At 33.7% G+C, this 72089-nt stretch overlaps 2 protein-coding genes across 2 annotated transcripts; one reads left to right on the top strand and one right to left on the bottom strand.

Moving 5' to 3' along the window:
- Positions 1-35042: 35042 nt before the first annotated feature.
- LOC127798232 (amino acid transporter AVT1I-like) lies at positions 35043-36741 on the top strand. The gene is made up of 3 exons (XM_052331668.1): positions 35043-35159; positions 35353-35960; positions 36063-36741. Exons 1-3 carry the CDS (start codon positions 35063-35065, stop codon positions 36582-36584), a joined length of 1227 nt encoding a protein of 408 aa, XP_052187628.1. The 5' UTR covers positions 35043-35062; the 3' UTR covers positions 36585-36741.
- A 19876-nt stretch (positions 36742-56617) lies between these two features.
- LOC127796275 (uncharacterized) lies at positions 56618-59255 on the bottom strand. Its single transcript, XM_052328342.1, has 2 exons — positions 57040-59255; positions 56618-56942 (listed from the first exon to the last, which is right to left on the bottom strand). The coding sequence occupies exons 1-2, from the start codon at positions 59253-59255 to the stop codon at positions 56618-56620; spliced, it is 2541 nt and encodes an 846-aa protein (XP_052184302.1).
- Positions 59256-72089: the final 12834 nt, after the last annotated feature.

The raw sequence follows: 72089 nt of genomic DNA, 5'->3' as shown, positions 1-72089 counted from the left end.
CACATTTAATAAAACATAAGTCATAGGGTGGTTGCCACGCGGATTATAATTATTAATACGTGGAACCGAGTCACGGTGAGGGAGGGTTTAAAATATGAAAAATAACGAAGACTCTCGCAGGAAATGAAGAACATGAGAAGAGGGTTAGGAGCTTGCCTGTAAGAGGTTGATTCCTGACCTTTCTATGCTCCCGATGCGAAGTAAAACGTTCTACATAAAATAACAAGATAGCGGCTTCAATAAATTAAATCTAGTCACATAATCTGCATAATCTAACCGCGAAAAACCTATAGTTTTAATATATAACACTTATAGTAATTTTACTCACTTACCGAGATATTTTAAACACCGAAAACCCCCAAAATTCCTTGCTTTTTCCCCTCTTCTCCTCTCTTTCAATTGCTGCGTGTTCTTCCTCAAAATCCACCTCGCTTGCTGTTAGCCAATCCCTTCTTTCTCCCTCTCAATCCCTTAGAGCCCGTTCTCTTTGTCATTTTTGGGTCGTTTTCTGTTTTCAATTTTTTAAAACACTCAAAACGTGTTCTCTTTGTTATTTTCAAAAACGCATTTTCAAAAACAAGAAAAAAATTTGTAAAGGAAATCCAAAACAACAAATTGTTTTGAGTGTTTTTAGTGAAAACACACCCAAAAATCAAAAACGCGGAAAACGCTGGCGAGACCCCCCCACCCCCCGCAATCTCACATATGCTCTTGTAATATCCCGAAATTTAGAGATTTTTGAGAAAATATTTATTTATGATATTTTGAGGAAATAGGAAATTAAGGTGATTAATTAAATTAATTGGACATATTTATAAAAATAATAAAATAAAATATAGTAATAATAATAATAATAATAATAATAATAATAATAATAATAATAAAGTAAATTAAATTAATTACTTAATATATATATGTGTGTGTGTATGCATGGCGTGGCCCATCCTCGGCTTAAAAACCACTTAAGTTGATATATATCAGGGGAGGCTTGGGCAGCAAGCATGGGGGGCTTTTAAAGGCCTTAAACGAGAACGCTTTGGGGCCATTTTGCAGGCAAAATAGAGAGGAAAAGAGGGAGAGAGAGAGAGAGAGAGAAATTGATGAAGAAGAGCAGCAGGCGCACGATGGCTAAAAATGGAAGGAAAAGTGAGAAAAATTAAGGGATTTTGGAGGTTAATCGGTGTTTAAAATACTCAAGTAAGTGGGTAAAATTAATATAAATGTTATATGTTGAAATCATGGATTTTATACGATTAGATTTAATTAATTTAAGCCGCAATTCTATTAAACGCAGCAAAACATTTTACTTCGCAACGGGAGCACAAAAGAGACCGAAAACAGCTGGTTTCAGGCAAGCTCCTAACTCTCTCCTCACGTTATTCATTTCCCACAAAATTTTTCGAGGTTTCTTCTACTCTAAACCCTCCCTCACCTTAACTCGGCTCCACGCATCAATAACAATAATCCGCGTGATAACCATTTAATGACTTTTATTTTATTAATGGGTTTATTGTTAATGGAATGAGCTAAGCAATGGCGTCATGGTGTCTTTCATTTCAACCGTCACGGAGCTTCGTATCGCTTCGCTTTTCTTGGGAATGATGCCGTACCCGTTGGGCTAGGTTCTTAGAAAAGTTGTTTATGGTTTAGTGGGGTTTTATTAATAATTTATTATGTATGTTGAGATGGCTTTATGTGAATGAAAAGTAACGAGAATGGTATCACGATGTTATGAGGTTATGTATATGAAGAGTTATGAGTATGGAGAACTGTTATGCAAGGTTAAGCTGGGAAGATATAAAGTTAATAGTGTCAGTAAGTGTGTTTAAGGGTATGGGTACAAAGCCACTGACTGTTGACCGTGGGTCGTGGCAGTTGATGGCTGGATGTGTGGGCACCAATCATCGGTTGTTACGATAAGCGCTAGATGGCCAGAAGAGCTGGTACTCCAGATTCCCGCATTGGTTTGTGCATTTCATGATATGTGTGCTACAAGGGGCTGGGTTGCATTCAAGTGGGGACATGCTTTGTGTATGATGGGATGTATGAGCATTTGCACGACTCGGTTGGTCTAAGAGCCAATTTAAGTACCCTAGGTGAGCATATACATTTAGAACATGCTGCATGTGTGTATTCTTATGTGAGATGTAGCAGGGCCTGATGCTTGGTTTATGGGGGCCTTGCCATCACGTTTATGCTACAACGGCCATTGCATTTCTTATGTGTTGCATTGCATGTTCTATTGTTATTGTTATTCTGGACGGGAGTACCGTGCCAGGTGTCGGGAGTAGCGACTCATGTCAGGATGTAACAAGTATCAGGAAAAAAATCAAATGTTGAATGTCAAGAAAAGCCAACCATGTCAGGAAAAGGCGGGTCTTTATGGATAATGAAATGGTAGCCTATGTTAGGCTACAACAGGTTTGTATGTGGGACCCGGGTGCCAATGTGTGACTTATGTGGGCCCCTGGTTCCTTATGTGCAGTTAATTTTATGTTATGCATGTAGAAGTAAGGTACGTATAGCTCATGACATGGCGTGATTGCATTGGCATGAATTGCATGGGTGTTATGGGAAGAGTCCTATCCTAAACCCTCATCCTTTCTTTCATGAGCTTACTGAGTCTCGCGACTTATGTTGTTTTACATCATTCCAGGTACATTCATCGGGGTTTGGGTCCAGGCCAGTGTGTCATGATAGCAAGTGCAGAGCTCTCCCAAACCTAGATCCTGGGTGTCGTGTGTCTGGATGAAAGTAATGCTTTATGTTTGTGAGATGGAGGCATGTTATGTAAGCCCAAGTGGGCCCAAGTGATGAAAGGTTTGTAAAGACGATTATGAGATGTATAATTAAAGAAAAATTATGATTTCTAAAAGGGTTGTGAGTGCGTTGTAGTTGTGTCATTGTTCGATATCATTTAAATAATGACCCTCTCACGGATCCTCTATGCTAGCGGGGGCTCCGGGAGGCAGGCCGTTACAACTCTCATCTCTCTCTCTCTCTCTCAAGCCTGGGCCAAACATAGCCATCACCGCCACACAACCACCTAGATCCACCATCGCAATTGCCCAACAGCACCTACCACCGCCATGATCTCTTCCACCGCCTATCACCTCCGTGCCACCACCTAGATCTGCCATCGCCACCGCCTAGATCCGCCATCGCAACTGCCCAGTAGTGCCTACCACCGCCTATCACCTCCGCGCCACAGCTTAGATCTGTCATCACCAGCATCACCACCATCGCCACTGCCTTGATCCGCCATCGCAACCGCCCAGAGCCACCATCACCGCCTAGATCCGCCATCGCAACCGCCCAGCAATGCCTACCACCGCCATGATCTCTTCCACCGCCTATCACCTCCGCGCCACCGCCTAAATCTGCCATGCCCAGATCCGCATCACCGCCATTATTTCTTCCTCCTACCTTCTGCCATTTCCTGCCTTTGCCATTTTTTTTTCAATTATATTTTTATAATTTTGGATAAATTAATATTTATTATTTTATGATTTATAATTTTTTAATATTTATGTTATGGGTAATTTAAATCTCAAAATTAATGTGAGATTTTAATTTGTAGATAAAAATAAATTTATCATGAATTAAAATATTATAAAATAAATATTTATGATTTTGAATTAAATTTATTAACTAAAATATTATAAAATAATTTTTTTTTAAAATTTCAAAGTAAACGCGTTTTCTAATTTTCTGTTTTAAGAAACAGTTTTTCAAAATGTCAAAAAGAACATGTTTTCAAAAATCTCAAAACACAAACTCAAAACATAAAAATCAAAATGAATTCAAAACTCAAAATACAAAATTAAAACACAAAGAGAACACTATCTTAATTTCTCCATTTTAATTAGGCTTCAATCTTCACGTTCTGCTTGTTGCCAAAGATTGCCTTTTATACCAAATTCAAGTGGCCTAAAAGCCACAAAGAGAAATGGCCAAGGATGGGCCACGCACACACACATACAAATATATATATATATACACCACTCAAGTGGCATTAAGGCCACAAAAGGAATTGGCTGGGAAGCAGCCACGCACACACTCACACAAACAAGTATATATATATATATATTAACTATTTAATTTAATTTGATTAACTCTTTTTATTATTATTATTATTATTATTATTATTATTATTATTATTATTTTATTATTTTCATAAATACTTTCAATTAATTTAATTAATCACCTAAATTTTTTAATTTCTTCAAAATATCATAAATAAGTATTTTCTCAAAAATCTCCAAATATTCTAAAATATCTCCAAACACCCAAATTAATTTTTTTTATTTGTCTTCAAATTTTTGGGATGCTACAATGCATGCTCCTATCAAATTAAAAAAGTGTCATATGCTATTAATCACCAGATGAATGAGAAAATTGGTATTATCAAATATTAATTTATTATCAAAAAAATTAATGATACATCAACAGATGAGTGAAATTTTTTTATAAGATGCATGGTTTTATTTGAACCATAAAACCATTCAATAAAAAATTGTTATATGAAAACTTATATTCAATTATATATAATCTTTTTATTACGTAATAATATTTTGATTAGATGGCGAGCCCAACTCACATAAATAATATAGTGAAAATTTTCTTCACGTTGCGAGTTGTCTATATCTCCTTCTACACTTGTTTTATTTAGAGTGGATAAGATTTTGAATCATATAACTCATCGAAGTGACAAATTATTTTTTATTTTCTAATGCATTATTTTATACCAATTTGTTAAGTCGCCCTGATTTATATATATTCAGGATTTATATATATTCAACTTAACTTGGTGGAAAGATTTATATATATTCAAAAAAAAATTAATAAAATTTTTAATTTGATTTAGTTTTTTATTTTTTAGCTACGAAAATATTTTGTTGCTAAATAATTTATAGCCTTGTAACATATGGAAAAAAAAAAAGTGTGGAGAGTTAAGTTATAGCCTTATAACATTTCTTAAAATTAATATAGTTTTGACCATTTTTCAGTTAAATATTATTAGTAATTTGTTTTGATCTTTAAGTCTAGGCTTAAGCGTGGGATGATGATTCAAATGACACTATTGAGATGTTTTTTGTTTATTATAGAACTTACATTTATATTTGTTTAAATAATTTAAAATTTTAAATTTCTTAAATAATTTAATTTTTTATAATTATTTAGCAGAGAAATATTTCATTACTAAATAATTTTAATTTATTTTTATTTTTTAATTATTTAGTGATGAAATATCCATCACTAAATAAATATTATTTTATTTTTACTTTTAAATTATTTAGCAATGGATTAACCCGTCGCTAAATAAATTTAATTTTAATTTTTTAAATAATTTAGCAATGAGTAATCACGTCGCTAAATAATTTTATTTTATTTTTTTAATTATTTAGATACGAAAAATCTCATTACTAAATAATTTTATTTTATTTTTTTAGATTATTTAGTGACGGGTTTGCTTAGTGGCTAAATAATTTTATTTTATTTTTTTTAAATTATTTAGTGACGAGTTTGGTTAGTCGCTAAATAAATTTTATTTTATTTTTATTTACTTTAATTATTTAGCTACGGGGATTCCCATTGCTAAATAATTTCATTTTATTTTTTATTTTAAAATTATTTAGTGATGGGTATTCCCGTCACTACATAAATTTTATTTTACTTTTTATTTTTTAAATTACTTAGTGACGGGTTCTTCCGTCACTAAATAAATTTTATTTTATTTTTTATTTTTTATTTTTTTTAATTATGGCTAAATAAATTTTATTTTATTTTTTATTTAATTTAATTATTTAGCGACGGGTACTCCCGTCGCTAAATAATTTTATTTTATTTTAATTTTTTTAAATTATGTAGTGACGGGTTGTTCCGTCAGTAAATAAATTTTATTTTATTTTTATTTTGTTTAATTATGTAGCGACGGGCATTCCCATCGCTAAATAATTTCATTTTATTTTTTATTTTTAAATTAGTTAGTGACGGATATTCCCATCACTACATAAATTTTATTTTACTTTTTATTTTTCAAATTATTTAGTGACGGGTTCTTCCGTCACTAAATAAATTTAATTTAATTTTTTATTTTTTTAATTATGGCTAAATAAATTTTATTTTATTTTTTATTTAATTTAATTATTTAGCAACGGGTACTCCCGTCGCTAAATAATTTTATTTTATTTTAATTTTTTTAAATTATTTAGTGACGGGTTGTTCAGTCACTAAATAAATTTTATTTTATTTCTATTTTTTTAATTATTTAGCGACAGGCATTCCCATCGCTAAATAAATTCATTTTATTTTTTATTTTTAATTTAGTTAGTGACGAGTGTTCCCGTCACTACATAAATTTCATTTTACTTTTTATTTTTTAAATTATTTAGTGACGGGTTCTCCCATCACTAAATAAATTTTATTTTATTTTTTAATTTTTTTAATTATCACTAAATAAATGTTATTTTATTTTTATTTTATAAATTAGTTAGTGACGGGTTTACCCGTCGCTAAAGAAATTTCATTTTATTTTTATTTTATTTAATTATTTAGCGACGGTTTATCCGGTCGCTAATTTTAACATTTTAATAAAAAATATTAAAAATATTTAGTGACGGAATTTTTCGTCGCTAAACATAAAAAACAATTAAAAATTTGGTCACGAAATTTCCGTCACAAATCCGTCGCTAAAATTAGCGACGGAATTTCCGTCATAAATCCGTCTCTAAATAGTGACAGAAAAATTCTGTCACTAAATCCATCACTAATTAATGGATTTTTTGTAGTGTGCTAGCTGCTGCTAGTTTCGAGTGGGTAATGTTATGAAGTAGTCTCTTGGAAATAAGAAAATGACATATTTTTTTCTTGGATGACTGGATTTTCAAAATTTCAAATAGGGTTTAGATCATCCACAAGGAAAAATCCATTGTCATAATATGGGTTTGAATTAGTTTCTGGGTGAAACTAATTTTGAACATTGTGAGAGTTTGCATAAGAGTTCGCAAATAGTAATTCCTCCAATAATTAAAGCTGATGAAATTGCAAATCGATAACCTGTTGTTAAAGGGTAAAAATATATGAGACACGGCCGTAAATGGATCTTGAAGCCTAGCTTAAACTTCATACAATAGTGTAGCGGTAACCCCATAAGGGTTACTTACCGGAAGCTGAGCCAGGAGCTTGGAGGCATTACTGATACAAAAAACCGTGTGGATGACTGCAAAATCAATAGGTCATTCTTCATGGCAGAAGTAAGCGGCAAAGATGCACAATTGGGTACATTTTCTTCTCAAGACTTTGCAAACACCATATGGAGAATCGGGTCCTGACATGATCTTCTAGCTTTTTTTTGGAAGATTAGGTAGATCTGGTTGGATCTGGATAGATTTAGTTAGATCTGAGTATTGAGTAGATCGGGCCAGACAAATAGACGGACAGACTTGGAGGCCGAATCTGGATAGATCTTGCTAGAACAACAAATAACCGGAGAACTAGGAAAATATAAAATATAATACCCCATGTTCGTATGAGATTACCAAGTAATTTCAATGAGTTTAGAATATTGAAAAATTGGCTTGATAGCTATTAGAAGTACCGAATCGACTGCAGGGAATGCCTCAGAGTGAAATTGTCTAAAGAAAATTATATGGTCTCGACGAGCGTTCCGAGATAAGATTTATGATGTCAAAAGAAATCGAATCGGGAACAGTTTTTGGTACAGTTAAAATATAGCTACTAATTAGGCTGTAAAATCAAATCGTTGTAGGAGAGTCCCGAAAAATTAACGGAATCCTAGGGGGGCTCCGGTTTTTCGTAATAAACAACCCTTCAGTGATTTTGGGATCAATCGATGACCCGACGAGGACACAAGGTCAAAATCGTCTATATCGAATAAAATTTAAGTTATTAATTGTGGATTTTCGGTATTGTAACGCAAATTAATTTGAGGTTAAGGGTATAGTTGTAATTAGAAAATTGCATAGGTAAAATAGGGGGTGAAATTTGAGATTTAAATGGGTTATTTCTTTATTATTATAATATAATATATGATATATACGTGTAGCAGTAAGTGCAAATTTGTGCAATTGGAAGCAATGAATTGACTGCACTCTCACCCTGCAATTAAAACACAATAAAAACAAATCATAATAAAACTTTTATATATTTTTTATTTTAGTGAGAGGTTTATACTCGCCAGTGTACGAGTGCAGTTGTAGTCCAAATTTAAATTTATATTTTCTGGATGAATCCAGGTCGTCCACTGAGAGATTTATTTATGGCAAAAGAAAAAGAATGTCACACACACGCACACGCATTTGGACAAATTGACAACAAGATTTTTTATGGTTTTGTTTTTAGACAACAGATACTAGAAAATAAAGTAAGGCAAAAATTGAAATAAACATTAAACGTAAAAATATGAATTTGGATAGTGCTTGAGTTAAGACAATTTCAGTACCAACCCGTTGATTCTCAAATTTTAGCATAAAAGATTAGCAACATTAATTTAATTTCAGATATGAGGATTTGTTATTAAATGCAATTAGAGATGATGATAGTTCTAGGTTAAGCAATCCCCATACATGATATGCGGGATTCTAATTTAAGCAACTACCATAAATTCAATTACAATTAATATACAAAACAACTAAATTAATCATCTGGATTTGGGTATGATAGCGTTTCCAGTTCTAGTAACTCTCATACATGGCATGAAAGCTCTAAGTTAGGCTTACGCTCCAATCCAAACCTAGTGATTTTTTAATAATTAATACACACTCATACTGAAATTTAAATTAATGTTACTTATTTAAAGCGCAGCTTTCTTTGGGAATCATTGGCGTTGGACACTGTCCTTGTCTTAACCCAAGATTAGATTTAACTACTCATTTTTATTTGAAAGTTAATTGACATAAATTTAAATGACGTAATTTAAATAACAGAATTTAAATGACAAGAAATTTAAAGGCATAAACTAACCGGCCATTTAGGCGGTGGATAATTAAATGACAAGAATTAAAATTGCAGAAATTTAAAGGCATAAACTAACCGGCCATTTAGGCGGTGAATAATTAAATGACAAGAATTAAAATTGCAGAAATTTAAAGGCACAAATTAACCGGCCATTTAGGCGGTGAATAATAAAGTAATAATAAATGACATAAGAATTTAAAAGAAGAAAGAAAAAAAAGTAAGATTATAAGAGAAAGTACTAAAGAAAATGAGAAAGAACAAGAACAATTCTCAAAGAGAGAATTATAAGGAAACAACTAAACTTTTATTCAAGAATAATAATCACACTTACAAATGCAATCAAGTGAGCTATTTATAGGCCACAAGATGCAATACAAACCACACAATTTTAATTATTCAATTAGACATAATTATATCTAATGGGCACTCACACACTTAAAGTTAAATGGATTTTAGCTATAATACACACCTAATATTAAATGGATTTTAGCTAAAATACATACCTAATAAAGCACTCATAAAGTTAAATGGATTTTAGCTATAATATCCACCTAATAGTTAAATGGATTTTAGCTAAAAAACACACCTAATAAAGCTCTCACATAAGAAATAAAAATAGATTTCTATAAATTGGTTTTTAATCTTCATTAGGATTAAAAATAATCCTTGGGCCTTCTCCAAATAATATTTTCCATGGGTTGCTCAAATTGGGCCTTAATTCTTCATGGGCTTGAATTCTTCATGGACTTTAATTTTTCATGGGTTTGATTTCTTCATGGGTTTGATTTCTTCATGGATTTGATTTCTTCATGGATTTGAATTCTTCATGGACTTGATTTCTTCATGGGCTTGAATTCTTCATGCCTAAAAAAAAAAATAATAATTTAATGTTATTAATAAATTATATATTATATATATGTATTACACATGGCACATATATATATTAGATTATATTATATATATATTACATGCATGCATATAATGATATATATGTATTATATATAATTTTATATATTATTATTATTTACTTTAGAACTTCATTTCATTCATCTTTCAATTTAAATTTACATATAACCATAAAATATATATTAATATCTAATTTAAACCATATTTAAGATCGAAAGAAGGGTATAATTATAACAAAATTTTTACAAAATTAACCACTAATCATGAATCAATCGTGGGTTGCAAGATTTGAAAGAAAATCTATAAGAAGATATGGGGTAGGGAGAATTGAGAGATTGATTTATCGCTCATTAATTAAATATGGTACTATATATATATATATGTATACGCAAGTGTGGCCATGCCCTGTGAACTCTCTGGCCATGCTCTGTAAATGGTGTAATCTTCACGCTAAAAGGGATGGCCGAAGGAATTGAGGGTGAGGGTTGCCTATAAATAGGAGAGGAAGTGGAGAGCAAATGGAAGAAATGTAGAAGGAAATGAGAGCTTGGGCAGGCGGCCATGGCAGTACCTCGAGTGGAGTAGGGCAGCAGCAGCAAGCTGCGACGGTGTGCGAATGCGGGTCTGAGGCAACCTCGCACAGTGGCGCGGTGGTGTTTGGAGGCGGCGTGGGTGGCCGAAGACCTCGGCAGTGGCTGGTGCGATCGGCCATGGCAGTCATGGCCGACGCGTAGCAAGCAGCTGCGTGGACGACAGCAGCCGCGACGGAAGGCGGCAAGGCGTGGTGCAGCTCAGCAACGGTCTGGCACGGTTGAGGAGGCCAGCGGCAGCGAGTGAGGGCGGCGGCAGTGGGCGGTGCGGCGGCTGGGCGAAGATGGTGCGTTGCAGGGGAGAAAAAGAAGAAGAAGAAGAAGAAGAGAAGGAGGAGAAGAGCAAAAGAAAAAAAGAAAAGAAAAGAAAAATATGAAAAAATTACAGAAAATTTCTGAAAAATAGGGTTTGAATATTTACTAATATTTCAAAGATTTTGGGTGAGAAAATAATTTGGGCACGCATTTCAGGAATATGACACGCATATCGAGAAAGTTGGAGAAGCTAAGTCAAGGTAAGTCAAATTTCTTAGAAAATTCTAGAAATTCAAGAATATTATTTTATGAATTGTCGTAGTGAAATATTTGAGAAAATATTTCAGAAATATTTAGTTTGGATTTATTGAGGAAAATTAGGAAGAAATAGAAAGTAAATTAAAGAAAATTGAAGAAATTATGGAAAAATAGGTTTTAATAATTATTTAAATACCTATGGTGATTAGGATGCTTTGAGGTTTAAGTTGAAGTGATTGGTGCAAATTTTGAGGTTGGCACGTAAATCGAGGCAAGACACAGATATTGAGGTAGCCCAATTAGCTTGAGAAGGTAAGTGGTACTTCCCAATTAAAGTTAGTTTTATGAAAAATGTTTGGTTGTAAGTGATTTATGTTTAAGAAACCCGATACTCGGGAATGTTTTCATCATATTGACATGCTCTGATATGTATCCATCACGTAGACTGCATACATGACATGACTATGAAATGCATAAATACACGTTGATATCATTGATCACGCGCATTTGAGGCCGTAGGGAGTACGAATTGGCACCGCTGCTTTACTAAGGGTGCACCCATACACCTCGGCTTCGAAAGAGAGGGCTGCAAAATAGTAGGTAACATGAGGGGTGCAGTTGACACCTACGAGGAAAGACATTGCATTCATGCACGAAATATGTTTTCTGTACCCTTACTTAGATGATTCATCATCTAACTTGGATTTTGCCCCTGACATATTCAAACGTTCCAAATGAAGATTGTAGCAGATCCGAGAATAAATGAGGCATGAAATGGCACTTAGTAGAGTGCATGATAAATGAGATGTATGTAACGTAGCCCTTGTATTTAAATTCTGCTACTTTGAATTCTGAACGTTTTGAGGAATGTTGATATATATCCTTATGGTTAATTTATGATTAATGTTAAGATATCAGGTTTCGATCTTTACTTCTGCATTTGATGTGTATAGTGATTCTCTCTCGAGATTAATAGACGAGAATTCTGGGACGGATTCGAGTAATGATGTGGTTTAGCTATAGTGTTTGAAAGAAAAAAAAAATTATTGTCTCGGAATTGTCCCAAGTTATAACGTGCCCGAAAAAGCGAGGCGTTACATAAAAACTCACCGTGATCTAGGTGGTTGTCGGCGCAGATCTGGGAGGTAGCAACAGTGGCAGTGCAAATCTAGAAGGTAGTGGATCTGGAAGGCAGTGCAGATCTGGAAGGTGCGCGACGATCGGGAGCGACTGGTGGATTTGGAAGGCGGTATAGATTTGGAAGGCAGTATCGATAGATCTTCTAGGTGGTGCAAATCTAACGGAGGCTCAAGAGACGGCCGGCGTGGGCAGAGGCAGCGGATGAGCGAGGAAGAAGAAGACGCAGGGAAAAATGAGAGAAGAAGGAGAAGAAAATGAAAAATTCTAAAAAAATGTAGACGAATTTAGAGACGGAAAAAAAATTGTGTTAAATTAAGACGGATTAATTTTCATCTCAAAATTCTGTCTCAAATTTGAGACTGATTTAGAGTCAAAAATTAATCCGTCTCAAATTTATAAAATAAAAAAATTTGAAATATTAATTTATAAAATGTAAAATTTTTATCTATAGATATAGAAATTAAATTCTAAATATATAAATTAATATATTTCATGCGCATAAAATATAAAATAAAGTATATATACATGTAAACTACTATATATAATAATTTATAAATTAAAATATATATTAGTTATCATAATCATAAATTATAGTATTTTTATCAATTAAATAATTAATAATATAATTAAATTTTTAAATAAATATTAATTTGAAATGTAATAATTTAAATTATTTTATTATTTAAAATATTTAATAATTATCATAATTTAAATTATTTTTTCAGCTATCATAATTTTAAATTATATTATTTTTATCAATTAATTAATTATTAATATTATTTTTATAAATTATATATTTTTTATTTAATTATTAAATAAAAAATAAAAAAAGAGGTGGGAATCTTTCCGTCTCTTTGCCAGGGCCAACATCATCACTATGGTTTTTAATGATGATGATGCATTATGGCATTAAAAAAAAAGTATGATTTTCCGTCTCTTTGGCTGGGCATGTGATTATTTGAATTCTTTATTAATTTGGGTGCAAAGCAAAGCAAAGCTAAGCTTATGCGAACCATTATTTGAAGAATACATATATAAATATATATATATATATATAAAATACAAAAGTTAAATCATATGGTTTACATGTTGCACAAGACCTTTTTAAGGGTGGGGGACAAATTGTATTTGGGACCATTTAAAAGCTGTCAAAATTAAATAGAAAATACAAAAGTTTAATTTTATATATAATAATAGAATTAATCTACATAAAAAAAGTTTTCTTACTCTCGCCGCTTCTACCCCCCTCTCTCTCTCTTTCTATGTGAACTCACTCTTGTCCATCCGCCTTTGTCTCCAATTGTTGTTGTCGCCTCTAGATTGACCACTATTCCTCTTTCTCCAGCTTTGTTGATCGACTTTCAAGTACTTTTCTATGTCCCCATCTTCTATGTCCAATTTATCTCTAGTTTTGCAACCAAAACCTAGCTCCTCTCTACATTTGCTAGCCACGATATATGCATGTAGCTGTTTTGTTTGATTTGAGGTCTTAAAATGAATAGGATTCTTAGAGAAATAGCAAGCGACGAAAAGACATGAATTTTCATTACTAGTTAGAGAAAGATATTTAAACATTCATACAAGTGTTACGTGTTTTAATATTATTATTTGGATTCATAATGAAGTTGCAGAAGAATAGAGTAACAGGCTGGAGAAGTAGCAAAAATGGGTGACAAATTGAAAAGATATTTTAACATATACATATGATGATAATAGCAGTAGATATATATAAATATATATATAGCCACATATAGCTACATCATGATTATGCAGATCATAACCCCAGCATTAATTAATCTTAGTAGTCTTAATTACATATATATTTATATATTATATGTATAGAATAATTAGAAAAAAATTAAGGGCATGCAAGTCTGCTAAACAGAGGCAACATACCCCAGCACCAGCAGCAGTTGCTTCTTATTTGATTACATTTGATATCTTTAACTTTAAATAAAGAAATTATAAATTATTCTAATCCTTACAATTTCATATAATTAAGTGGTCACATTTGTTAGCTATATGCATATAACGAATGAATATCTACTAACATCCACTAACATATGAGAGGTGACACCATAATGCTTGGGTGCAACTAATAAATGAGTTGATATCCGAAACTAACCGGATGCCCACTAACTGTTATTTGCCTTGTATTTAAAAGTTATTATCACATGCCTACTAACTGTTTTTTGCCTTGTATGACAGAATATGACATACAAAGACCAGTCTATGCAACATCGCCAGTTCAGATAGAGTGATGGCGAGGACCACATTAGTATACCCTACACCCTATCTTTAGCTTATTTATTACTTTGCATGTCGAACCTCTCACAATCATTTTTTTTTTTTTTTGTAGGGCGACATTCATCTCCGTCGACCGAGATGAGATTTGATTCCCCTAACCCACAAACACCCCACCCTAGCTATGACGGGCCTTCTTTCACGCCCACGGCTACACCTCAAAACCATCACATGATACGTCCGTTGGGTTCCTCATAAATATTCCTTATTTTACTAATCAATTTTTACTACAACAAAGAAAATTTCATTTTAGCACATGAGTTCACAAACATGTGTTTTAACATGTTTGATAACAATTTGTGCAAATAGAATATTTACCGAATAATCCAAAGTAAGTTTGAGGGGTTGTACCCAAGTTGGAAAAAGACAAACCTTACTGTAAGAGATATGTGGTTTGACGAGTTTAAAGTAATGTGTTGCTTTAATATATCTATGATTGATGGTTTGCTTTAGTATATCATCCAAAGTAAGTTTAAGGTTTGTTTTTTCATTATCTGTATCTATGTTTTTTCTAATTCTTGTATCCATTTTTGTATATTTGATTGTGTCAATGCTTAGAAATAGATGTCCTACATATTCTATTCGAGAATTTTTTTTTTTTTTAGCACGTGTATTATATGAGTGATCTACTTGCTATAGAAAAACCCTTGTTTTAATTTTGTTTTATTTTTTTTTTTGTAACTTTTATTTTGTTTTAACATTACAGAAGAATTGGTTTTGAGATAGTGAATTGGAACATCAAATCAGGACTAATTTTGAAAAGACTACATCCGACCATATACGGATATATTGTTTCGTGTCCATAAAGATTTAACTAAAAAATCAAGTTGGATGTGTCCGTCTATATTTGAAACCCTAAAATAGTATTGAAATTCTGCAGAATTCAAGGACAAATCTGAAAAGGCAAAGAAAAATAGGGCTTCAGATGTCGGGAGCAGTATGCATACTTGTGGTTCCATTCCTATGTCAGAGCATAAGAAAAGAGTAGTAATATTTGATATTTTTATTATTTTTATTTTACTTAATTATTTTTTAAGAAACAACAATTTTTGCATGAACACCTTTTCTTTCTTTTCAATTGAAGCAATTTGGTATCCCACCCACACAGGCTAAGTTGTTTCTCGTGACACACAAAAAGAGAGACAATTCAAGATTTGTTGATAGGAGATCTAAGGATACTTATGTAAGTATACATTATTTGTGTTTTTTTATATTATTCTATTATGGTTAATTGACATTTTGATAATATAACTTATTTCATGTATCTATGATACTTGCAGGCTGACTTCCAAATGCGACAACACGAGGCATTATCACAAGCATCGGCATTTGGTCAATCAGAAGATAATGACGTTGTCTAGCCCTCGCAGCTAGCTATTGACGAGAGATCAATATGGTTAGAGGTTGCGAGTGGCAAGAAAAAAAGGTCACATCTATAGGATGGGGTCAGAAGCCTATGTCATCATGGTTCCTACTACATACCATCGCCACCGGCATCATCGTCGAGCTCATTGGCATAGCAGATTCAAGAAGCTGTTAGGACAGCTATTGAACCCTTTCATGATCGCCTGTCAGCCTTTGAAGGTAGCTTGCCTCCCTCGCCATCTTCATCATCATCACCATCCCCAGATCATTCGGATCATTAAAAAGATATGTTATTTGTATGGATGATAGAATTTATTATGTATGTAACGCCTTATTTTTCGAGGGCGCTATAACTTAGGACAATTCTAGGATAATATTTTTTTTTTCTATTTAAAACTACGACTGAACCATATCATTGCTTTTATCCATCCCAAAATTTTCATACATTTATTTCGAAAGAGAATCAACATAAACATTAAATGCGGAAGTTAAAATCGAACCTAACATCTTAACATTAATCATAAATCAATTCTTACATCCTCATTTTTCATAAATAAGATTCTACATCATCATTCCTCAAAACGTTCAGAATTTGAAGTAACAAAACTTAAATACATGGGCTATATAACATACATTCAATTCATCGTGCACTTTTCTAAATGCTATTTCATGTCTCATTCATCCTCGTTTCTGCTACAATCTCTATCTGGACGTTTGAATATTCCAAGGACAAAGCCCAAGTTAGATGATAAATCATCTAAGTAAGGGAACAATAAACATATTTCGTGCATGGATACAAAATGTCATTTTTCATATCATTTCGGTTTAAGCCGATCGTACCTTATTGTTACTCCCCATTTTCACAGCCTCTTTACCAGGCCGAGGTATATGGGTGCACCATTGGCAGAGCAGCGGTTCCGGCCCGTACTCTCAAACCCTTATGCGAATACATGATTAAAAATATCATCGTGTACATATGCATATTTCATCATCAATACATGTAAATGCAATCTACATGAACATATTCACATCAAGACATGATAACATGATAAAATCATTTACTTAAAATTAGGTTTTTGGTAGAACCACTTACAAACCAAGCATTTTCATAAAACTAAATCCAGTTGAGAAATACCACTTATCTTGCAAAAATATAATTTTGCCCTTAGCATAATTTTACCTCAAAATTAGCGTCAGACTTCTAATCGTACTCAATTATGAATCTTGACGTACCCTGGGCATCATAATTACTTAAGAAAATCAATTTCTAATTTTTCTAATTTCTCTCATTTCCTTCTATTATTTCCTCCAGATTATGAAATAAATACATTCTTATAAAATTTTCTCAATTTCTCTTAACAATAATTCCAAAAAAAATATTCCTAAGCCCTAAAAATTTTCTCATAATTTTCAGAATCCATATTCTGTTTATTTCTCATTTTCTCTTTGATTTTCAAGTATCTATTGCCTCAAAAATCCGTAATAAATACCAATCATGCATTTCTCTTCTAATTTCATCATAAAAAATTCTAAACTATTATTCTCATATTTTTGAAATTTTTGAAGAAAACACACCTTCCCGCGGAGCGATTTGGTATTTTTCTATACTGTGACGCAGCCTCGGTTTGTGTATCCAACAACGCTTTCTGTCACAAATTTTTAGACGAACTACTAAACCCAGCTTACAGGATTTTTCTAGGAATTTTTGGTATTTTTCTCTTTTTTTTTTCCTATTTTCTTTCTTTCTTATTTTCAAATCTCTCTCTCATTCTCAAATATTTCTTTCTTACAACTTTTCTCTTTCTAATTTAAGTTTTCAATCTTTCAAAGTTTTCTCTATTTATAGAAGGTTGAATTAAACTTAGCATAATTGTAGTGACCCACTATCTTTAATTATTTTTTCACATTTTTTAATTATTTTTCATTAAATCTCACCCATGATCTTTAATTATTTGTCCACACCCTATTTTGTCTCCCATATTTCTCAATTATCTTTAATTATTTTATCATATTTTTTAATTATTTTTCACTAAATCTCTCCCATAATCTTTAATTATTTGTCCACACCCTACTTTGTGTAAGACCCCATTTCGGCATAAGGTTGTCACGTAATTTCGATAAGTTTGGAATACCGAAAAATTGGCTTAATAGTAGTTATAAGTACCGAATCGACTGCAGGGAGTGTCTCGGAGTAAAATTTTCTAAGGAAAATAATATGGTCTCAATGAGCGTTCCAAGATAAGATTTATAGTATTGAAAGAAATCGAATCGGATACGATTTTCGGTACAGCTAAAATACAGTTGCTATTTAGGCTGTAAAATCGAATCTTTGTAGGAGACTCCTGAAAAAATAACGAAACCCTAGGGGGGCTCCGGTTTTGCTTAATAAGCAACCCTTCAACGGTTTTGGGATGAAATAACATCCCGGTGAGGACACTGGGGCGAAATCGTCCAAATCGAGTAACTTTAAAGTTATAAATTTTGCGTTTTCGGTATTATAATGTCAATTAATTCAGTATTTGAGGATATTATTACAATTAGAGAATTATTCTAATGAATTTATGATAAAATTTGAGGTTTAAATGTATAAATTTGTTGTTAATATATATAGCATTATATATATATTTATATGCATGTACGTAGCAAGCGCCTTTGCAAATCTCCATGCCTTGATAACTTTAAACCCATGCCCTGCAACTTTCACCCATGCCCTGCAAATCAGCCACGTCGTTGCAAGATTTGGAGAAACTTGCACGCAATAAGGAATGGGTCGAGTGATGACCAAAGCAGTGGAGTAGGTGGTGTGTTTGCCTATAAATAGAGAGGGAAGTAGCAGATGGGGAAGAAGCAAAGGGAGCTTGCGATAGAGAGAGAGATGGCCGAGAGAGAGAGTTGGGGCAGGGAGCTTGGGGGAGGCCGAGAAATGCAAGAGAGAGAGAGAGAGAGAGTTCGAGCTTGGGATGGGCGAGAGAGAGAGAGAGAAAATGAGGGAGGCGCGGCCATGGCAGCTCGAGCGCAAGCTTCCAGCAAGCTCGAGCTGGCTAGGGCGGTCAGTAGCAGCCAAGTCGATGGCCCAGCAAGGTGCAGTGATGACCTTCGTGCTTGGTGGAGGCTTGGGAAGTGGCCAAAAGAAGCGAAGCCGCAGCCATAGTCGCGAGCTCCAGCAGGCCGTCGCGACGCAAGGTCGACCGCAGTGGTTCATGAGGCGGTGGCTGCTGGTGTAGCGCGACCATGAGCGGCGGTGGTCGTGTGGAGGCAAGGTGCAGCTAGCGGAGGTAGCGGGAGCCGACAGTGGCGGGCGGCCATGCGCAAGTTGCAGGCAGCGCGTATGTGGGAGGAAGGAAGGAAGAAGAAGAAAAAGAAAAGAAAGAGAAAGAAAAGAAAAAAAAAAAAAAAGAAGAAAAGGGAAGAAGAAGCTGCTGGTCGTGAGTTGCAAGGGAGGAAGAAGAAGAGAGGAAGAAGGATGAGGGAAGAAAAAGAAAAGAAAAGAAAAAGAAAAAGGAAGAAAAGAAAAGAAATAAAGAAAAAATAGAGAAAAATCTCGAAAAATGCCGAAAAAAATAGGAAATGGATATTTAGTAATTTTCGGAGATTTTGGTAAGAAAAATTATTCGGGCATATGTTTCGAGGATATGACACACATACCGAGGAAGCCTGAGAGGCTAAGGTAATTATTTTATAAATTCAAGAATATTATTTTATGAATTTTCATAATGAAATATTTGAGAAAATATTTTAGAAATATTTAGTTTGGATTTATTAAGGAAAAATAGGAAGAAATAGAGAAAAAAATAAAGAAAATGCAAGAAATTATGGAAAAATAGGTTTTAATGCTTATTTAAATAAATATGGTGATTATGATACTTTGAGGCTAAAGTTGAAGTGACTTGTGCGAATATTGAGGTTGGCACGCAAAGCGAGATAATGCACGCATTTCAAGGTATGGCACAAGTATCGAGATGGCTCGATAACCTTGAAAAGGTAAGTGGTACTTCCCAACTAAACTTAGTTTTATGAAAAATGCTTGGTTTATAAGTAATTTATGTTTACAAAACCCGATCCTCGAGAATGTTTTCATCATATTGACATGCCCTGATATGTATCAATCACAAGACGACATACATGACATGACTATGAAATGCATATGTACACGTTGATATCATTGATCACGCGCATCGTGGCCGTAAGGAGTACAAACTGACATCGCTACTTTACCAAGAGTGCCCCCATATACCTTAGCTTCGAAAGAGGTGGTCGTAAAAATGGTAAGTAGCATGAAGGGTGTAGTTGACACTTACAATGAATAAGACATTGCATTCATGCACGAAATATGTTTTATGTACCCTTATTTAGATGATTCATCATCTAAGTTAGGCTTTGCCCCTGGAATATTCAAACGTTCCAGATGGAGATTGTAGCAGATACGAGGATAAATGAGACATGAAATAACACTTAGCAGAGTGTATGAGTAATGAAATGCATGTTATGTAGCCCATGTACTTAAGTTCTGCTACTTTGAATTCTGAACATTTTGAGGAATGTTGATGTATAACCTTGTTTAGGGTTAATGTTAGACAAGAACTTATACTTTGTATAAAGTTATATTGAACTGAATTTTGATTAATGTTAAGGTATCAAGTTCGATTCTAGCTTCTGCAATTTGATGTGTATAATGATTCTCTTTTAAGATTAATGTATGAAAATTCTAGAACGGATTTGAGGAATGATGTGGTTTAGAATTAGTTTAAAAGAAAAAAAAATTATTGTTCCAGAATTGTTCGAAGTTTATAACGCGCCCGAGAAAGCAGGGCATTACACTTTGTCTCCCACATTTCTCAATTATTTCACTCATTATCTTTAATTTTTTTGTTACCTTAATTATTTTTTACTAAATTTTCTTTTGAATAGATTATTCTTTCATTTAGTTCATTAATTTTAAACTCACTTTCTTAGCCTACTAACTCTAAGTCCATTTACTTAGCTTTTCTTTTTTTCAACTTAACCCACTAGGTCTAAACCCATTTACTTAGTTTTTCCTTTTTTCAACTTAGCCACTAGCTCTAAGCCCATTTACTTTGCCTTTTATTTTTCAACTTAGCCCACTAACTTTAAACCTATTTATTTAGCTTTTTCTTTTTTCAACTTAGTCCACTAACTCTAAGCGCATTAGTTTTCTCAATTATAATCTCTAATGGATGTCAAAAATATTTTAAATACAAAAAAAAATAATTATTATTATTTTCAAAATACTAAGATATTACAATATATTTTTACTATTTATGGACACATTATTAGTATGGATGATAAATTTTATGATGTATTTCTAATATTTATGGATAATGTGTATTACTCTATGAATTTATTATATGGTATAGATGATTTTTTTCAGTTCGTATATGTATGTGTTTATCAGGTTGAATTTAGAAATTTTTTAAAAGAAAATTAAATTATTTTTTTAATTATATTTAAATTTAGAGACAAAAAAATCTCTCTAAAAAATCGATGGAGTGAAAAAATCAGTCTAAAATTTGAAACAAAAAAAAATCTATCTCTAAATCTGTCTCAAATTTGAGATGAAAAATTCATCTCAAAATCCCTCTCAAATTTGAGACGGATTTCGAGACAAAAAAATGTCTCAAATTTTAAATAAAAAAATTCATCTCAAATTTGATATGAAAAAATTCATCTCAAATTAGTCTCAAAATCTGTCTCAAATTTTATAAGAAGCATTTTGCAACGAACTAAAATCTATCTCAAACCAAAAATTCATCTCAAAATTCATCTCTATAGAACTATTTTCTTGTAGTGTGAAAGAAAGACTTGATTCAGGCCTTAACATTTCATGATGCAACTTGCATATCTTGCATCTATGGGTGTCGGCTCATGGGACCTTAATTCTGATTTACTTTTTCCTTTTTTGTCTTCCGTTCTCGCTTAATTAGACTTGGATTTAGACCCAACCTGTACCTCTCATGAACTAACACTATCAGACTTATTTGTCTTCAAACTTCCACTTGCCCTAGCCTTCATACTCCCTGATTGTTCCAACTCCATCTCAGACCTTTCCACTCTCCCTTCTGCGTTTGGAGGAATTAAATCTCGATGGGCAAAGACATCTATATCTTCCGTTGATAGAGAACAGAACCTGTTCATCATCAACAAACCCGCTTCTCTAGCGCACCCTAGGGACTGGTGCAACCCCCAAATCTTTCTTAGATTGTCCCAAAGGATGGCCCACCTCTTCCCCTCTACTATTCACCTATGTTGCATGAAAACGGAAACGAGATAAGAAACGAAAACGTGAAAATGAAAGAAACGAAAACGTGAAAATGAACAATTTTTTTAAAAAAATAAGTATAAATAGTATTCAAAACCAGAATGAAAAATATTTTAAAAACTGAAAAACGTTACCCATGAAATATTTCCGTGCAACATAGCTATTCACAACACCCTTTGCTTTATGACCCCCCACCCTTTGCTTTATGACCCCTCACTTTGACATAACCCCTATTTTCACCCCGCGTACCTGTTTCCTTAAAACTGTTGGGTAGGGTAGATTGGGGTTGAACACGCTGCAGTCTAGGCTGCTTCGGGCATCGGGACAAGGGATGGCCAAATACCATTTTCGATGGAAAATTTAGGCCACAAAAAACAGAGAAAATAGCTAAATAAATCTCGAATAAATAAATGTGGAAGTAATCTACAAATAAATGAATTTTGGGCGAAGCATGGCCGAAGTTTAAAATTTGAACTGATTTTGAAATATTTTGGAAGATCAAGAAAGGAGGAAATATGCCCAAAATTTAAATATAAGAGGTTTAAAATTCTAGAAAATTTATGAAAAATATACCCCTAAAAAAGAGAAAACTAGAAATTCGAAGGATCTAAAGAAGCTAGAAAAACAAAGACAAAGGCAGAGTGAGAGTGGGCGGAGAAATTAGCAAGCAAGTACATATTTGACTTTGGAAGCAATCTTTAAAGTAAATCTTAGTTCCATGTTTAATTGTATTATTTTGGGGCCAAGTTGTTGTTCTGCACTCGTTACACATGTTAATCATTTTTAATTTTTCCCGTTAACTATATAAATTGTGTTTTAATATGTTGATTTTTAGGATTAGAAAAATGGAATTAGGTGGGGTTGATACTTGATGGTGGATGGCTAAGCATTGCTGAGGATTGGGCTGGGGCCATTATAGTTGCGACGCAACCCAATGGAGAGAGAATGGTTTTGTAATGCTAGAGATGTTAGATTGGTTGAACGAACTCAAGTTGTGTGTCGCTGTAAGTGTGCATCTGGCATGTCAGAATTCGAGAGACACAACAAAATATTAGTAGTCGCATGTGGAGAGGCCTATATATGACATACCCCTACAGATGGTTGGGGGGGGGGGGGGGGGGGGGGGGGAGGTGTTTAAAAAAAATTCTAAGTTAAAGAAAAGGTCATGTGGTCCCATAAAACACCAAAACACTTTGCAAGCAAGATAAATAAAAGTTTAAGATTCTCAATGAAGTATATTCTTAATTTTTTTGAAAATGAATAAAGTAAAGAAGCCCAATCCAAACCAAGGCTGGCTCAAGAGTTGGTGAGGCCCTAGGTAGTATGACGGTTAGCGTACGCAACGATGCAAATGACTTCCTCACTCTATCTCTCTCTTCAGGCGTCATCCCGAGTCTGCGTGAACCTTGATTGGGAATCGCGAGTCCACTGCCATCCCATTTCTTCTGTCGACGACCGCGTCCTATCAAGGTCCAACCTTCACTTAGACTAACTATAGACAACACTTTTTTTGACAAATAATGTGTATATTCGTGCCTCTGGCTGCCTATTTGGTATATTGGTTCAGCAACGGCCATGACAGTAGAAATTAAGCACCTGGTGGTGGCAAAGTCCAAGGAAGATAAATAAAAGTTTAAGATTCTCAATGAAGTATATTCTTAAATTTCTTGAAAATGAACAAAGTAAAAAAACCCAATCCAAAACAAGGCTCGCTCAAGGGTTGGTGGGGCCCTAGGCATTCTGGCGATTGGCGCAAGCAACGACGCAAACGACTTCCTCTCTCTCTCTCTCATTAGCCATCACCTTGGGGCTGGGTGAACCTTGACCGGGAACCACGCGTCCACTATCATCTCATTCCTCTTGTCGACGACCGCGTCTTATCAGGGTTTAACCTTCACTTAGGTTAACTGTATACAACACTTTTTCAACCAATAATATGTATATTCGTGCCTCTGGCTGCCTATCTAGTAGATTGGTTAAGTGACGGGCATGGTAGTAAAGTTTAAGCACCTGGTGGTGGCCAAGTTCAAGGACGTCATGGTCATGAAAGAGCCCTTGAAGGAGATGGAGAAGGTGGCTTTTGAAATTGATTTCGTCAAGTCTTTTGAGTAGTGCTCTTATAACCCTTTTTTTTTTTTTTTCTTTTTTTTGCATAATAGATGTTTGATAAACCTCACCGCATAAGTCACTTTCAATATTAATTTAATGCTTTGGTTGAACCAATTAGTTTTTGCTTCTTTCTTGTAACCATAGACTACAACATCAACCATCATTAATGTCAATCCACCAGAATTATTATTTTTACAATAATAATAATAATAATAATAATAATAATAAGGAAAAATATAAATATTACAAAAAAAATATAAAGAATAATGAAAAGAGAACTTAACAATTTTAAGTTCTCAAGTGTTATTCGAGTGGTCTTTTGTTATATATTTAGATCGTAAGTTTTTTTTTTTTCTATAAGTAAATATATATGAACAGAAAAATCGTAAAGTATCTACAACTTACGTTAGGGCACACGTTGAGTAATCAAAAAGAAAAACAGAAGAAGACCACAAACAAAACAAAATTAATATGACACTAACATTAGATCATATTTACATAAAAAATATAAATCACGAGTTTAGGGTGAGAAATTGATGATATTGTCTAGGATGATTCCTAACTATGGATGTTTAGACTTTCTAAATCACTAACAAGTTAATTCTGTCAAATTAAGAGGTAACCAGGTTACCATAACACTATGTTCTTGATCACTTAGACGTTTCTTTTTTCTTATTAATTTTTTTTATGTAGAGGGAAAACTCAAATTATTAATATATTAATTATCTAAAACATCAACCAAAAAAAAAAAAAAAAAAGAAAAACCTTATTATGCATTACTTAATAGAGGGCTACAAATTAGAGGACTCCTCTAATCTCCTATTGGTTGTCCTCTATTAGGTAGAGGAACTAAAAATTGTTAGAAATGGGCCACATTTTGCCAAGCCTAGAAATAGGCCCACAAATTCCTATATTATATAGAGGAACTAAAAAAATATATACTAATTAGGGATGAATATTGTGTGCCTAAGCAATTGTAGATATTTGTTTTTATTAGAATTATTTTTTTTTGAGTTTCATAAATGTGTATCACTTACCTCCGTTATTAATAAACTTCTGTTAATTTTTTATATACTTCCAAAAGGCCTCTTTCTGGCTAGCCACCTACTCTCTAGGTTCAATTGAAGGACCCACGTTTCTAGTTCTTTAACCTAGACTAGATTTCCTCTTCTCTGAGTTCTTTGTTTGATCAAAGAAAGGTTTTTTTTTTCGATTAAACAAAGAGCTCGAATTTTATTTATGAGTTTGATTGAAGAATTCCAAAACTTCTAAGGTTGAGAGGATTATGCCATCGTTGTTGTGTGTTCTTTGAACCAAGGATTGAAATTTAATTATCATGAAATTGCGATATTTTTTTTTTTAGTAATAATTAGTTTAGGGATAATCGAAGTCGCTAATCATCTAAGTTATTTTAGCAGATAAATAAAATAATAATAATAATAATAATAATAATAATAATAATAATAATAGCCAGCGGATAAGAAGCAAGGCTATGTCATCTCGCACGTAAATGAATAGGCCCAGCTCACGGGTAAAGCAGTAGGACAAGCTCATGGGTAAGTATGAAGGGCCATCTCGTCGGTAAACATCATATACAAGCTCGCGAGGAAACTTCCAAGTTATCTCCCGGGCAAACATTGTAGACTATTAATTCTCAAGTAACCATGTTAATGAAGCTCATGGGCAATGCGTTAGCGAGATATATTGGGTAAAATACATCCTAAAAACTAGAGAGCATCCCCAGAAAAACATGTTTCCCCTGTGGAATCTTCCCGAAAGCATATTACACCCTATATACCTTGGAAGCTTGCCGAACGGCACACCTTTCTTTGGGAGACTCCCTAGGTTACTTAGTCTTTTGGGCCGGGGATTCCTCTAAAATCCCATCCAAATCATCACAAGCCAAGTGTCACCATAAGCAAGCGACACCTGTCCTCCTATTCCCTCATTGATTTGCCAGCCTTTCCCCTTGTGGGGAGGGGATTGGACTTCGACAAATTCACTTCAACTATTGTGCTTTCATATATCTCATCTATTGTGTTCTTCTGTGCACTTCTTATTTACCCGACAACACCCTCACGATTTATTCAAGAAATCATTTTCTTCCGATACTATTTGATTGTCAAAGGGCATATGTATACCTTCTAACTAACTTTTGTGGATGCAATTTATCGTAGAAGCAAAAAGTAACTTTTCGACATGTGAAGCTGAGTACATTGTTGTCGCCTCGTGTCCATATCATGTAGTATGGTTAAAAAGATTGCTTTGAGAGTTGCAGTTGGAATAGAATAATCCGACCAAAGTTTATGTTGATAATAAGTCAGCTATATATTGCTCTAGCCAAAAATCCAGTTCATTATAAAAGATCAAAGCATATAGATACCCGATTTCATTTCTTCCGAGAACAAATCAAGAGCAAGTAGATAGAGTTGATTTATGTCAAGAAAGGGGAACAAATTGCAGATATATTTACTAAGCCAGCAAATAATGGAAGCATAAGAGGCTAAAACGTTCCTTAACTTTAATAGTGTTTTAATGGTGTGATATTAATAATCTTTTAATAGTGTTATTATGTTTGTTTGTTGAATCTTGCCTATAAATAGGCTTTGTACCTCAGTTTTTTCAAATACTGAAATACACATCTTCTTTAAATTTTCTTCAGTTTCGTACTACAATCACACACAACGTGACTAGGGTGGGTGAGTTTGTTGAGAGAAGAGAGAGATACCTCCAACAGGATTTAGACCCAACCTGTACCCCTCATGAACTAACACTATCAGACTTATTTGTCTTCAAACTTCCACTTGCCCTAGCCTTCATACTCCCTGATTGTTCCAACTCCATCTCAGACCTTTCCACTCTTCCTTCTGCGTTTGGAGGAATCAAATCTCGATGGGCAAAGACATCTGTATCTTCCGTTGCTAGAGAACAGAACCTGTTCATCATCAATAGACCCACTTCTCTAGCGCACCCTAGGGACTGGTGCAACCCCCAAATCTTTCTTAGATAGATTGCCCCAAAGAATGGCCTACCTCTTCCCGTCTACTATTCACAACAACCTTTCCTTTATAACCCCCCCCCCCCCCCACTTTGACATAACCCCTATTTTCACCCCTCGTACCTGTTTCCTTAACACTGTTAGGTGGGTAGATTGGGGTTGAACATGCTGCAGTCTAGGCTGCTTCGGGCATCGGGACAATGGATGGCCAAATACCATTTTCGATGGAAAATTTAGGCCACAAAAAACAGAGAAAATAGCTAAATAAATCTTGAATAAATAAATGTGGAAAGTAATCTACAAATAAATGAATTTTGGGCGAAGCATAGCCGAAATTTAAAATTTGTACTGATTTTGAAATATTTTAAAAGATCGAGAAAGGAGGAAATATGCCCAAAATTTAAATATAAGAGGTTTAAAATTCTAGAAAATTTATGAAAAATATACCCCCAAAAAAGAGAAAACTAGAAATTCGAAGGATCTAAAGAAGCTAGAAAAACAAAGACAAAGGCAGAGTGAGAGTGGGAGGAGAAATTAGCAAGCAAGTACATATTTGACTTTGGAAGCAATCTTTAAAGTAAATCTTAGTTCCATGTTTAATTGTATTATTTTGGGGCCAAGATGTTGTTCTGCACTCGTTACACATGTTAATCATTTTTAATTTTTCCCGTTAACTATATAAATTGTGTTTTAATATGTTGATTTTTAGGATTAGAAAAATGGAATTAGGTGGGGTTGATACTTGATGGTGGATGGCTAAGCATTGCTTTGCTGAGGATTGGGCTAGGACTACTATAGTTGCTACTCAACCCAATGGGGAGAGAATGGTTTTGTAATGCTAGAGATGTTAGATTGGTTGAAAACGAACTCAACTTGTGTGTCGCTGTAAGTGTGCATCTGGCATGTCAGAATTCGAGAAACACAACAATATATTAGTAGTAGCACGTGGTGAGGCCCATATATGACATACCCCTACAGATGGTTGTGGAGGGGGGTGTTTAAAAAAAATTCTAAGTTAAAGAAAAGGTCATGTGGTCCCATAAAACACCAAAACACTTTGCAAGCAAGATAAACAAAAGTTTAAGATTCTCAATGTAGTACATTTTTAAATTTCTTAAAAATGAACAAAGTAAAGAAACCCAATCCAAACTAGGGCTGGTTCAAGGGTTGGTGAGGGCCTAGGCAATTCGATGATTAGCATAAGCAGCAACGCAAACGATTTCCTCATTCTCTCTCTCGTTGGTTGTCATCCTGGGTTTGCGTGAACTCTAATTGAAAATCGCTCGTCCACTGTTGTCTCATTTCTCCCGTTGATGACCGCGTCCTATCGAGGTCTAACCTTCATTTGGGCTAACTGTAGACAACACTTTTTTCAACCAATAATGTGTATATTCATGCCTCTGGCTACCTATTTGGTAGATTGGTTCAGCAATGGCCATGGCAATAGAGTTTAAGCACCCGATGGTGGCCAAGTTCAAGGAAGATAAATAAAAGTTTAAGATTCTCAATAAAGTATATTCTTAAATTTCTTGAAAATGAACAAAGTAAAAAAACCCAATTCAAACCAGGGCTGGCTCAAAGGTTGGTGGAGCCCTAGGCAATCTGGCGGTTGGCGTAGGCAGCAACGCAAACGACTTTTTCTTTTTCTTTCTCGTCGGACGTTGTCTTGGGTCTACGTGAACTTTGACTAAGAATCACGCGTCCACTATCATCTCATTCCTTATGCCGATGACCACATCCTATTGGGGTCCAACCTTCACTTAGGCTAACTGTATACAACACTTTTTCGACCAATAATGTCTATATTCATGCCTCTGGCTGCCTATCTGGTAGATTGGTTCAGTGATGACCATGGCAATAGAGTTTAAGCACCTAGTGGTGGCCAAGTTCAAAGACAATGTGGCCATGAAAGAGCTCTTGGAGATGGAGAAGATGGCTTTTGAAATTGAATTTGTTAAGTCTTTTGAGTGATGCTCTTATAACCCTCTTTTTTCCTTTTTTTTTGCATAGTAGATGTTTGATAAAAGTTCTATGATAATTAAGTTAGTGTAAGAATTGAGAAGGTTTTGGTACTTGATTTCCCAATTATTGATTAGGTATAGGTCTTAATGATCTATGTCTTAAACCAGTCCGCCTAATCCAAACATAAAAAACACCAAAATACTCTGTAAGCAAGTTAAAGATCATCACTATAAATATATTTTAAGTAGGAGACAATCTCATAAACCTATTAACCAATCCTTTCCTCAAAGAATTCCAAAAGTAAACCTCACTGCATAAGTCACTTTCAATATTAATTTAATGCTTTGGTTGAATCAATTAGGTGCGTTCTCTTTACATTTTAATTTTCAGTTTTGAGTTTTGAATTCATTTTTAATTTTTTGTTTTGGTACTCTATTTTTAAAAAATTGAAAACGCGTTCTTTTTGAAATTTTGAAAATATTTTTTTAATGATATTTTATTCAATAAATTTGATTATTAAGTAAATTATAAATATTTAATGTTAATATATTATTAAAAAAATATATACATTTTAAAGTTAATAAATTTTATAATATTTTTTTCCATTATAATAATAAAATATGAATAAATAAATATATTTTGAGTTTTGAGTTTATTTTGGATGAAAACACTCAAAATAACTCAAAACAACTTTTTGTTATTTTGAGTTTTTTTTACAATTTTTTTTTTGTTTTCAAAAATGTATTTTTAAAAACAGCAAAGAGAATGCGTTTTCATTATTTTAGAAAATTAAAAACTAAAAATGACTTGAAAACAGTAAAGAGAACGCATCCTTAGTTTTTACTTCTGTCTTGTAACCATAGACTACAACATCAACCATCAATGTCAATCCACCAGAATTATTATTTGTACAATAATAATAATAATACAAATATAAAAAAAATTATAAAGAATAATGAAAAGAAAACTAACAATTTTAAGTTCTCGAGTTTTTTTTTTTTTTTTTTTCTGTAAATATAGTTCTCAAGTAATACTTGAGTGATCTTTTGTTATATATTTAGACTGCAAGTTTTTTTTTTTTCTATAAGTAAATGTATATTAACAAAAAAATCGCAAAGCGTTTACAACTTACGTTAGGGCATATGCCGAGCAATCAAAAAGAAAAAATAATAGAAAAAGACAACAAACAAAACAAAATTAACACGACACTAACATTACATCATATTTACATAAAAAAAATATAAACCACAAGTTTAGGGTGTGTAATTGATGATATTGTCTTGGATAATTCCTAACAATGGATGTTTAGACTTTCTAAATCACTAACAAGTTAATTTTGTCAAATTAAGAGGTAACAACGTTAGCGTAACACTATGTTCTTGATCACTTAGACGTCTTTTTTTTCTTATTAATTTTTTTTATGTAGAAGGAAAACTCAAATTATTAATATATTAATTATCTAAAACATCAAAAAAAGAAGAAAGAAAAACCTTAGTATGCATTACTTAATAGAGGGCTACAAATTAGAGGACTCCTCTAGTCTCCTATTGGTTGTCCTCTATTAGGTAGAGGAATTAAAAATTGCTAGAAATGGGCCACATTTTGGCAAGCCTAGAAATGGGCCCACAAATTCCTCTATTACATAGAAGAACTAAAAAAATATATACTAATTAGGGATGAATATTGTGTGCCTAAGCAATTGTAGACAATTGTTTTTATTAGAATTATTTTTTTTGAGTTTCATAAATGTGTATCACTTACCTCCGTTATTAATAAACTTCTGTTAATCTTTTATTTACTTCCAAAAGGCCTCTTTCTGGCTAGCCACCTACTCTAGGTTCAATTGAAGAACCCACATTTCTAGTTCTTTAACCTAGATTTCCCCTTATCTAGGTTCTTTGTTTGATCAAAGAAAGGTTTTTTTTTTTTTTTTAGATCAAACAAAGAACTCGAATTTTATTTATGAGTTTGATTGAAGAGCCCAAAACTTCAAAGGTTGAGAGGATTATGCCATCGTTGTTGTGTGTTCTTTGAACCAATGATTGAAATTTAATTATCATGAAATTGCAATAGTTTTTTTTGTTTTTTGTTTTAGTAATAGTCAGTTTAGGGATAATCAAAGTTGCTAATCCTTGGTCATTGTGGAACTTGAAAGAAGCAAGGGGGATGAGAGAGAAATGAGAGACAATGAGAAGTAAACATTGTAACCATATGCCAACACCTTGTAAGCCCATCGTGTCAAGAACCTAGTTGCTAGAAAGCGAAAATAAGAGAAGAAACCGTTCTAGTTTCTAGAGAATTTTGTCATGACTGTTGGGTAGAGAGAGATAGAGAATAAATAAGGTTGACGAGAGAGAAAAATAGAATCTAAAATTTAAATACAGAGATACAATGATCAATTATAATGCTCTATGTATGAGAAAAGAGGTAAAGTTGATACTATTTTAAAAAATACAAAGATTGTCAGTATGGTTTAAACAAATCTCAAAATGATGTGTAAAATTTACGACCCTAAACTAAGTCCATTGAAGCCAATGAAGCCTTGCCTACACTTGGATTTTTAGGTCCTGGCTTTAACTGTTGTCTTGTACTTAGAGGATTTATATTTTTGTATTTTTAGCATGTATTTTTGCTCTCATAGAAAAATAATTATGTCCAATAAATTTGTAACTAGAAATAAATAAATTTTAAATTCTTTTTGTTGTGGCATGGTTTCTTGGATAAGCAGACTAGAGGATTTTTGCAAATAATCATCTAAGTTATTTTAGATGATTATTTGCATTAGCAAGATATATTGGGTAAAATACATCCTAAAAACTAGAGAGCATCCTCGGGAAAACATGTTTCCCCGATAAAATCTTCCCGAAAGCATATTACACCCTAACTTGGAAGCTTGCCGAAAGGCCCACCTTTCTTCGAAAGACTCCCTAGGTCACTGAGTCTTCTGGGCGGGGGGGTTCCTCTAAAATCCCAACCAAATCATCACAAGCCAAGTGTCACCACAAGCAAGCGACACCTGCCCTCCTATTCCCTCATTGGTTTGCCAGCCTCTCCCCTTGTGGGGAGGGGATTGGACTTCGACAAATTGATTTCAACTATTCTACTTTCATATCACATCTATTGTGTTTTTCTATGCATTTCTTGTTTACCCGACAAAACTCTCATGAGTTACTCAAAAAATCATTTTCTTCTAATACTGACTTGATAGCCAAAAGGCATACGTGGGCGAGGAATCCCCATTTACCTTTTAACTAACTTTTGTAGATGCAATTTACCGTAGAAGCAAAAAGTAGCTTACCCGCGAAGTTAATGAGTAGCCTATATGCTAAACCTAAAGCCTACTCACTAAGCCTAAAGTTTATCCACTAAACCTAAAGTCTACCAGTTGAAAAATAAGAAATAAGATGAGAAATAAAAAGATCCAATAACATTCAAATACATGAGATTTTTACATGAAAAATATTAAAAGGGAAAAATCACTACTGTCAAGACAACAAAGAAAAAATATCATTATATAGTAAAGTTTACAACACAAAACTCAATATTCTCTCTCTAAACTCAAGTCTAAATTACACTCAATTTTTATCTCTCATTAGTCTCTCACAAGTGACTTGCATACCTTGAATAGTAAATCAAGCATTCTATTTATAAACTAGTTTTCTTGTTCACCAAGGCTAATGTTTTCTTGTTTAACAACAATTAACAACTAATTAGTAAATAGGATTACACACTAAACAAGAAATAAATATTAGGAATAAAAAATAATCTTCAAAAATAATTAAAATTTCTCAATGAAAATTCCAACACTACCCACTAAACCTAAAGCCTACCCAAAAAAATATCCTATTTGCAATCGACAAAGCTTCTAACAATCGCCCATCATTTTGCTCAGTCGAGACCCATTTCACAAATTCTAACTAATCCAATTCAACACCATAAACTCTAATTCAACACCATGTAACAATTCTAACTAATCAGTGTATATGGGGATGATTTATATGTTCATGTGACAATTCTAGTTTAATCAATCAACACCATAAACTCTTTTTAGACTTTAAACTCGAAGCTGACAAAACTTAAATATAAAATCTTTTTTAAGTCTTTTAACTTGCTCCCCTAAATTATTATTATTATTATTATTATTATTATTATTAAAACCCTCCAGAGTAATGTAAATGATCCATCACATGCGTTCGGAAGTTTAGAATATTGAGATATCATGGGTTTGATTGTCTCTGTGTAAGATTGCACCATCAATTGTGTCTATTTGAATGATCAAACCCCCTAAGATTCTACTCGCGAAGAATTTGTTTGTTCACTTAGAGTTGTAGAGCAAACGAATTGTGAATTTTAAAAAATGTAAAATAAATCTAAATCGAAGACCGATTATAATCGAAAGATCTCCAATTTCTCACCCAAAAAAATTATTATTATTATTAAGTGGTCACAATTGCAATAAAATTTCGCTATCATAGAAAAGCAACTCTTGAGGCTTTGGTGTGTTCGAACACACCAACAATAGCAATAATAGTATAAATAAAATGTAATAACGACATATACAGTACAAAAATATTGATAATTTGCAACAAATTTTTTGTGATAGTTTTAAAAAAGACCACAAAACATGGTATTTGCAGCGGTTTATAAACTATCGCAAAATACATTTTTTTCAGTGATTTTAAAAAATCATCCCAAAATTTAAAAATTTTAAATTTTAAATTTTAAAATTAAATTTTATGGTGATTTTTGAAAAACTACGATTAAATTTAGAAAATAATTTAATAATTAAAAATTAAATTAACATTTGCGACGATTAAGAACTGTCGCAAAATTTATTAATTTAATCATTAAAAAATTAAATTTTGCAACAATTTTTAAAAAATTGCTACAAAATTTAGAAAATACTTTAATAATTAAAAAATAAAATTAACATTAACATTAATCACCACATAATTTATTAATTTAATCATTAGAAATTTAAACTTTGCAACGATTTTTGAAAAATTATAGCAAAATTTAGAAAGTAATTTGATAATTAAAAAATTAAATTAAATTAATATTTACTACGATTTTAAAGAATCGTCACAAAATTTTAGAAAATAATCTAATATTCATATTAAAAATATATAAAATTTTGATAATTTATAAAAAGAAATTTTTAAAAAATTTGTCAACTCTTCTTTTTATTTTTTAATCAATTAATTTTTTAATTTAATTCAATTAATTTTTTTAATTTATTCAATTATTTTTAAAAAAAAAACTTTTTTATACTTTAATCAATTAATTAAATTTTAATTTATAAAATATAATTCTAAAAAATAGTGATTGAATTAGAATTTAATTAATATGCGTTGGTATATAATAAAAAAGTTTTGCAAATCAGCTAACTTCGTGCACGTACACACGTACAAGATATCCTGAGATCGAAACTAGGGAAGGCAGCAACTGTAATAAAATTCTAGTATTGTCACATGGCAAGCAGCAAGGCGCAATCGAAAGCCATGCACACACGTGCGCACCATAAACATAGATTTTGCAACAGTTCCTAAACTACAACAAAAAATATAATTTTACGGCAAAAATGTGATTTTTTTGTAGTGCTATTAATGTAAAATATTTTTTTATAATGTAAAATTTGACAATTGAATTGTTATGATATCTAAAGATGGGAAACGGTTGTACAAAGACAAATTAGAAATATTATTAGGCTTTTCCATCTACTCACCCTCACTCTCTGTCACCATCTCTTCTTCAAGTATTCTCATTTTCTCTCCTTCCCTTGCTGATAGACTCTCTCTCTCTCTCTCTCTCTCTCTCTCTCTCTCTCTCCGAGTATATATATACACCCACACACGCACACAGATATGAACCAAATTAAGGTTCGGGTAGTGGGCGATGAAGAATTATTTATGGACTCCCATGGCGGAGAGGGATTGTTGGAGAGCCAAAGTCAGCACGCCGCCCAGAGGCACCACCTTCCTTAGAACTTGCTTCAATGGAGTCAATACCCTTTCAGGTCTCTCTCTCGCGCGCGCGCGCGGGCGCACCCTTTCTCTCTTATCATAATCGCGCTCTATCTCTCCGCTTATTATGGAGCCAAAGTTTTGGTGACTACACTCTATATATGTGTACGTTTAAATATATATATATATATATGTATGCCACTGACTTAACATTTCGTCGGCATCATCATCGATCTGCATTTTCAGGAGTTGGGTTACTTTCAATTCCGTATGCACTTTCTGAAGGAGGATGGTTCAGCATAATGCTTCTCTTCTTAGTAGCAATCCTGTGCTGCTACACCGGGCAGCTTCTTCGCCGATGTATGGATGCTGATACACACATCCAAACTTACCCGGACATTGGAGGGCTGGCCTTTGGAGCCAAGGGAAGAACTCTGGTATCCACCTTCATTTACCTTGAGCTCTACCTGGTTGCGGTCGAGTTCCTGATTCTGGAAGGGGATAATCTGACCAAGCTGTTTCCGGACACATGTTTCCACATTGGCGGCCACAAGGTTGGAGGAAAGCAGGGGTTTGTCTTGCTCACTGCCCTTGCCATATTGCCGACGGTGTGGCTGAGGAGCTTGGCCCTGTTGGCTTACCTCTCTGCTGGAGGGGTGTTGGCCTCTGTGGTTCTGGTTGTCTCTGTTGCTTGGGTTGGTGCTGCTGATGGTGTGGGATTTCATGAGAAAGGGGTCCTCTGGAATTGGACTGGGCTGCCTATTGCCGTAAGCCTGTACACCTTTTGCTACGGTGGCCATGCTGTTTTCCCTACTCTCCGCAACTCCATGAGGGAAAGAAGCCAATTCTCCCAGGTTGCTTAGATTCATATCCATACTTGTTCCCTTAGTATTTTTTTTAAACCCGAAAGAGTATCATAAGTTCATAACATTTTGTTGAATTATTTGTCAAAACAGGTTTTGTACGTTTCCTTCATACTAAGCACCATCACCTATGGATCAATGGCAGTTTTTGGATACCTAATGTATGGACAAAATTTGATGTCTCAAGTGACACTAAATCTTCCGGATAACAATCTTAGTTCAAAAATAGCAATCTATACCACCTTGATCAATCCAATAACAAAGTATGCTATAATTGTTTCACCCATTGCCACAGACCTTGAAGAGAAATTTTCTCTCCAAAACAGCAGATTGATCAGGTTGCTCCTCAGAACAGGCTTGGTGATCAGCACTGTTGTGGTGGCACTAACAGTCCCATTTTTCGGCTATGTTATGGCATTTATAGGCTCATTTTTGAGTGTCAGTGCCTGTTTTTTGTTCCCATGCCTCTGTTACCTAAAGATTTGCAGAGCTTATCGAAGTTTTGGGGCTGAGTTGATGCTTATTGGAGCAATCATAGCGATGGGAGCTTCTGTGGCTGTAATAGGTACATATACTTCAGTGAAGCAAATTGTTGAACACATGCATAGAGTTTGAATAAAAGGGATGAAGCAAAGATTTTTCTGAGGAGAATAATAAAGTTAATGAGGATATGGCTGGAAAGAATGGGAAAAGAAGGGATTGAGGACAAGCCACTGTTTCAATGTATGTCGGTGCTAACGAGGATGATATAATGGCAATCTTTGGATGGTCAGTTTTTATATATGTAGTGTCATAGAACTTCACTTTCTATATTCAATTAACTATTTTCATAATTATCAAGAGATGAGATCCAGAGTTCTGCTTCAGTTACATGGTTTTCTTTCCATTTTTATCCTACAATTTATATATTTAACGGTAATACTTCAATTTCAATAAATATATTTTGTTTTTAAACAACAATGTTTTGTTTTTAGTTTTACAATAATTTTATTAATTGAAAATAAATGCATTGTATTTTGTAATATTTTATATAAAATTATTTTTGAATTAAAAATAATACATTTTATCCAAAAACAAGATATATTTATTGAAACTTAACCTTTATTCTTAAGTTAATTAATGGTTGGCATATTATGTCACCTAAATGCTATTTGAATACTTACTTGTGATATTTTTGCGATACTTATGTTTTGATATATTATATTTTATATCATAGTAATATAAATATATTACATATCAATACATAAATATTATTAAAAATATTATATTCAAATATCTAAATAATTTTTTTATATTTATATATTTTTTCAGTTATAGATGAATGTTGATGGTTTAATGCCATCTGGACGCCATCAAATCAACTATTTGACAATATTTAATGTTTTTTTTACATTAATTAATTGTTCCAATCCTTTCCATTAATCCTTAGGGATGTTCGCAGGCAGTTTGATTGGTCTAAACCTTTTTTAATATGTCAAACTATGTGTAGTTTTTTTATTACTCCAAACAGTGCAGTCTAATTTGATTTCCATAAATCGTAATAGACCGCACCAAAATATGGTGCGATTTGGTGTAATTTTTGCAATTTGTCCGAGTGGGCTGGATCAGCAATTGGAGAGGTCTTAGTTTGGATCAACACTTGCTACTCATTCATTGTCTATCTCATTCAACTTAGAGAAAGAAATATTTGGAAAAGAGGAATGAAAGGTTTAGGGAGAGGAGGATGAGAGGTAGAGAGTGTCGGTGGAGAGCAATGAAAGATTTGAGTTTTTAGTGAAAGAGCTAATTAAAAGGGGAGGATAAGAGGTAGAGAGTATCAATGAGGGCTGGGGTAAAAAAAAATTGCTTAGGCTTTAGGGTTTTATTTTTTTTATTTTCATATTATTAGACTCTTAATGGCCGAACGGTTCGATTACAAATTAAAATTATTTTTATTAAATCACAAACTGCACGATTTATAGATTTCTCAAATCATCGCAACTTATTTCCCTAAAAAAACTACACGATGAGATGTATTTAGTTTTTATGGCTTAGCAATTTTTTTGAACAACCCCACCATTCCTTACTATTACTATTATATTTATTTTTGACATTTATAGTAATTTTTTATATTTTTTGTTATATTAATATAAATATATAAAATATTAATATAAAATATCAATCAAATATATTTAAAGAATATTTTTGCTAGTATTTTTAATTTTATTTTTTTATTAAAATATTTTTTCCAAATATTTTAAAATGAGAAACCTCTTCGACTAGAGGGGAAATGGGATGTAAGAATAGAATAAAACAAAATTCCAAAAATACTATTGCACATTTAATTATAATATTTTTTGTAATAATTATATATTAATATATTATATTTTTGTCACATTAATATATAAGTATTATTAAAATTATTGTAATTAAATATCTAAATAATTTTTTAAAAAAACTACATTAAAAAAAGTAATTAAAACTAGATTAGTTGAATGAGGCCATTAATGAGCTTAAACCTTCTCAACCATATACATGTTAATGGGTTGTTGGGACTAAACCAATGCCAGTCCCTCTCTTACTTTGGAAGTAAAGTATTAGAGGGGTCCCTCCTTAGCCCCCTAGAGAGGTAACCTTATTTATTAGGGTTTTTTCATGCAAAGAATTTGTTACGCTTGTAAAATCTATTGTAATATTTAATTTCATAATTAATGAAAATAACTTTTTGTTAATTTATACAACGTGAGCTGTATTTTTATAGTCTAAACTTGTGATATCAAAGAGGTAGATGGAGACCAAAATAATTAAGGTCACCTAATTAAATGGTAGGTTAGGCCCTAGGGATTGTTAGAACTTTTGAAAACTTAATCGAAGGAGAGTCCAAGACGAGCATTTTGATGATTTTGACTCTAAATGAGTATTTTGGTAATTTCTCAACTAAAAATTTGGGGAAAAAAAAAAGAAAATTGGACAAAAATTCTACTTTTGACCTCTATCTTACTACAAATGAGTTTTTGATGGAATTTTTTTTTTTTTTTTGTACATAAGATATTCATTACGAAACCAAAAAATGCCTACAACTTTAAATTAAAAGAACACTCATCAGAACCAAAAGAAATAACATATATACAACCATATATAATCAACAGAAGAGGTCTGCAAAAGAGATCCATCGAAATGAGAATTCCAGAGCTTCTAGAAGACCTTAAGAAGAGCCCATCCAAAGCATAGCCTATCAAGTCATGAAATGTCCCTTATACGCATCATTAGATTGGTACATTCGTGCAAATTAATAGCAAAATTTGTGATAAAGGGACCCAACTACTCTTCAAACAATATTTTAGAATGCCAACAATATATTCATGAGTCAACCATCGTTTTACGTGAAAATTAGCATTGGTAATGCTCCCAATTACTAAGCGATTCAACTCAACAGAGTAAAAGAGTATCAATCAGTTGAGAATTACCAAAAATGTCGCAAAGCACATGTCTGCCACAGTTTGTCATTTCTCATACCATATAAAGACTACTTGACTTCATCGAGGGTAACAACCACAGTAAACCCAATCAACTGATCCTAAGTCAGTTGCCTATCCACAAAAAAAACAACTTTTTCAAGCTGCAAGCTAGTCATGCGAGCACTACTTCCTAGAAGATGTTGGTAGTTGGATACCATAATGTCCACTACCTCATCCTTGGACTCCGTAGTTGAACCATTTGACCTCTAGAGGTTGAGGACATGATGGTTTTTACATCGAGCCATCATAGTCTGAAAAAAGAAACAAAAACATCAATCCCTCTTCGCTAACCATTTAACGCTCGCTAGAAGACATAAAAATTCAATCTCCTAAGTTAAAACAACCATATAATCCATACTCAACTCCAACTCTTGCTGACAAAAAGCGGAATGTCGAGGGTAGTCTTGAATACCTTGTTGCATAGTAGCCTATTTACCTTGAAGATCCAGGACCCTCTCAAATACATGACCATTGGTGCTATTAAGCTACTTCATGACATTTTTGATTGCCTTAAACTTTTGCACCAACCTAAACATAGGAAACCAACTTACCTGCATCTCCCAACTGACAGTCACTTTGCTTAAAAACAAAATATGATCAACCAGATGGTTGAGAAAACAGAACAAGCCCCCATGGTCCTGCCCTCTATCATACTCACCAGTATAGGACTATGATCAGGAATTCCTAGCTATAAGAATAAAGTCTTGCTTTCAAGATACTTAGAAAGCCATGTGCTGGAAATGTATAGCAATGGCACCACAACCCAAAAAAGAGAGTGAATTTGATGTTTGAGAAAAAATAAAACTTTTTAGGAAATTTTGAGAAATAAACAAGAAAACAATAAAGTACAACCAAAATAAATGTAAGAGGGACACAAGCGATTTATAGTAGTTCGGGTAAACCAAGCCTAATCCATTATTTTAACTCTCCACTAAGGATTTGAAGCAATTTACTAAAATCTCCTACCACATCTAGTAACCCTCTAGTAACCTTGCTATGAAGTACAACCTCCTACTTCACAAGGAGACCCTCTAGCATAAATCGTTAAGAATTACAATCTCCTACCAACACCCAATAGACCCTCTAGCTCACAAGTTAAGAAATACAAGAATGATGTAGAAGAAAAGATCTAAGAGTGGAGACTTTCAATTACAATAATCTCTCAAATATAAATGCAAATTAAGACTTGAACAAATGATACAAATGATAATTAAAGCCTTATGAGAAAAAAAATAAAAGCACAATAAGAATAGAAAAGTAAAAATGCAAATGCTAACTCAAATGAATTTATTCTTGCTCATTGGTTCTCTCAAGAGCTTCCTTGAATGGTATTTATAAACATCCCAAAAATTTCAAAAGAAACTAGCAGTTTTTAGCCGTTGGAACTTACAAAACTAGCCGTTGGAAGATCATGCAATAAAAACAGTTGACAAATGCAAAGAATCAATCAACAAGTTAGTTTAAAATTCAAATATTAGTCGACACTTGATGAAGAACAATCAACAATTTTAAAGAACGGTCGACAATTCATAATACAGATACGATCAACAGCAAACACAAAGAGCTTGCATAAAAAGGTCGACAGACTTAAAAACGATCAACATTATAAGAGAAAATGGTCAACAACCTATAAGAAACGGTCAACAGATTGCCTATACAAAATTTTTTAATTTTTTTTTTTTTTTTTTTTTTTGTTGTTGCTCGATTTCAAACTCTTCAAATGTATTTTAAAACTTTGAGATTAATTCAAAATTATTTTCAAAACTATTTTTGATATAACATTTTTAACCAAATAAAACATAATTTTTCAAATGCCATCAAAAAATTTATCACAAGATTTTTAGCATTGGATTATATAATAAAATTAATTTTTATTTTAGTGCTTAATAAAATATATAAAAATAATTTAGAGTATCAAGTTAAGAATCATTAATAAAATAATTTTATCATTAAAATAAAATTATTTTTTATCATCAAAACTATATCAAAAGCAAAATATCACCATATATCATTAAGGGTTTTATACAAATTTAGGATGAGAAATTCATGATATTGTTTTAGATGATTCTCAACAATAGATGTTTCCCCGTGCCCCTCCCTCTGCAATAAATATTGGATTAAATTTAAAATAAGACAGCTTGTAAGGACAAGAAGCATAAAAACTGTTACGTCAAATAAAAGAAGCATGAAAATTGTTGTTTCCCCATGCACTCCCCTTTGCAATAAATAATGTATTAAATTTTATTTTATCCTCATGACACAAATCAAATAGTTAGGTCACGATAAATTAAAATTCGTATCAGTAGATCGTGGTTCGATTCCTTTCTTTACACAATGAATCAAAGTCTCTACCACGATTTACCTCATCTATCGAAATTAAGGGCACAAGCCACGGATGACCGTGCGAGAATAATGATTCTATTTTTTTTTTTTTTTTGTGAAAATAGAAAATGATAGCTAATTTAGAGCCATGCAAATGCAAGCACGGGCGGATTTAGGGGGGGCTCGTGCCGACTTCAGCCCCTGTGTATGTATATATATGTAGAATCAAGGACCAAATGAGTCTGTTGTCCCTATTACCCTTATTGTTCCATTCATAGATGGATCTAGGGAGGGTTGGCACAAACTTTAGCCCTTGGATCCACCCCTTAATGTAAGAGGTGAAAGTGAGATAGGTTAAATAAATGGAAGCAAATAGGTGGGTGCAAGGTCGAACCTTTAATGAAGCCCATGAGGCGGTTGCCCCAGAGCCCATAAATCTTTGATTTTTTGGGGCTCATAAATTTGGAAACCCTCCCTCTCTCGTTCAAGTGCCCAGTTGTCCACCCCTTCCTATTAGATATGGAGCAAAATGCTGCACTATTAAAGTAGTGGAAAGTAAGGGTTTTTCATGGTTTATCTAAGACAGTGTTGAAGTATCTGAATATAATTTAGTTTGATGATTGATAAATGGATGAAAATATTTTTTAATCTAATTTAATTACTAGAATTGTAACACCCCAAAATTTTGGAGACAATAATAATTATCAAATTTTGGTATTTGAGGAATTAAGGTAACAAATAATGTAGATAATAACAATAATCATAATAATAATAATAAAAGAATAAATCAAATTAACTTAAATTAAATTAAATTAATTAATATGCTTATATATGTGTGGCTATGCGCGGGTGCTTGGAGGCCAAGTTTTGCACAGTGGCCTTTTTTCTCTGAAGCTAAAACAGAGAAGAGAGAGAATGAGAGTTGGTGAGAGAGCCGGGAAAATGGGAAGGGGTTTTGTAACGACCCGTCAAGGGGTCTAGACGTTTTTGGGTATTTTATTTTGGGTTCAAAAATTTTTGCTTTAATTAATTGAGGGTTGAAAATATTCTCCCTTGTTTATTTGAATAAAGAGTAAGTGGAAATAAGAATTTTGTAGCCTATTTAATTGGGATCCATCAACGTGGGAAAAGTCCAAATAAATTGGGCTATTGTGATGTGTTCAAAATTTTTAATTATATTATGAATTGGCTTGGATTATGATAATTCATTTGGATTAATGAGTTGGGCCATGGAATGGCCCAAGGTATGGGCTGAGCCCAATTGGGGAATGAGATTTGAAATTTTTGAAAGAAAGTCATAATAAAATAAATTAGCCATCAAATGTCAATAGTGCGCTTGGTCTTCCATTTGACCATTGTAAAGGTGAAGGGCAATCAGGTCATTTGGACAAAGCTGTAGGTGCAGACTGCGCATTGCCCTCTTCATGTTTCATCTGCAGTGGAGACCTTTTCTCTTGTGCGTACTCTCCTTTCCTATCTAAGACTTCTTCTCCTTATCTTTTATTTTCCCTCCTGGTTGCTGGTATTTTCGTCTAGGTTGATAGCAGCTTTAGGAATGGAGGATTTTTTTGCATAGCAAAGTTATCAGGCAAGTTCTTCTTGCACTCCCCTTTGATTTTCAGTGCAAGTTCCTTCACATATCTCCTTCTGCCAATATGATTAATGCGTACATGTTGGCTTGCTGTGTCCATTTTAGCTCATTTAGCTCACTGTGTTCATTTTATCTCATTGTGTTCAACCTTTTGCTTTTGTATCTCTCTGTGGGTCTTCTTGCGATCTCAAAATGGGGTTTGTTTTCACCCCAAGCTTTCTTCGTGAATGGCATTTTATATAACTAGGTGAGGATGAGAACCTCTATTCGTTCTGCATCCAAAGAAGCAGTGTTCAATGTATATATATATATATATTTGTGTGTATCACCCCCTGAATGAGCTTGCTGATCCAAATGCTTCTTATATGTATATGTGCTGTGTTTGAATGTAAGATGCTCAGTCCATTCAAATGATTTCATTAAGGTATTTGGAGCAAACAGCAAAAGCCTCAACTGAAAATATATATAAACTGTTTGCCTATATATATGAGACCCACTTGTAACTACTTATATTCAATATGCGTAACGAGCTGATACCCCCCAGAGATTTGAAAAGCTTCTTAAAGCATGCCCTGCCTAGCTAATCCACAATATATTATGCTTAAACAGTCATTCGAATGCCCCTGTTCTGTTCTGTTCAGCAAACCCAGTTATATATATATACACGTTCGGCTTCATTAATGTTCTAGCGAGCTCGTTCCAGTTCTTTCCGCGAGCTCGTTCCAGCTCTTTGCCGCGAGCTCACACCCATAAGCTCCCTGGCCGCTTAATCGCGAGCTCATCTGTCAAGCTCTTGGCCGCGAGCCCTTGCCGCGCGCCTGACCTCAAGCTCTTCCAGCGAGCTCTTGCTCAACCCCTTGACCGCGAGCTCGTTCACCTCATGACCCCGAGCTCGTTCGCTTGTCCTTCCAGCGAGGTCTCTTGAGCTCTCTCCGTAAGCTGCGACCTCAAGACCGAGCTGTTCCCGAGCTCGTTCGCTTGTCCTTCCCGCGAGGTCTCTTGAGCTCTCTCCGTAAGCTGCGACCTCAAGACCGAGCTATTCCCGAGCTCGTCCCACATGCCTTTGAATGTTTGCATTTTCCTTAATTTATATTTTACTTTCCTTTACTTTAATACATAAATGTAAATAAGAAAGTACCCCTCATTTGGATTCAATAAAAATATCAAAAAAATCAAAATCCATAAAAATAAAAAGTTAGAATTTTGGTTTTAGTACAAATCCATGAATTTGCAATTTTACCACCATCGAAATACATAGTTTCCGTTTCTTGAAAAATTCATTAAAAATCATTTTTACAACAATAAATGCTAGTAATCAAATTACCGGGAGTTAGTCTTTCAAGATGAAGACATTTTCAAAAAATGTTCTATTTGGTCCATTACCTTAGAAAAATTTCAGGATTATGTTTGGTCAGCAATTTCACGTGGTGTGGTCATTTGATTGCATGGGGTCGAATAATGAATTTGAGCTATGAGCATGAATGCAAGTAAATGCATACTATCACTGGTTAAATGAAATCACAACAATCATATGATGGGAATAATAGTTATTAAATTTATAATACTCCTCAACTGGTGAATCGAGATTTAATATTAAATAGCATCTCTCAAAGAAGTATTCTTGTGTTGTAAATTACATTAAGCATTTTTGTGTCATAAATTACATCTTGAATGTGGTAAACATTATGAAGTAAGATATGTTGAATTTATTTGATGATGGGGGAAATACCCGGTATGGGTAAGTGATGTTAACAGCATGAATATTGCAGAATCAGGAATTTAAATACATGTGGTTGGCAAATGCATACATGATGCATACATGTACAGGTTTCATATATATATGTTTTGCGCACCTATTATTTTGCGCGGAGGGAGAAAGGGTACCCTAGAGCACTTGGCACGGGACGAGGTGGCCATAGCCCGGCAGGTTGGCTCCATATTTATTTGTGAGGTTCTATGAAACTTATGCACTTTTGCATGCATTGATTTATGGCTTGAGAGCCGGGGAAATTGATATTGATAATGAAATTATGCACTTTTGCATGCATTGAATTATGGCTTGAGAGCCGGGAAAATTGATATTGATAATGAAATGATGCACTCTTGCATGTATTGATTGATGGCTTGCGAGCCTGTGAGAATTAATAATGATATTGAAATTTTATGCACATTTGCATAGGGATACATGGTGAGATGATATATTGGGTTGAATTGATAATTCATGAATTATGAATCTTGTATATATTGTGGAGTCCTTGATTACTCTTCTTGGTGTCATCGTGTTCTTGAATCATATATATTATTCCTTGTTTCTCGAACTTGCTGAGCCTTGTGGCTCACTTGATCTTCTTTGCCATTCCAGGTAAAGGAAAGACGGTTATTGGGGGCGAGTCCAATAGGACTGCAACTCAGGGATAGCGGTGTATGGAGACGCGTCCTAGCTTTAAAGATCCTAGTTAGTGATTTGGTGAGGGTTGCAATAGTGAAAATTTATTATGTTATGGCATTTGAGCCTCATATTATTTTGTATGGCCATCGAGCCTAGAGTTATGAGATATTGGGAATGTAATTAAATCTTATTAAATTTCCGCTGCTAGAAATGAAATGAGTTGAGTTCAGTTTTGTTCTATAGCATCCATGTAAGGACCTTCTTTCGAGTATTCGAAAGCGGGCCTTACAATTTTGGTATCAGAGCGTAAGTTAGGAGTAAATGGAGTCTCTGTACACCTAGGAGTGATGGGTAGAGTTAGGACTATGATTAGTAGTCCAAGGTAGAAATGAGAAGTACTAATCTTGAGGGTTTAAGTGATGGTGCTAGGAAGATCAGGGGCTTGAGGATAAGTGCCAAAATGCAAAAGAAAATTTCAAGAAGGCCAAACTGTAATTTCTGAAAAATCAACACACGCATGGCAGATCTGGCCACTGATTTGGCCCAAAAATCTGGAGATTTGGCAGCCTAGCTTCGTCAGGGCATGGCCAATAGTGGTCTAGGAGGCGTGTGGGAGAAGATACAGCCGGAGATTAGCCACGTAGGGGTCGATTTTGGCCTATAAATAGCAATGGGTTTTGACCGAATTTGAAGAACCAAATTGCTCGAGTTTGAGGGCGAATCGAGGGAAGCCAATAAGGGGCTTTTGGTCCTTGAGGCAAGAGGAGCATTTCTAGATATTTTCGTGAGTTTTTGAGCTGGTTCAAGGGTGTTTCGGGGGCTGATCGAAAAAGTAAGGTGGACCACCGTGCCGTGCCTGAAACTACTCGATCGGGGGGTTTTTTGGTGTGGTTTCGACCGGGGATTGGTTCCATCGTGATCGACTGGAAGAGGGCTTCCAGGAAGTGTGATCGGGGTCAGATTTCGGTCGTTGGCCGGCGACCAGCTCGTCGGAGAAGAAAGAGCGCGTGTAGTACACGCATAGCTTCACATGCGCACGTCACTCGCCCATGTGTGAGGGTGCGTGAGGACTCAGGTATTTTTGGAATTTTTTTATTATTTTCAAAAAATTATTTTATGAATTATTATGTAAAAACATTTGAGAAAATAGTTGCGTAGATAATTATTTTGGATTATTAGTGATAAAACAATGGAGAAAATAGGAAAATATGAGAAAAATTATATTTTGATAATTGAGGAATAAATATGATGATTAGGGTGCCTTGCGACTTAAGGTGAAGTGACTCGTGCGAAGTTCGAGGTGGGCACGCAAGTCGAGGCGTATCGCGCTTTTCGATGAAATTTGAGTTGCGTCTAAAGGTGAGTGTTGATCCCTATGGTTTGGTTTATTGTGGGTGGTTCTACTGGAAAAACTTATTTGTGGCATGTGAATGGTTTATTGTGAGTTGTTCAATCCACATTAAATTTTATACATATTCAATTTCGTACACACGTATTAAATTTCGTACGGTAAATTGCATACATTGAGATGTTAATTTTATGTCATACATGTTATGATTTTCGGCATTGGCATGTTGTGTGTTGCCCATGTGGGACATGGGTTGAAATCCTGTGACGAGTGACAGCACTCGGGATGTGTGCCGAGGATTAATGCTATGTGACCCACTTAGGACGGGGCTGAGATGGACTTCACCTTACGGTACTCAAGTGGCGGGGCTGAGAGTGGACACCACCCCGGTTGTTGGCTCAAGTGGTGGGGCTAAGAGTGGACACCACCCCAGGTTCCTTTGAGCAATAGCATTAATACCAAGGTGTCGTCGATTTCGGGGATAGTACTGATGCGATACTCTTGGGGCTAGGGTTGTGTTGGGTTTTGGAATGCTTTCGAGTAAGAGCGTAATGCCTAACAATGATAATAGGGTGATTCCCGGATTCATATGTTGAGGTTGTCCCTCTTAAGCAGGATTGTGTTTGCCAATAGGTCGATGTGGTCGTATCACCTTTAGAGAGATTGCATTTTCCTCAGTTAGGGCTAAGTGTTATGTGGGATTCTCTTAGGCTGAGGCATGTCAGGATTTATCAGTTTTATATGTGATTTTGCATATCTTCATGAAAATGTTTTTGAACTCTTACTTAGATGATTCAAGATCTAATTTGGACTATGTCCCTAGAATATTCAAACGTTCCAGGTGAAAGCAATGGCGCCAAGGGAAAGGATGTCGTCGAGATGTAGCTGTTATTTTTAGTTTTCGTAGGTCATTGTCTGTGATTACAATGTTCAGAGATTATGTAATATTTTGATATTTTCATGTAAAACATCGATTTGGTTATTGTAAAAGGAATTATCAGTTATATATCATTAAGGTTTCGATTTTGCTTCCGTTGATGTGATTGATAATACCTGTCTTAGTCTATTAATTTTTAAATTTTGATATGCTAAGAAGGTACAATCGAGATTGCCAAGAAATGATTATGATGAGGATATGTATATCAAGAGGCTTATGTTGTGTGTAAGATGTTGAAAAAAATATATATATATATATTCCCAAAATCTCGAGATAATGCACGTTCTGGGAAATGGGGCGTTACAGTAGAGCTCGGCCGCGGCAGGTGGCTGTTGGTGTGCGCGTAGGGGAGAAAGCGCAGGGAAGAAGAAAAAGATGAAGAAGAAGAAAGAAAGAAAAAATAAATGGGATTTGGGATTATTTTGCATGGAAGGTAACCAGGTATGTGGGTAAAAATTATTAGGGGTGTTATATGTTCAAGAATTTTTATATGGCTAAATTATTCGTGTTACACGGTTAGATTTACTTAATGTAAGTTATGATTTATTTATTGTCAGGAAAACGTTTTATTTCACACCAGGAGTGCAAGAAAGGCAAGAAATGGCTGTGTAAAGTCAAGTTCCTAATCCTCCCCTTATGTTCTTTAATTCCCGTGAGAGAATCCGTGGTTTCTCATATTTTATCCCCTCCCTTACTCTAATTCGACGCCTAACATTATTTATTGAGTTATTATTCATTTATTTTAATTTAAATTAAATCCGAGACTTCTAGAATTTTAATTGTTGAAAGCTTATGGGGGTTTGAACCGCCCCAGTCCTTTTGGAATGATGTCGAACCTAACTTGGGGACTAGGTTCCTAGATGTGCGGGTTTATTTATGGATTTCTAGTGTTTATTTATAGTTCGGCTAGGGCTATCGAGCAATGGGGCAGTGGCCGGCTGTATGGTGACGTTGGAGTAGACTATCGCACGGCCCTGATGTGGACCATCGAGCGGACACTCCTAGTCATTGACTGTTGACCGATGCCAGACATTGTTGATTAGCTCTGTCAGTATGTAATTTGTTGCATGATTTGATATGTTGTATTACCGTTCATGGTTTGATATGCACATGGGGTACATGATGCATGATGAGAAATTCATTTATTGAGTATGCTTGGTCATGGACATACTAGCTTGGTTAGTTTGCATCTGGCACAGGCATTTACATCGTGTGTGATTTACTATGTGAGTGGAGCATGGCCTAACGCTTGAATGTATGGGCGCCATTATATCACGTTAATGCTCACTACGCCATTACATGGTTACCGACAGTTCTCTAGTCTCGAACGGGAGGACCGTTCCAAGGGAGTTTACAGCTCGGTTATTTTACAGCTCGGGTGTTGGGAGGACCGACGCGAGCACACGGGTGACGGAAGCACCGACCCGGAATGGCGCGCACAAGTTTGTTGGAGATATTTGTTGCCTATCAGGGCAGCGGCAGGTTGGTATGGGACTTGGGTGCCATGTGTCTTATGTGGGCCCTAATGATCGGTATATGCTTTCATTATGCTTTTATACTGTGTTGTGCATCTCATGACTTGTGTGTGCTTGGGGGTTGGTGTTTTGGGGAGAGTTTATTGGATATGTTTAGCCTTCAGCCTTTCTTTCTTTAGGCTTGCTAAGTCTCTCGACTCACTTTGCTTTCCATCATTCCAAGTAGTTGCAGCGTGGTCAAGGGCAAGGGAGTCAGCATCTAGCGGCAGAGTCGATATGGTGTACAGGCAGTCCTGTCAGTCCTGTCAGTCCTCGTCATTTTCCTCGTCCCTGTCAACTCTGATGGTTGAGTAGAATTTACTCTATTATTTTTACTGTGCCAAGTTATTCCTCGAGTCTCGTGTATGTTGGCACATGAGTCTGTATGTATTTATCTATCATGTGACCGATGTGCTAGCGGTGTTCCCGTAGTGCATGCATGTATATAGTTTCGCTTCCGTTGTTTTAATTCTTGTTTATGCATGTTAGGATAGTTTTTGTCTTGTATTTCATTTTTTTCCTTTCCATATGCGCTCCCGTTCGAATAGTCTGGGTCATTGGGATATACAGGTGGGAGTGCTTACAAATATATATATATATATTGAAAATCACCTGTGCGCACAGGAAATGAAAAATTAAATGGATGATATTTGCAGTAAAAGAGTAGAAAAAATTCTATGTTGTCTATTGAAAAAAAAAAATGTCCGAACAACTTGATTATATAAACTTTATTGATATTTTTGTCTCTAAAATTGTAAGAAAAGTAGTTTTTAATTAATAATTTAGAAAAATTTTAATTTTATTCTTTAATATAGTATAAATATTAATTTACTTTTTTTAATACTTTATTATAAAAAAATAAAATTTGAACAGAATCTATTTTTACATTTCCACTCGGGGCATCAAAATCTCAGCCCCGGGCGGATGGCAGCTCAGCTGAGTTTGTGCGTCCGTTTATTCTTTTGTGAAATGGCGCTGCTGCTGCGGTTCCTTTAACCCTTTTAGGCACTACTCAGTATGGTGAAAGATTTCCCATAATCTTTGACCATCCTCGTTTCTTTCTATCTTTTTCTTCTTCTTTTGTAGTTTTTATTTTTGCTATGAATTACTATTACTATTATCCCTGTTTTCTATTTTTATTGTTTTTATTTTGATGATTCAAAAATTTAAAACAAAAAAATAGATATCATCCACTACAAGAATTTCGGGATTTAGCGACGGAATATTTCCGTCGCGAAATCCAAAAATCCGTCGCAAAATGTCTTTAGCGACGGACCTTTTCCGTCGCTAAAGTCTGCGTCGCTAATTTTTTTTTGCGACGGATCCGTCACTATATTAGCGACATCTTAGCGACGGAAATATTTCCGTCGCTAAGTTTATTTTTTTAAAAATTGCGACGGAAAATTCTGTCGTAATATTTTACAAAAAAAAAAATAAAAAAAATTATATTTTTATTAGCGACGGTAAATTCCGTCGCTATTATTGTAAAAAAATAAAATATTTAAAATATAGCGACGGAATATTCCGTCGCTAACGAAAAATAAGAATTTTTTATTTTTTTTAAAAGTGCGACGGAAATATTCCGTCGCAATTTTTTAAAAAAAATAAGAAATTCTTTTTTTATTAGCGACATATTCCGTCGCTAAATAAAAAAAAAATCTTATTTTTTTAAAAATATTGCGACGGAATATTCCGTCGCAAAATGTTATATGCGATCTCCGGAAATCAATTGACGGGCTGGACCCGACCCAGCAGAACGACCCAAATCACCTAAGGCCCAGTAGAGCGGCCCGAACTCCCCAGAAGCCCGCCAGACCCGAAGACCGAAAGCCATCAGTGCGGAGTCCCATTCCTTCGGGACCAAAAGCCAGATCGCTGATGCGAGCGAGCTCGCTTTAAGCGAGCTCGCTCAGACGAACTCCAAACATCACGACCTCAGCTCGCCGAGAGATACGCCCAGATCAGACGGCTGGAAGATCGCGAGATAATCGGAAGCGATAGACACTTACCTATCGGAAGCAATCCGGATCCCTGAAGACGAGGGATCTATCCCTGACAATCCGAAACCAATAAGGAAAGCGCCATCAACGGAATAGACTTCTTCCGTACTTAGGACTAATTCGCATTGTAAGCTACCCTACTCTATATATAGAAGAGGGGACGCCATTGTAAAGGAGGGATCATCAGAAAATACATACTGTTACTCTGCTAGAATAACCAGAGAACGGTCGTGGACTAGGCATCATTCTGGCCGAACCACGTAAAAGTCCTGTGTGTGTTTCTTATCTGCTTCAGTCTTCCATTCCTTGCCTTTTTGTACCCGTTATCACGTTGTGGGCTCTCGAACTCCGGTTGACCGTTTCCGTACGTCAACAATTAGCGACGGTAAATTCCGTCGCTATTATTGTAAAAAAATAAAATATTTAAAATATAGCGACAGAATATTCCGTCGCTAACGAAAAATAAGAATTTTTTATTTTTTTTAAAAGTGCGACGGAAATATTCCGTCGCAATTTTTTAAAAAAAATAAGAAATTCTTTTTTTATTAGCGACAGAATATTCCGTCGCTAAATAAAAAAAAATTTCTTATTTTTTTAAAAATATTGCGACGGAATATTCCGTCGCAATTTTGTAAAAAAAATAAGAAATTCTTTTTATTAGCCACGAAATATTCCGTCGCTATAAGTTTAGAATTTTTTATTATTAATATAGCGACGGAATTTTCCGTCGCTAGTAGTTTTGGAATTTTTTTTAAATTAATTATAGCGACGGAAAATTCCGTCGCTATGAATTTTTTTGAATTTTTATTCAATTAATTATAGCGACGGAAAATTCCGTCGCTATGAATTTTTTTGAATTTTTATTCAATTAATTATAGCGACGGAAAATTCCGTCGCTATAAGTTTAAGAATTTTTATAGAATTAATTGTAGCGATGGAATGTTCCGTCGTTGAAGTAAATTAAAAAAATTAAAAAAATATATTAAAAATTTACTACGACGGAATAATTCCGTCGCAATATATTAATTTTTTTTTTAAATTTTAGCAACACAATTTATTTCCGTCGCTAAAAGTTATATATTTTTAAATTTTAAAATTTATTTATAATTATTTATTAAACAAATTATATAAAAATTCTAAAATTTATATTTATAATATAAAAATTAATATTCAAACAAAATACTAATAATTGTCTATTTAATGCTAATATAATTGTCTGTTACATATCAACCGTTACATAAAAATAACTGCAAAAACTAATCATCTAAATCATCATCAACATTAGGTGAGTTAGGTTGATGAGTCGATTGTGGGTGAGAAGAATAAGAAGAAGGAACAATACCGCGAGTAGATGTAGTAAGTTGTTCAATCAAAAATCGCATCTCAAACATCTGTCGTCGAACATCGCTCAGCTCATGAGCCTGTGAATTTATCTGCTCCGCCTGCGAATTTATCTGCTCCGCCTGCGAATTTATCTGCTCCGATTGCACTTTTAATTTCTCTATCATTTCTTGTATAACTGGGTTTTCATTAAGACCAGATGAGACAGAGGATGAGCTGCCAACGTCAGAAAATTTTGATTGGGATAAAGATCCCGTGCCATAAATCCTCTTCTTCTTATTTTTCCCCCCGGCAACCTGGATGAATATCTGATCGCAATCTGGCTGCTGAGGCTCCTCAGACCCTTCATTTGGTTGAGTTGCCTGCTCTAACAACTGTCCATACATTTCCTACAACAGTTTAATGAAGAAAATAAAATAAATCAATTATGAATATTAAAGTTTATGTTAATTATAAAAATAATATTACTTACAATTAAAAAAAACTTACAGCGACACTCGAAGAATGTTTGTCGACATACACCATCTGTCCTTCCTCAGTTTTTTTAGAATGAGTTCGTTCAAACAATTCAATCAGTGTAGGCTCTCTCCCAAACTCATGTGTCTAAAAAAAAAAATGATATAAAATTAACCATGTTAATAAAAAAAAATAAATATTAACAAATTAAATAAATTAAATTTCTCACCATTCGTCTTTTATGCTCTGCTGAAGATATAGAACCCCCAGTATGGCGGGAAGGACCAGCCCCAAGGCCACCTGTCTCACTCAAACGGTTTAGCGATGCTTGTGCAGACCGTTTCTTGAAAGTTTCATCTTGTTCCCATTTCTGCATCCAGCTATCCCAAACATCATCTAGCACAAAGATCGGTTTTCCATTGGCATGCCACTTACGAATGTTGTCGATATATCGTTTTGCTGCTTTTTGTGCCCACTCTCTTCTCACTAATGCATCAATTGTAGGATCCCATTGAAAATTTTTTTGCAAAAAAAAAAAAAGATTAAATAATTTAAACATTTCTACATTAATAGTTAAAATATATATATATTATTAATTTGAATTTAATACCGCAAATTCATCCCAATACAAGCCCTTTGTCTCCGAAGGCACTTCTTTCCAAACATGACCTTCCTTATGAAGACGTTTCTTGAAGATTGTCGATATAATATGGGAGATATTTATTGTACGACAAAAGATGCTCCTATATACAAATAATAATAATTAGTATAAAAATTAATACATGTCATAATGTAAAAAAAATTAAAAAAAATTAAAGTTACCATCGCCATCTTGCTCTATAACATGTAATGGTTCGGATGTAAAATGACTGGCAGTCGAATGAGATGATGGATGTACTGGTGACTCTGCAGGAAGGGTCGGTGAAGAAGCAAGTGCAGGGGTAGCAACAAAAGATACTGATGGGAGGGAGGCCGGTGAAATATCCCTCGAAATATGTGGTGCTGCAGTAGATGAGGTGGAAGCAGCAGTAGACCCAAATGAGTTAGGTCTAGAACCACTGTGTCCTGCACGATATCGTCCTCTAACACCTGTCACCTATATATATATATATATATATTATAACGAAAATGCCGTCAAAATTTTTTCCCGCCCATTTTCACTTTTTATTTTGATATTTTATTATATTTTATTTATTTTTTTCTTACCCAAAATCAAATTTTTATAAATCATTAATTAAATATAGGTTTGTGGAAAACGTGTAGTTCTTGAAACCTGTAGATGGTTTTTTTCATAATTAAATAATGTTTGGAGAATGTATAAACATGTTGGTATATGAAGAGGTAAGATATAATCAATATTATTAATTTTTAAATATTAACATAAAATTTTAATTAAAATAATTTACAAAAAAATAAGATTTTTTTTAAATCGACAAAAATCTTGAGATATCAGGTAATACCGCCAAATACCGACTACCAAGTAATTTTTTTAAAAAAATAAATTTAATTTTTTATTTTATTTCCTATAAATTACCTCTCATTCTCTCTCAATAAAGTCACTATTCAAAACTCTAAAACCCTTAATTAATTTCAGAACCATGCAAAAAAAAATACAAATCTTATATATGTTTAAGTTATTACTTAATTTTGAAAAATAATTAGTTTGTAGGTTATGTTAAATTAGTTATTTAGATAAAATTGAATTATTTTTAATAAATTATTTAAGTTATTTTGACAAAATTAATATTTGTATAGGCAATTTATATTTATCATATGTTGTCATGTTTTTTTTGAAAATTTTATTATATTTTATATTTTAATTATTTATGTTACTAATTTATTATATGTTGTCATATTATTTATTATTTTGTATAAACTATTTATATTTATCATATGTTAAATTAGTTATTAGTTTGTGAAAAATGTGTAGTTCTTGAAATTTGTATACTGTAGATAGAATTTATGATTGTGAGGTTGCTAATTTTAAATAAATTCAATATATATGAACTTTCGTGCATCGCACAGAAGGTGAACTAGTACCTATAATGAAATAAATCAATTAACAAAATCAATATCATTAATAATTAAACATAAGTATTTAAATCATAAAATTCACCTCTAATCACTATCATATAAGTCTACATCTGTGTCATTAGATTCTAAGTCATCATCAGAATCTAATTCAAGAACTTGTTCATCTTCTGATTCAGAGTCATATTCAGAGTCTGATCGCAAGACTTGCTCATCATACGATTCAGATTTATCTTCAGAATCAGATCTCAAAACTTGCTCATCATTCAACTCTAGAGCTTCATCAAATTATGATTCCATAACTGGCTCATCATTTAAATCAGCGTGGTCACCATCATTCACTGTCTCAAAGATTTGGACATCATCAACTGCGATATCGTGTAGTTCCACGTCATCCTCTTGGTAAGGCAACGCTTCACGTGGAAGGGTCGCCTCTTGATTATTAAAAGATTGTGGAACCTCTACTATGAACCTTGGTTTGACTTTTGTTACAACCAACCAATCGCTTTTGTTACGCCTCAAGCTTGGATATTCGCAAAAATATACTTGAATCGCTTGAGAAGCTAATACAAATTGCTCGTTTGTATTCCATTTCTTCTTTTCATTGACCTCGACAATCTTATATGCATGATGAATCTTCACCCCCTCGTTCAAAGTTGGAATAAACCAATTGCCCTTGAACAATACAACTTTCTTGAATGACAATACCGAAGGATACTCGAGCTCGACAATCTCTGTTATCCGACCATAATAGTCCTTCTCGGGATCATCGTAGTTGGATCCTTTAACGCACATGCCACTATTCATAGTGCCTTTATTCGAACCATGGCTAATCGTGTGAAATTTAAATCCATTAACAAAGCAGCCAGGGTACGTTGTAACAGTGTTAAAAGGTCCTTTTGCGAGATCCCTTATGTATGAATTGGTCACATTGTTCGTAGGATCGCGAGCCTATTAAATAAAACAGATATATAAGAAATAATTATATAAGAAATTGAGTGGAATTAATATTTTAATTAATCAACTCACATAATTATTGAACCAAGAAGGGAATTCCTTATTTGTTAATTGTTCAATGATGTGGTCGCCAATGCCGAGATTATGTTGCCTTAGCTCAGCATCGTAAATTCTTGAAAAATTAAAAAGAAAAATGAAAATAACTACATTAGACTATTCAATTTAAATATAATTTAGAAATTAACAACAATTAATTAGTAAAATCTTACTGCAGATACAGCTCAACTTCTGGACAATTCATCAAAATATATCTGTGTGCAACATCATATTCTTCACCGAATAACATTCGTGACTTTTTACATCCAAATGGTCGACAAGGATGCTTGAAAATTGATAACTTCCCCTCCTGGTCATCCCTTTCATTTACAACACCAGCATCGTTGCGCGGCACTCGTGTATGCCTTGTAACAACATGGTCCTCAAAGTAATGAGAACACAACAATGACGCTTCTTCCACAACGTATGAATTAGAAATAGAGCCTTCCACTCGAGCTTTATTTCTAACTGTTTTCTTCAACTTTCCAAGATATCTATATAAAATGTATATAGTAATTAGATAAATGAACTACAAAATAAATATGTTTCTTATAAAATAGGAACAAAAATTATCAATCTAATAAATAGTACCTTTCAAACGAATACATCCATCGATATTGAACTGGACCTACTATCCTTGCTTCATAAGCCAAATGGACTGGAAGATGCTCCATAGAGTCAAAGAAACTTGGAGGGAATATGAGCTCCAACTTACACAAAGTGATGGGGATGTCGTTCTCTAATTTCATCATATGCTCACTTTTAATAGTGGTCGATGTCAAATCTTTGAAGAAAAGACTCAACTCAGTCAATGCCTCCCATACTTTTTGCGGTAGTAATTCTCGAAATGCAACGGGCACCAACCTTTGCATGAACACATGACAATCGTGACTTTTCATCCCAAACAACTTAAGCTTCTTTGTGTCAACACATCTAGCCATGTTCGACACATACCCATCAGGAAATTTTAGATTTTTTACCCACGCACACAGGACAGCTTTTTCTTTCTTGTTCAGAGTAAAAGTTGATTGAGTAATGCGGCGACAATATTGATTCAACTCTTCTCTCGACTTTACTGTGTCCTTAGTTTTGCCTGGTACATTCATCACTGTATTGAACACATTTTCGAACACGTTTTTCTCTATATGCATAACATCCAAGTTGTGTCGAATAAGTTGAGTTTTCCAATAAGGAAAATCCCAAAAAATGCTCTTACTCTTCCAACCACTACCATGACTGTTATCTGCATTAGTCTGTGCAGCATTGGGTTGTGTCGCATTCACTAAACCCAACTCGTCCAAGGAAGCAAGTATCTCAGGTCCAGACAGTACAGGAGGTGGTGTTTTTTTTACCAAAGTATTTTTGCGAAATCCATACCTATTCCGTCGATATGGATGATCTTGATGCAAGAATTTTTGATGGTTATCAAACCATGAAATCTTTCGACTCTTTGACAGGTAAAATGCGTCCGAGTGAATCGTGCAATAAGGACATGCCAGCTTTCCTGCCGTGCTATACCCCGAGAGCATTGAATATGCAGGAAAATCACTAATGGTCCACATCAAAGCCGCTCTCAGTTGGAAATTTTGTTTCAATGAGATATCATATGCATGCACACCAACATCCCACAAATGTTTCAACTCTGCAATAAGGGGTTGTAAGAAAACATCAAGTTTTGCCTTAGGATTCTCTGGTCCTGGCACTAGCACCGTTAAGAACATTGTTGTATCCTTCATACACATCCAGGGTGGTAAATTATACACCGTGACAATGACAGGCCAACAAGAATATTGCTTCCCAGATTGACCAAACGGCTGAAACCCATCAGTACAAAGACCAAGTCTGACATTCCTTTTCTCGGCAGCAAATTCCCTATGAGTCTGGTTAAAATGAATCCACGCAGGGGAATCCGACGGATGACGCATGACGCCATCTTCGACCACATGATCTGCGTGCCACCTCATTTCTGCTGCTGTTGAATTGGATGCATACAATCTCAAAAGCCGAGGAGTTAAAGGAAAATAATGCATTTTCTTATAAGGAACACAAGTTTTTTGTCGTTTGCTACTGTCAGCTTGATCAACTTGCTTATACCGATTCTCATGACAAAACTTGCATATTGTTAAATCACTGTCATCACCCCAAAAAATCATACAGTTATTCCTACAACAATCAATTTTCTCAACAAGAAGGCCTAACCCTCGAACCAATTTTTTAGTACTGTAAAAATTATCAATCACCGTATTAGGTTCAGGAAGAACCTCCTTAAGTAATTCACAAAGTTGATTAAATCCCCTCTCAGATAGATGGTGTTCTGACTTAAAGCTAAGCAATCTAGAAACAAGCGACAACTGCGTATGCTTTTGACAACCAGGATATAACTCTTTTTTTGCAGCACTAAGCATGTCATAGAATGCTTGAGCTTCCGGATTTGGAGGTTCCTCCTCCATATTCGGATTGAAATCAGGCCCGGCAGCATCCATTACCATAGTCTCAAATAAATTGCTTGGCTCTGCTTCAAGCGTTGATGCTGAGTAAGACATATCGACCGAATCTACCGTAGCAATAACTTCCCCATGAAGTGTCCACTCATAATACCCCGGTACGAAACCTTTGGTGAGCAAGTGACTTGTCACGGTATCCTGGTCACGAAAAGCCGTGTTCCTACACTTTGGTTGATTACAAGGACATTTAATCTTATTCCCATCCATCCACTCTGATTGACTCTTAGCAAAATTAACAAACTTCTCAACACCCTTGATAAATTCCGTAGAAACATAACCATCCTCCTTACGCCTGATATACATCCACTGACGATCTGATCTCATTTTTTTCCTATACCATTAAATAATAAAAAATTACTAAATTATAATTATAATATTTTTTTATTTGAGTTATTTTAATATTATTCCACTGAACTACTCCTTATAACTCCCCCTTAAAATTTGAAGGTTATGACCTATCCCATCCGGAAATGAATCGTGATATGACCACTAGCAGACGCATTTACTCACGATACGAAATTTCGACAGCATCTCAGCACAGTTCTCCAGATGCACGATAAAGATTATGTGTTGATTCATACAAGTTAAACTCAATTTGAGTCAATTGCATAAATCAAAACATATTCCTATATGCAACCGGAGAACAACAAGAAATGCTACTGAATTTTCGTACCATGCATGAGTAAATTAATGCGTATTCGCTGGGCACACAACACGACACCAAATTTCCAGATTGTCCAACTGGACAATTCAGTGATCTCCTCGCTCCATCGAGGAAGTCACCGAACGGGAATCTAAGGTTAAGTTCCAACAAATTTAATTAAATACCTAAAAAATATTTAATTAATTATATTTTTTATTTAATATAATTTTTAAACAAAATTCGACAAAGTCTCCCCTATAAATGGACTACACCCTATGTAAGAAAAAAAAAACACAAAAATTTAACACTTCAATATATGCAACATCATCAATTCTCAACGCAACATCATCAATTCTCAACACATCATACACTTCATAATCATCCTATAAAATAAATAAATTCGATAAACGAGAACTAAACAAGCTTTAACTGAAGCTTAAATGTCAACAAGGGAAAATAAAATAATATATTGCCTTGCCTTATCCCACTGTCTGACAATAATATATTATTTTAGAAAAAATTCAATAGATTTTATGATCAGATAAACAAGGGAAAATAAAATACCCTTTATAAATGCAAGAACTTAGAATTATTTGTTAGCTAGCAAGGAACGCATTAAGAGTAATGAGTAAAAAAGACATCAAATGTTGGAAGATACATAAAGCAAATTTTTTGTGAAAAGTGAAGCATGAAATTCCCCAAAAGCTAGTTGAGGTGAGAAAGATGGGTGCATATTCCTCCTTGTGGGGTCATTGGAGAGTACTTGTGTGTATCAATTTGCATGAGCCAGCCAGCCAGCAGCCTTCACTGCTTGCCAACACTGTTATTTGTTTGTGTGTGTGTGTGTTTTTTCTTTAATTTTCTTTTTCTCTCTTGATTGGGTTTTTCTCCCATTATTAATCTTTATTTTGTTGGGTTCATACAAGATACATAGGTTCGTTGGTTTTCAGGTTTCTATCTTCTTCAAACCCCACTGATCACTTCTGGACTTATGATCAAGTCATTCCACAAGGGAAAAAAAAAAAACATTCAATCATAATAGATCCCATTTTGGGTTCGAACACTGTTTTTTATTTTGGAATTAAGTGGCTTAATTTTGTTAGCTAGAAGGAAACTTTTAATTTTTTTTAAGAGAATTGACTTTTTCAAAGGTTTCAAATATTATATAGTGGGGTGATTGGACTAAGGCAGGTGTGGAAAAGGGAAAAACCCAACTGTTTTCTAGACTCATTCTCGTGACCAAGAAAATGAAAGTAACCCCATTTACCTACGTACATACATTATTATGTGGGCACTGTCCTATGTTCCAATAACGGATTGCTTCGGTATTATTAATTTTAAGTTGAATTATTATCATTAATTTTAACTAAAATTATTATAAAATTTGTATGTACTATATCAATTTGTAACTTCAACATGTCCGAACTAAATACATGAAATATTATTTGGATACTCATTTGTGATCTACAATGCATGAAAACGCTCATCTTCGAAACATTTCATGTATTGAAACATCGAGAAACACCAAAAAATCATTTTTGGATTTGTTTGTAATTACGAAAATATTTTGAGATTATTTTATAATATTAAAAAAATATCAAAAATATATTTACTATTTGAAAACTCATTTGCGTCCACGAAATTAGGTTATACTTTTGTCTCGAACAAAGTTATGTTTAATTATTTTTTTTAAATTTATTATTTATTTTTAATCAATAAGTTAAAGATTAGAACTTATATTTATGTTTGTTTATTTTATTTACTCATTTCTATTTCTTGTATTTTAAAAAATATTATTTTTTCATTTTTGCATTTGTTTCATAGAAACCATTTTCATACCATCTAGCTTGTGACACTTTAATACATTATATATTAATATAATACAAATACAACACATTAATATATTGATATAAAATATATCAATATTTTATATATTTATATTAATATAATATAAATACAACACATTAATACATTGCAGAACTGTCGCAAGTGAGCATTCAAATATCATTTTCATTAAAAATATAAAGAGTAAATTACATTACTAACATATCTGTTGTTGTCATTATATTTTCATTAAATATAAAAATACAAGTACTTAAAATTAACGATAATAATTCTGTTGTTGTCTTTTATATCATCTGTTGTTGTCTTTTAACTGAGATTTTAAAAATGGGCTTCTAAATCCTAATGTATATTTAAATTTTATTTTTTATAATAAAATATTAAAAAATAAATAAATAAATATTTATATCATATAAAAAAAAATTTAACAATTTTAGCATGAACAATTCAAATATTCAATCACATTCAACAATTTCAACCACAATTAACATATCTCAACCACAACAATTCCTAACTAAGTGTAGTCAAATAACAATTAGCAAAAAACCTAAAGTCATAATTGCTAAACTCATTATAATAGGTATTAAATTAGCCAAAATAAAATAGAAATACACATTAAATAGAACATAATCAAATAAATTAACTTACCTCTAATCTTTTGATCTCTAGAGTACGAAAGGATGTCCACTGGCCACTGCCTATCTGCTAAGAACAAGAATACAATACCAAAGATTGAAACAAAAGAATTTTTTGTCACTAGCATTGAATTTGAACCCAAATAGAATACAACACCAAAGATTGAACCAAACCTCAAAAGATTGAACCAAAGTGTCCCAATGTCAATGCACAGTGGCGAGCAACCCAGTCACCCAGCAAAAGCAAGACTTAGAGAGCTAGATCAAGTAGCTGAGATGCAACCTCCCCAACTACCAACCGAGAGGCGACGGAGAGGGTGAGCAGCGAGAGGGCGAGGCAGTGGGTGAGGGCGAGATAGTGAGCGAGGGTGAGCCAGTGAACGAGGGAGGGCTAGCTAGTGAGCGAGGGCGAGGGAAAGGGCAAGCTGCGAGAGGCGAGAGCGAGGGCGAGGCAGCTGGTGAGGGCGAGCCAGTGAGGTCAAGCCAGTGAGCAAGGGCGAGGGCGAGGGCCAGGGCCAGGGTGAGCTGCGAGAGGCGAGAGCGAGGGCAAGGCAGCCGGTGAGGGCGAGGGCGAGCAGCGAGGGCAAGCAGCGAGGGGCGAGGGCGACAGCGAGCAGCGAGGGGCGAGGGCGAGAGCGAGGGCGAGCCGGTGAGGTCGACCCAGTGAGCGAGGGCGAGGGCGAGCCGGTGAGGTCGACCCAGTGAGCAAGGGCGAGGGCTAGGGCTAGCCACGAGAGAGAGGGAAAGAGGGTACGCAGAAGGGAGAAGAGGGAAAAAGGGAGAGAGGGGGGTCGAGGCAGGGTTTTATGGGGGGAAGGGAAAGGGGGGGGAAACCAGGGTTTTACGGGGGGGAGGGAAATTAAGAGGCGGGAATAAATTTTATTTTTTAATAATTTATATATAAATTTATATAATATTAAAATAATTAGTATTATTATTTAATTAATAAAATTTATATTAATGTAAAATTATTAAATAATTTTATTAATAATTTATTATAATCATTTAAAATTTCATAATAAAATTATTTAAATCATTGCATTTTAAATTAATATTAATTTAAAAAATACTTATATTATAAATCTAATAATTATAATAAATTAATTTGATATATTATAAATATTAATTTAATAAAAAATTCATAAAAGATAAAAAAAATTCAAAAATTTTGTAACAATATTCTTTATATATTTTGAATGTTGACTAGTCTTTAATTTTTTAAAGAATAAAATTTTGATTATTTTTTCTTTCATATATAAAGAGTTTCTCTCATTGTTAGGGGTACGTAAACGATCGGTTCAATCATCGAATTAATCAAAAATCAACAAATTGAATTGAGAAATTAAACTAAACTAACTTGACAGATTAAACCCAATAAACTAAATTAACTAACAATAAAAAAATTTAAATATAGACTACATAAACTAAATCGATTCAATAAACCGAACAAACACATAAGAAAATTAATTAAAATTGAATTAACCGATAAACTAAATAAGCTACAAAATCAAACAAGTTGAAAAATTGTGTGATAGGCCAAAAATAACGTCATTTTATTACCATAAAAACATCATTGTCTTAAAATCCAATCGATTCGACTATTTTTAACTAAAAATATAATCGAAAACAAAAAACTAATTTTTTTTAAAAAACATTAATTGAATAGAAGCGAATTTAAAAAAAAAATTGATAATTTTTATTAATTTGATTCAATTAATTTGATTATACCGAATTTTAATTAATTTGATTCAATAAAGTAGTAAAAACCAAAAATAAAATTAGAAATTAAAAAAAATACATTTTAAAAACTAACGACATATTGTCATACAAACAAATAGGTTATATCGAATTTTAACAAATACTGCCAAAAGAAAAGAGAGAGATATGGATTAAATCTTGTTCAACATTAATGTTTTATACATAACACTTAAACTTCAAAAATAAAAATTAATCTTCTATAGTTTTTTTATAGTATAACTATTAAGGGAGAAAACCATTATTCCATATTTTAATCTGAAAACTATTTCGGACTTATCTTCATACTTATTTATCCTGCTCATTTTAACAAGCGCTACATAAATATTTTATTATATATTTTATTTTTTATTTTTTATTATTTATTATGAATGACTTAATTATACATTTAATTATTTCATTTTTTATATAATTCTCCTAATTATAGAGAATAAGACATTGATAAGATAGCTCATAAACTCTTTTCTATATATGTAATCCATCAATATTGTTTTATTTTTATTTTTATGCACATGAAATATATTAATTGATGTATTTAGAATTTAGTAATATTATGATTTTTAAATTTAATATATTTATCTAAATTTTATAAATTAATTTTTTTATATTCATCTCATGTTTAAATGTATATTTAATTAAATATACATTAATATATTTAATTTCTTATAGATTTTAATATTTATAAATTTAAATATTTATAAATTCATTAAATAATAAATAAAAATTAAATTTAGTGACGGATTGAAAGTTCCATCTCTATTTCAGCAATGGACTCGGTCAATCCGTCACTAAATTTATTTATTTATTTTTTGTTATTTGATTCCATATTAAATTTTAATTTGTTATTTTTAAAATTTGCGACGAAAAAAACATTCTGTCTCTATATTTGAAAAGCAAAAAAATTACAATTAAAATTTAATTTTTTAGCGATAAAAATATTTTTGCATCGCAAAAAGTAGTGACAGAATTTATTATTTTTTTAATTTAAACTAGTATTAATTTTTTTTATTTTAAACTTTAGGGACATAATTTATTTCCATCTCTAATATTTGCAACGGAAGATAAATTTTGTTGCTAAAATTAATGATAGAAAATAAATTCTATCTCTATCTAAAATGTATTTTTTATATTTTTTATTATTAAAACTATTATTAAAATAAATTCCCGCCTCTTGAATTTATTTATTTTAATATTTTAATTATATAAAAAATAATATAACTTATAAAAATAATATTAATAATTATTTAATTGATAAAAATAATATATTTTAAATAAAATTTTATTATTAAATCATTTTTTAAAATCTTACTGTAATTATCTAAAATGTGATGATAAAATAATTTAAATTATTGTATTTTAAATTAATATTTATTTAAAAATTAATTTAAAAAATTAATTTGATATATTGAATTATTTATTAATTAATTTTTTTATAAATAAAAATTATATCAAACGAAATGTACATAACATCTATAAATTTTTAGGGTAATTTTTGAGTTTCATAAAAAAATTTAAAAAGTAAAAATTCAAAACATTCACCGAACTTAGAATTCTTAATTATAGAATAGAACAATACTAATGACAGAACCCATCTGATCAACATAGTAGATTTTAGATTGTTGAATTTCATCTATAACTCAGAGACAAAATTAGAAAGGACAAATAATAAATAGTTATATTTATTTTTTTCTTGATCAACATTAATGTTTTACACATAACACTTATATTAGATAGTGACATATGATATTGTTATTAAGTATAAGATACAATGTCGTCCATATATTGGCCCCGTTTGTTGCAACTTAATTAAATAAATTATAGTTTAAAATTTCTTATATTATAGCTTTTAAAATTTAAAATAAGTTGTGAACTCGTTTGTTACAACTTTTCAAAAAGATGTAGAAGCTGTAGAAGATGAGGTACCTTAGCTTTGAAAAAACCAGCTTCTACCATTTCTAAAAGGTAGTAGAAGTTATAAGTTATAATTCTATAAGGTAAAACAAACAATACATTATCATTTTTTTGAAGCTAGAAGTTAAAAATTATAACTTTTAAGGTACAACAAACATGCCCAATACATTTAATTGATATAGTTACAATTTAGCAATATTATGATTTTAAATATTAATATATTTATTTAAATTTTATAAATTAATTTTTTAATATTCATCTAATGGTTAAATGTATATTTAATTTTTTATAAAATTTAAATATTTATATATTTAAATATTCATTCCAAATTTAAATATTTATAAATTAATTAAATAAAACAAATAAAAATTAAAAATTAATGGTAGCGACGGATTTGGATAATCCGTCGCGGATTTAGAGACGGATTTGAATAATCCGTCTCTAATTTTATTTTTTTTAATTTGTTAACTTAAAATAATTTTTTATTTTAAATATAGTGACAGAAGGATATTTCTGTCGCTATATTTTAATAATAAAAAAATTATAATTAAAATTTTATTTTAATTATTTAAACTAATATTAAAATTAATTTTTTATTTTAAAATGTTGCGACGGAATTTTTTTTCCCTCGCTATATAAAAATTTAATTTTTATTTTTTTATTATCATTAAAATATAACGACGGAAATTTATTTCCGTCGCTAAAATTAGCGACGGAAGCATATTTCCGTTGGTAAAATTTAATAATAAAAAAATTAAATTTAAAATTTTATTTTAATTATTTAAACTAATATGAAAATTAATTTTTTATTTTAAAATTTTGCGACGGAACTTTTTTCCGTCGCTATATAAAAATTTAATTTTTATTTTTTTATTATCATTAAAATCTAACGACGAAAATAGATTTCCGTCGCTAAAATTAGCGACGGAAATATATTTCCGTCGCAAAAAAATAAAAAAATTAATTTTTTTGCGACGGGAAAAATTCCGTCGCTAAAATCCGTTTCTAAATAAATTAAAAAAAAAAATTCACAATCCGTCGTAATTCCGTCGCTGTTCCGTCGCAAAATAGCAATGGAAATTTCCGTTGCTAAAAATCCGTCGCTAAATCCAGAATTTCTTGTAGTGATCTATAAACAATTATAATCTAAATAAAATCTCGATACAAAAAGAATAAATATTATTTATAAAAGATTCAAATCCTGATAAGATATCAGGATATTGGAATAAACATCATCTGTTAGTGCTGGGACCGAGAGAAATCAAGAGAGCTGTGAGTGTTGGGTTGCTCGGGATTGGACTTGTGCTCTGTGAGTTCTTGGAGGGATACCATACGTCTTCTTGTGTAATTCTATAAGTTTCTCCGATTCATATTGGAGTGGATTGATTAGGGGAAGAACTTCTACAGTAAAATAAGATTTCTTTTAAAAAATTTGAACACATAAATCTCGTGTCTCGTGCGTATGTGTTTTTGTCATTTTTTGTATTTTGTTTTATGGATTGAGTTGATCTTGCTGTTTGGACGCCTAAATTTATAACATGTAAGAATTATAATAGCAAGAGATTTAAGATTATTTCATCATTTTTTATAAAATAAACAATCTCACATCCTGAAAAAATGTACGTATCTAATATTCGTGTGAATACAACTTTAAATTTTCGTCATATTCAATGTCTGACTTAAGTATTGATGTTGTGGCCACGTCAACCGGGCAACAGATCACCCCTCACTAATGAACTAAAAATATAGATGGTAGCTTGTATTTCCTAATTGGAGATAAATGGGTTGTTATGTAATCAGAAAAGGACTAGTTTAATCTTCCAGCTGCATTATCGAACAAAGTAGCAAGAATTAGGAGAAGAAGTAATTAAGAACCAAGATCCCCAGGAATCCGTCGTTACTTGACATTGTCCACACAAGCTAGCTTAAATAATTTCCCAGAATTAATTTTGGCTGTAGTAATTAACTCACATATTAAGTTTTTAAGATATGGGTCACAATCATTAACATGACAGATACTGTTCCTCATCTCCACTGCCAGTGGCCAGGCAGTGGCTGCTTAGCATTCGGCAGTGCCGCTCCATTTCAGAAGAACCTTACAAGATTTGATTTTGATGGTTTTGTATAATATAAACTCTCTCTCTCTCTCTATATATATATATATATGTATATATATATATTGTGCAAATGGACGAAAAATCCTGCACATGGAGGTGCCCGGAATTGTTAGACGAATTAGGTAGGCGAGGTGAGGGTGGAGTCGGTGGACAGCTTTTTGCAGAAGTGAACGTACGTTTTCGAGTAAGCCTACCTGAGCCGAGGATTCTTCGGAATCACACGAATTAGGTGGCGTTTGGTAGTACATTTATTGGTGTTTAGAGCCCGCTACGTTTCGTGCTTAAACTGGTCTTGGCATTATCTGAGCTCTTCAACTCTCTCGTACGTGTTGGCACCCTTTTAATTAGCTTTCTTCAACCACCGATACCCCCACCATCCACTCTCTTTAATTTCTTTGTAAAAAGAAAGATAGGAAAATAAAGTAATAATAATGCAATGTATGAAAATAAAGTAAAATAAATTTGGGGAGGGGGGAGAGAGGGGGGGGGGGGGGGGGGGGGGGGGGGGGGGGTTGGTTTTAAATCTGTTGTAGATATATGATATATAAATAAATGTATAAGAGAGGGAAGGTGCAGTGCCGGTGCGCGTGAGGCCCTCTTCTTGTTCTTCTTCTCCAAGTTTCGTCCGTCCGGCAAGCTCCTTCCTTTCTTCTCGGTTCTTGTTCTCGATTCTTCCATTCTCGGATGGACTGTAAGTATATGTAAGATATATATTAACAGTGATAGTTCGTTTCTTCTCTTTCTTTCGGTATTTACTGTGTATATATGTGTGATATATATATATTATAATGGGAGAGAGAGAGAGAGGGTTTCACAGTACTTTAGAGAAGGAAGAAGATTGCAAGTGTTGCAATAGATTGGTTGAAGATGTTGGACGCAACAGCTTCTTGGAGAAGCTTTCCGACAGCAACAGAAAGTCCGGTGAAGGAGTTCACCGTTGCTGTTGCAGGAGACCATCACAGGCAGCTAGTGGCAAGCGGCACTCCGGTGCCGGAAGAGTTTCTGGTGGCCGGAGGGGCGCTGTTGCGGGCAGCCAGTGACAGCGCAGTCAGTCCTCCGGAAAATCCTGCTACTGTGACGGCAAGTGTTGTCAGTGATAACGGTGCCAGTGATTTTCCAGCGAGATCCCGGCGGCAAGAGTTGCTGATAGTACTTTCTCAGTCCTGCAGCCCTTATTTTGTAGAATCTCATTTTAAGTCTAAGCGATGGACTAACGGTTCGGACTCACAGTCACCTTCGTTTGGGCTTCACTAGCATATTCGTGTGACAAAGGTTTCGATGACTACCTAGAGTGGACCGACTTGGAAAATGCTAGACGGACGAACGCAACGACAAACAAGTTGATAAACCCTTTTAAATTATAAGTTAACCCTCCAACCAAAATTACAAGTTGAGTCATTCTACAGGGCCTGACGATTTTGCCCTCGCCCGCTTTACAAATTTGCAAAGCGGGCCATTGCCCCCCCCCCCCCCCCCGACGCTCTGTATGTCTCCCCTGCCATGGCCGCCACCTCGCCTCGCCGTCGCGCCTCGCAGATAGTCAATGCAACAACTATCAGCGAGGTGAGGCCGCACGGCGATGGTAGAGAGGTGAGACGAGGCGAGGCGGTGGCCATGGCAGGGGAGACGCATAGAGCAAGGGGGCAAATCCATAGGAAGAGAAGGGAGAAAGTAGGGCGTAGGGGCAAAATCATCTTTTTGCCCCATTTCGATACTCCCGTCGGGCTTTCTAGCATTTTCCTTACAAGTTAACCCTAAGCTCTCACTCTCTCTTTTACTCTCTGTAATACCCTAAGTCATCGTAAATAATAATTTGGTATTTAGACCCTAGAAAAATTATTTGAATTATGACGTTAAGCGATAAATTTAATAGGGTAAGGTATAATAAATTTATTGTTTGGTATGTAGTTAATTATAAATGGTGTGATATAATCATAGTTAAATGCATTGCATATAGTTTTAAATAAATAATAAAAATGTATTAGAAATTTATATTTTTATAAGTGTATATAAATAGGTATATGCATGTATACGTATGTATATATATGTATGATATAAATATATATATGAATATTTGTATATATATATATAAAAAAATCAAAATATTGCCGAATATCCGGAGCAGGCACGCGGCCATGCTTTGGCCGCGCCTGCAATCGGAAATTAGGGAGGGGGGCATTAAATGCCGAGGTGACCTTGGAGTGGCTTCCCGGACACGTGGGTGTCTCGATGGGACGTTCGCGGCGGAGTTTCCGCTATAAATAGCCGCATTCATCCGAAAATTTCATCGTATAAATTGGTCGATTGGGAGAGTGTTTGAGAGATTTAAGAGTGGGGTTTTAGTCCTTGCTTCGTGGGCAACGTTTCTAGTAATTTTGGTGGCCAACGGAGCAGTGAATAAGGAGATCCAAGCTCGCCGAAAAATCGCGCCATTCGCCGGAGCCGAAGCTTCAACCACCGATTCAAGGTATTTCATGTTGTTTTTTTTTTTTTTTTTTTGAAATCTAAAGCTATATTCGGGTTTGGGAGGTCGAGATTAAGGGAAAGGGAAGTTTCGTTTGAAGCTTGGGGGGTCAGAATCATCGCCGGCGGCGAGGTAGCTGCCGGAGATGATGAACTAGACGGGCGCGTGGCTGCACACGCCCGCGAGTGGGAAGAAGACACGTGCCTTCCATGCGCTCGGCAGAGAGAAAAAAAATAGAAAGGAAAAATGAAAGAATTAAAGAAAAAATAAATAAAATTTTGAAAAAATTTCCATTAAATTTGGAATATTATTTATGTCTTATTTTGTGAAAAATATTCTGGAAAATGTTAAATTAGTCATTTATTTAAATAGTTTTTCTATTATGGAAATAAGGAAAAAATAGGAAATTAATTTGCAAAATTCCAAGAAAATTTCAGAATACTAGAAATATTATTTAAGGAATATTAGTAAAAAGAAATTAGATTTTATGGAAGTCTAGATAATTATTATGTAATTTTGAAAATATAAGGCTTAGAAATAAAAGAGAAATTGTAGAAATTATGAGAAAATAGTAAATTTATATTCTAAAAATATACTTAATGTTTTAGGAGTCCTTGAGGGCAGGAAGCTTGAAAAATAACCGCTTGACACGATTTTTGAGACCAACACGCCTTTCAAGACAGCTTAGAAGCAAGTGTACCGTTTCAAGTTTAGTACGATTATAAATGTTTTATCTTCAAGAATGCTTTAATCATATCGACATACTATGATATGTTCCCAACACGTAGATTGCATCCATGACGTGATTATGAAATGCATAAATACACGTTGATATCATTGATCACACACATTTGAGGCCGTAGGGAGTACGAACTAGCACCGCTGCCTTGCTAAGGGTGCACCCATACACCCCGGCTTCGAAAGAGGTGGCCGCTAAAATGGTAGGTAGTATAAGGGGTGCAGTTGACACCTACGAGGTAAGACATTGCATACACACATGACATAGCATTATGTACCTTTACTTAGATGATTCATCATCTAACTTGGGTTTGTCCCTGGAACATTCAACATTCCAGTTGGGATTTGCAGTGATGATACAAAGGTTAAAAATGTGTAGTGACACGAGACGTCAAGAAACGAGTAAATGTACCATGATATATATGTTGTAATATTAATAGTTCAAGAATTATGTACGTTTTAATTTATCTTCAGTAACTTATGTATCAATTTATAATAAATGTCATGTTCAGTTATTTATGTAATGCCATGAGCAGGTTCGATTCAGCTTCCGCTTTATAAGATTGTATTTATCTCTAGTGTGTAAATTAAGCACTAGATAGGTCTTAATTAGGGAATTTCGAGAATAATGTAATTAAAAAAAATTAAGACCAAATTTCATAAGGCATAACACGCCCAGAACAAATGGGGTGTTACACTTTCCGCTCCCACTCTCTTTCACTTTCATTTCCTCTCTCTCTCAAATCCACTCTATCTCTCTCCCATTCTCTCTCTCAAACCCCCGCGGGTTGCAATGTCTCCCCCCTCCCAAACCCATTCTATCTCTCCCTCATTCTCTCTCTCAAACCCATGCAGGTTGCAATGTCCCCCCCCCCCCCCCCCCCAACACACTACTCTTGCAACACCGTCGCCCAAGGATGGCCCCTCCGTCATCTCTCAGACGGTCATCATCAGCCCCATCATGGTTGCAAAAGACAATGTTTATATATACATTTATAAATATTTTATTTTTTTTGCATATACATATATACA

The sequence above is a fragment of the Diospyros lotus genome, chromosome 3 (genome assembly GCF_014633365.1).
Source record: "Diospyros lotus cultivar Yz01 chromosome 3, ASM1463336v1, whole genome shotgun sequence".
Taxonomy (NCBI): Eukaryota; Viridiplantae; Streptophyta; class Magnoliopsida; order Ericales; family Ebenaceae; genus Diospyros; species Diospyros lotus.
The sequence above is the reverse complement of the archived record's forward strand: the minus strand, read 5'-3'. Positions and strand labels throughout refer to the sequence as shown.

Excerpts from the sequence above, each read along its gene's own strand:
- LOC127796275 (XM_052328342.1), bottom strand. The coding sequence starts at position 59,255 with ATGTATATCAGGCGTAAGGAGGATGGTTATGTTTCTACGGAATTTATC. Across the intron at positions 56,943-57,039 it reads TGGATGTATTCGTTTGAAAG|ATATCTTGGAAAGTTGAAGA; the intron begins GTACTATTTATT and ends CATTTTATATAG.
- LOC127798232 (XM_052331668.1), top strand. The coding sequence starts at position 35,063 with ATGGCGGAGAGGGATTGTTGGAGAGCCAAAGTCAGCACGCCGCCCAGA. Across the intron at positions 35,160-35,352 it reads TGGAGTCAATACCCTTTCAG|GAGTTGGGTTACTTTCAATT; the intron begins GTCTCTCTCTCG and ends CTGCATTTTCAG. Across the intron at positions 35,961-36,062 it reads AAAGAAGCCAATTCTCCCAG|GTTTTGTACGTTTCCTTCAT; the intron begins GTTGCTTAGATT and ends TTGTCAAAACAG.